This window comes from Trichosurus vulpecula, chromosome 4, assembly GCF_011100635.1.
Source record: "Trichosurus vulpecula isolate mTriVul1 chromosome 4, mTriVul1.pri, whole genome shotgun sequence".
NCBI lineage: Eukaryota > Metazoa > Chordata > Mammalia > Diprotodontia > Phalangeridae > Trichosurus > Trichosurus vulpecula.
Window position 1 is genome coordinate 224,669,474 of NC_050576.1, and position 70,863 is coordinate 224,740,336.

A 70,863-nucleotide genomic window follows, 5' to 3' on the forward strand; every position below is an offset into this window, starting at 1 on the left:
GACTTATAGCAATTGCTGTGTGGAGCATGATAGAAAGTTAAATAGTGAAGAACCAAAGGATTGTTACATAGCACTAAAAATATGATTGAGATTAGCTAACAGAAATTTGTATTGGATCCTGTTGGATCTCTAGCAGAATTAAAAAACACGAGAGACATAAAAAAGAAAGTAAATTTTGAGGTGACCTAGAGCCAAGTTTCAAGTTGCTAGGGTATGATCATATTCTCATAGAATTTAGAACTAAACAGGAACTTAGAAATCATCTAATGCAACTTCCTCATTTTACAGATGGGAAAACTAAGGACCAGAGTGGGGGGAATATTTTGACCAGTGTCACACAGTGAGTAGCCAAACCAGAATTCCAATCGAGGTCCTCTTTTCAGTCTATGTTTGTTTGTTTTGGAGAAAAGTTTATCATTAGAAACTGTCAAGTGTCTTTATGGAATGTCTTTATGTATACTATGTCTACATCATTCATCTGCTCCCATCATCTCTTCAATGACCTGTGATTTCATCAGTCTGAGTATATTCTTCCTGATACAGATTGCAATCCATCTACTATAAATAGTCTTTGAGACTTGCTGTGACTGAAAAAAAATCATCACTCTGTGGCAAACTTGTTAGTGAACCAATTCAGATTTGACTATACTCAACCTTATATGATAGACACACTCTGCAGTACACTAAGTAATGAACTAAAGACCACATGTACTAAAAGTGGAAATGGATGAGAAGTAGAGAAAAGAAATCATTAATTCTGATGAGGAAGCATGAAATAGTAATGATGGTATCTAAATATCAGCTGGATTTCTCTTTACCAAAATAACAACTTATAGTTTCTTGCCCTGCTTAAACTATACTTTCATCTTTCAAAAGGTGAAATAAACAAAGAAGAGAGTTTCTATTCTTGTCTTGACTTTCATAAACAAAGAGGAACTGTTGGCTGAATTTTTCCTTAGGGGAAAGTTACAATTCCATCACAAAATTTATGGTAGATGAAAAGAAAGCCAGAGATAGTTTGGCATGCAATTTAGCTATGGATAGAATATATTTCAAAGAAATACACAATGTATGGGTTCAGAGAAAGATTAGGTAAGATCTCATGGCCTAAATTTCTACAGGGAAAGATGAAAAACAAGTGATACCAAACTTATCGTATTTTCTTTTTTCAGGGAATTATAAAGATTAGTATTCTGTAGTGATGCTTCATTGTGGCATAGAAGTGACCTTGGGCTCTTGAAGTACCATTAACTGGAATACAAGCTCTAGTAGGCCTTACCAATTTGGAACATTTCTCCATATAGCTATGTCTTTTTTATTTACACTTCTATTTGTTCCTCTTCTTTTTTACCTATCTACTTCTTTTTGAGTGTGATATACCTTTCCATAAGCCTATTCGATCATAAGTCCCATCCCATTAAATTTGAGTGATACCTTCTTTGTTCTTTAGTTCCCATAGTTTGTTACCAAGATTTTGTGTATTTTCGACAGATATTTGAGACCACATGGTTTGTTGCTACTTCTTTTCTAATATCAAGAGCTCTTATTTGTAATAGGGTTCATTTGTAATGATTGTGGCACTAGAAATAATAATGATATATTAAATGATAACAATACATGTGTATAGATAATGTACATATATACTCATATACATCTCTATCTACATATATACACATATACAATCTCCTCATTTTACAAATGGGAAAACTAAGGACCAGAGAGAGAGAAGTATTTTGCCCAGTGTGACACAGTAAGGAGCAGAACTAGAATTCTAAACCACTCTGCATTTATCTGTCTTGGGGAAAAATGTAACATTAGAAACTTTATCAGATGTCTTTATGGAACTGAGATACACACACACACGCGCGCGCACACACACACACACACACACACACACACACACGTTCTCTGGTTTCAAACTAAGTTTAGTGGCAATAATCCTCCCAATACCAGGGGCAAAGCAGAAGGCACTGCATGGACTCAGAATACCATAGCCAAGCACCCTCAGTGCCCAATCAACAGCTGCAGAAATGATGCATCAGGCCAAAATGGCAGAAAACTCTATAAACTTCAATTACAAATTATCTCACCTTTACCTAGCTTTGGATTTTATCTCATGTTTGTTTAAGATATTTTTCTAAATGGGTCTGGGGATGATAACAACACATGCACTTCTCTCTCTCCTTTGGGCAATCAGAGGATCATCTCTACCATCTCTATGAGGACAAAACTTCTTCCCTCCAGTACCCCACACCCCAGAAAATAAAACACAGCCCAGGTGGATTTAAGCAACCATCCATTTTGTTTTAATTTGTCGAATCTTTATTGGGTAAGTGGGGCAGGTTGGCAGGGCCCAGTTTAGTCCTTCTTGCCAGCAGCCTTCCTCATGGCAGCTAGGACATTGCTGAGCTCCTTTCTTTCCCTCTTGGCCCAGATATGAGTTCCCACCCTTTTTTTTGATGAACTTAAGGGTTTGCTTATCCTTGGACACTTTTAACAATTCCATGGCCCGCCTCTCATAAAGGGCAGATCCACACACATCCTGGATCATATCTCTCATAAACTTAGTGTGTTTGGTCAAGTGCTCATGGCGGCAGCAGTGTCGCAGCTTTGAAATGTTTTTGGTAATTTTGTGACCCTTGAGGCCCATGGCCATGGGGTATTGAATGGCCATGGCTGCAGCACTGTTGTAGCCCTAATGGCAGCCACAGCAGAAGGGAGGAGAGAGCTTTGAACTTTGGGATGTGTAGCTTCCACCATAGGCATCAGTTTTTAAGCCATACAAATGTAAAGATACAAGAATCTAAAAGGATAATAAGGAACATGTAGACACTGGCAACTTTTGCTTAGCATCCTGGGAGGGGCAAATAGCTTGTCTTTCTTCCTCTCTGTCCTCCTCTTCCTGGAAGGAAACAAGAAGTAATCATCTCCTGGATGATAACTGGAAATAAAGTTTTTGAGCTAAGTTCCCATTAGTAGAAAGGGGAGAAGCAAAGAATTCTAGCTGCCTTGGCATTTTAATCACCCAACATACCAAAGCAACTTCTGCAAGGCTCTGTCTTGTCCTATTAGCATCCCTTTTATATTATCTATTAGCAATGGCAAGTCTAAGAGTTGGAACTAGATGGTACCGTAGAGTCATGGGTCACTTTCATATACCCCTAATTGTTAGGAGATAAGGGGCCATTCACAAGATACAGGATTTTGTGAACTTATGGCAGTGACAAGAAAGCTACTATGTGGGAATCCAAATCATAAATTAGAATGTCAGTTTTCCAAGGCAAGTTCTGGCATGGTTTAGTCTTTGTATCCCTAGTCCCTAGCACCGTGCTTTGCAAACAGCTGGCACTTAAAAAGTGCTATAGAACTGAATTAAACCAAACTATAATTTGAGATCTATCAGGGAACAAAGAGCTAAACATATTCACATACTTAAAACGTATATCTCTTTCAATGGAGATCAGATTCCATGAGAATGTAGGGTCACATACGGTACTTGTGGTTTTGGGGCAGAATTTGTATTTTGAATCTTACAAATAATGTTTTGCTGGGAAATGGTTTTTATTTTGTATATATGGTTTCCAAAGGTTAACTGATTTTTATTTAGTATTGGGGACAAAGGTTTTCTTGTAGGAAGGATATTTCCAACTCTATAATAAAAGTCAATAGGAAAATATAATTCTTTGACCAGAAATTAATTTTGTGACCAACTTTTCTATGTTTTATAAAGTTAGGTAAACTCATAGCAGCTATCCTTTCTATGTCTACATACTCCTCATCATGAATTTAGTATAAACTGCTCTTCTGGAGAGAATAGGAAGAACTAAGCATAATAACTAGAGACCACCACAAGGTAACAGAGATCAGAGCCTATTACAAAAACAGCCCTACCTCAAACCCTAGCCATCAAGATCTCACCAGGCTCTCTCATTCCCAGCTGTATATCCTAAGTATCCCTGGGCCTTGTACCTGTACTGAAGCTGAGCTTTCCCATGTACATATGTTGTCTCTTCCAATTAGGATGAATTATTAGGGCTTACAACAATGCTTGGCACATAGTAAGCACCTAAAAATGTTTTTTTCATTCTAATTACTATTCTGCATGATAGGCTTGTGTGTACAGAGAAAAGATGGTCAACTTTGAGATACCTGAAGGGATATTTTCTGTAATATTGCTCTGATAAAAGTTTTCTTCCATCAGAGGGCAATTTGTTTGGGTAATTAAGCTACATGGTGAAATTACAAATACCCTCAGGAAGTTTAAGATAAGTCATTAACCCTCCAGTACAAATTGATACTATCAAATACTTTTCTCTTGACTTGTTAGTCAAGATTAAAGTATAGAGGGAATGGGAGTTTGAGCAGGTTGTATCCAGATCACCTAACTTGGAGGCACTCAAATTGGAGATGACAAGGACCTGCTTCTGGGAGAAGATGTGCTGTGTTCCTCTGTCACATGGGTGGGAGCAACTTTTTTCCACTGGCTGCATAACCAGAAAAGACTAAATCTTTACAACTACCAAACTCAGACAGCCTTTCTTTTTTCTGGCTCTGTCCAAAGGTTCTGTTCACCTGCAGCACAAGCACCATCAACTGAGCTGAGTGAGGAAAAGGGCTACCTTCCCTTCTTCTCTTATTTAGACCCTGCATTTTTGAGAATCAGGCTTGGGGTTTTGGTGTAGAACTATTTCCTTTGTCCTTTTCAGTTCTAGGCATAAGCAGTGGAGTCCTCAGACCTCTCAAGCCATAGTGACCTTAGAGGCAAGATTTCAATCCAGATTTGCAACCGGTATAACATGGAAATCCTTAGAAGTCAAAGAACCCAGGACTTAAGCCCAAAGGAGGCTTTAGATTTAGAACTTGGTGGGACTAGGCTTTATAGGAACTGAATTAAATTATGAACCTAATTGCCCTTCCCTCCTCAGAGACTGAGGTGGTGTTTGAATGTGTATGGGGTTGGGGGAATAGGAGGATTAAGAACTCACATGGTGGATAGGTGGGAACATTTATATTGTTTTTCTCAGTACATTTTTGAAGTAAATATTCTTTTATAAAGCCTAATATAACTCTTGATGGTTAAATGGAACTGGGTTACAAGACCTCTACCTTAAAATTGGGAGAACACAAATTGTAGTAGCTAGAGCCAATGGCAGAGAGACAAGACATCTCCAAGACCTTTAAGACTACTGGAGAATCGATGGAGGCAGAGCCAAGATGGCGGCTGGAAAGCAGGCACTGGCTTAAGCTCTCCCCCAGGTCCTTCCAAACACCTGTAAAAACTGTCTCTGAACAAATTCTAGAACTGCAGAATCCACAAAATAGCAGAAGGAAGCAGGGCTCCAGCCCAGGACAGCGTGGATGATTGCTGGGAAGGGTCTATCGCAGGGAGTTGGGAGTGGAGCGGAGCACAGGCCAGTGTGGGCCACACCAGGACCAAACAGAACAAGAGCCAGGCAGAAGAGGCTGTAGGGCCCTGAATCATTGAGCTGTGGCAATTACCAGACTTCTCAACCCACAAACGCCAAAGCCAACAGAGCGGGTTAGTGGAAAACTGCTGGATCAGAGTGAGAGGAGTGCAGGGTCAGCCCCAGGCCTGGCGGCAGCAGAGGTGGTACAGCTCTGAGGCTACTTCCAGAGCTCCAGATGCTGTTGCTTCTGGCCCCAGGCCCACCCGGTGAGAGAAATGAAGTGGTGGATCAGAGCAAGAGTGCACAGCCTGCTTTGCCCTGCTTGGATCTGGGTCACAGTCTTGGTTGGCAGTTCTTGGGGGAGGAGCTCTGGTGTGGCAGAGCTTGCTGTGTAGAAGTAGCTCTGAAAACAGCAACACAGCCCCTAAAGCTTGGGGCAAAGTACTCTCTACTCTATAAGCAGTCATAGCCTGACAAAAAGCTCAAAGGTCAAGTAGTTGGCAGGGAACATGGCCAGGCAGTGAAAATGGACTCAGATTCAGACTCAGATTTTAGAATCTTATTTTGGTGACAAAGAAGATCAAAACATACAGCCAGAAGAAGTCAAAAAAGTCAAAAAGCCTACATCAAAAGCCTCCAAGAAAAATATGAATTGGTCTCAGGCCATGGAAGAGCTCAAAAAGGATTTGGAAAAGCAAGTAAGAGAAGTAGAGGAAAAATTGGGAAGAGAAATGAGAGTGATGCAAGAAAATCATGAAAAACAAGTCAATGACTTGCTAAAGGAGACCCCAAAAATACTTCAGAAAATAACACCTTTAAAAAATAGACTAACTCAAATGGCAAAAGAGCTACAAAAAGCCAATGAGGAGAAGAATGCCTTGAAAGGCAGAATTAGCCAAATGGAAAAGGAGGTCCAAAAGACCACTGAAGAAAATACTCCCTTGAAATGAGATTGGACCAAGTGGAAGCTAGTGACTTTATGAGAAATTAAGATATTATAAAACAGAACCAAAGGAATGAAAAAATAGAAGACAATGTGAAATATCTCATTGGAAAAACCACTGACCTGGAAAATAGATCCAGGAGAGATAATTTAAAAATTGTTGGACTACCTGAAAGCCATGATCAAAAAAAAGAGCTTAGATATCATCTTTCAAGAAATTATCAAGGAGAACTGCCCTATTATTCTACAGCCTGAGGGTAAAATAGAAATGGAAAGAATCTACTGATCACCTCTTGAAAAAGATCCCCAGAAGAAAACTACTAGGAATATTGTCGCCAAATTCCAGAATTCCCAGGTCAAGGAGAAAATACTGCAAGCAGCCAGAAAGAAACAATTTGAGTATTGTGGTAACGTAATCAGGATGACAAGATCTAGCAGCTTCTACATTAAGAGATTGAAGGGTTTGGAATATGATATTCAGGAGGTCAAAAGAGTTAGGATTAAAACCAAGAATCACCTACCCAGCAAAACGGAGTATAATGCTCCAAGGCAAAATATGGATTTTCAATAAAATAGAGGACTTTCAAGCTTTCTCAAGGAAAAGACCAGAGCTGAATAGAAAATTTGACTTTCAAACATAAGAATCAAGAGAAGCATGAAAAGGTAAACAAGAAAGAGAAATCATAAGGAGCTTACTAAGGTTGAACTGTTTTGTTTACATTTCTACATGGGAAGATGATGTGTGTAATTCATGAGACCTTTCTCAGTATTAGGGTAGTTGAAGGGAATATATATATATATATATATATATATATATGTATATATGTATATATATATATATATGTATATATATACGCATATATATGTATGTATATATAGACAGAGAGCACAGGGTGAGTTGAATATTAAGGGATGATATCTGAAAAAAGTAAAATAAAATTAAGGGATGAGAGAGGAATATATTGAGAGAGGGAGGAAGGGAGAGATGGAATGGGGTAAATTATCTCACATAAAAGTGTCAAGAAAAAGCAGTTCTATAGGAAGGGAAGAGGGGATAGGTGAGGGGAAATGAGTGAATCTTGCTGTCATCAGATTCAGTTTGAGGAGGGAATAACATACACACTCAATTGGGTATTTTACCCCACAGGAAAGTAGGTGAAAGGGGATAAAAAATGGGGATGATGAAGGGAGGGCAGATAGGGAGAAGAAGTAATCAAAAACAAACACTTTTGAAAAGGGACAGGGTCAAGGGAGAAAACTGAATAAAAGGGAACAGGATAGAATGGAGGAAAATATAGTTAGTATTTCACAACATGAGTATTGTGGAAGTATTTTGCATAATGATACATATGTGATCTGTGTTGAATTGCTTGCCTTCTTAGGGAGGGTGGATGGGGAGGGAAGAGGGGAGAGAATTTGGAACTCGAAGTTTTACAAGCAGTTGCTCAAAAAAACTTGTTTTTGTATGCAACTGGGAAATAAGACATACAGGCAATGGGGCATAGAAATGTATCTTGCCCTACAGGAAAGTAAGGGGAAAGGGGATGGAGGGGATGAAGTGGGGTGACATAAGGGAAGGTTGACTGGGGAATGGGGCAATCAGAATATATGCCATCTTGGAGTGGGGGAGGGTAGAAATGGGGAGAAAATTTGTAACTCAAAATCTTGTGGAAATTGATGCTGAAAACTAAAAAATATTAAATAATAAAATATAGAATTAGAAATGAAAAAAAAAGAATACTGGAGAATCATGGGAGAGGGGTGAAATGTAGCATACCTATCTTCTAGGCAGTGGGGGCCAAGGTGGGCATTGTTATACATGGAAGGAAGGGCAATTTGGGATTGTGGAAGACTGTCATGGGGAATGTGTTACAGGTTCTGGGCAACCTATACCTAAGGCGGTACATAGGAAATAAGGGACTGAGGAAGATAGAAAGCACAAATGTGCCAGAAAAACAAACTACCCTCCTCTTCCCCCTCCACCTCCCCACCGCCGATACTTACCCCCTTTGCAGATTGTGCCTAGGAGTCCAACTAACTCTTTACTGATTTCTGAGTGACTACAGCTATGAATATTGTGAATTTTGCACAAGACAGCCCTAATCCTTTCTCAAAGCACGTAATATAGATGAATAGGTATGGCAAAAGAAAAAGACAGACAAGAGAGTTCTTTGCAGTTTCCCTAGAGTCTTTATCTTCTAGAATAATAGGTACAAAACAGAGTGACAAAGACTTTCACATTCTGTGTTTCTTCAGTCACCCGGAAATATCAGGATTATTCCTCACTTATAATCTTTGTATGGACCTCCCTACTCTTCACCCGGAGCTTGTTGACCTGGGACTCCGCAATGTCAGCCCGTTCCTCAGCTTCCTCTAGCTCATGCTGGATCTTACGGAATTTGGAGAGGTTGACATTAGACTGTTCCTCCTGAGAATAGAAATGAATTTGTGAGAGAATGAAAGACTCTGATTTAGAACCTGAGGATGTGGATTCGAATCTAGCTCTGTAACGTATAACCCACATGACCATGAGGAAATCATTGAACCCCTCTGGACCCTGGATTTTTAAACTGTAAAATTAGGGGTTAGGATTAGATACTGTCTAAGGGAGGGATGAGGAGCCTGATCTAGGGTAACTTTTGGCTCTAGAACTTTTGATTCATTAATTCTTCTTGAATTCAAAATCAGATAGGGCCTAAACCTCTCAATTTATTTTATTTTTATGTTTTACATTTTAGAAGAACCGTTAAGACTCCTGTAGAACTCATCTTTAAAATGTTAGGATTAATTTCCTTGATATTTTCAACATATAGCAATGATTGGCACAATGGAAAGAGCCATTGTGAGGAGTCAGAGGACCAGAGTTCAGAGGAACAGGGTTCAAAGCCCACTTTGGACACTAATTCTTGTGTCCTTTGAAGTCATCTAAAATAATGATGATGATGATGATGATAACAGCGTTTATGCAGCGTTTTAAAGTTTACAAAGTGCTTTATACATTTCTCATATTATCCTCATGACTCTAAGAGACGGGTGCTATTATTACCTTCATTTTATAGATTAAAAAATTGAGGCAGACAGAGGTTAAGTGACTTGCTTAGGGTCACAGAATTCAGGCCTATCCCAACTCCAGATACAGCCCTCTATCCACTGTGTCACTTTGTTGCCTATTGGTACCTCATTTACAAAGTGAGGACTAGTTGATCTTTAAGGTACCTTCAGTCCTCCATCTATGATCTTATTGGATTTTTAAACTATTAATTGGAAATTTTCATTAAAGGAAAAATTTAACAAGATGTAAATTTGACCTCCAAATAAATAAGTCCAAGTCCCTAAGCTTATTTTTATGAGATGCAAAATGGGAACTGGCCAATGAAAACAAAATAAAAAATGCTTACCAGTCATATGATCTGATCTTTGCTATCTTATTTAAGTTTTGATTGTACATTACTGCCACCTTACACTATCTACATTTGTGAAGTCAACAGTTTAATTTAGCAAATATTTACTATGTTCAAGACAGTCACTGTTCTAGGCACTGGAGATACAAACAAAAAATAAACATTGGCCTATTGATTGGCCTATGCCTAGGCCATCATCGATAAGTTTCCTCAAATGGAAAATTTTTATTTAGATTTCCTAAAATTGTGCATAAGGTAATCTGAGTTCAGAAAACAAAATAAGGCAAGTAGAGAAATTCATTTGTGACATCTGTAAAAAGGATAAATCTCTATTACCTCTGAATGGAAACTTTGAGTATAGGAATGCTCAGCCAGAGATCAAATCACTCAACCTAAAATGGCTTTTTGATGTTACTGCTCTGCTGGCAATAGTCTCCCCTCTTCCCTTTTCTATTTTTTTCCCTTCCTTCCTTGGTCCCCTTTGTTTATTTCTTCCTTCTTTCTACTTAGCTCTGGACCTGAACTGAGCCTGGAAGCACAGGTGAACAGGGAGCTTTGAGCACATCCTCAATCTGAAAAGCAGTATGATATCATTGATCACTGAATCAGTATCGAATTTTATGTCAGAAGACCAAACTTTGAGTCCTGCTCCTTCCACCTAGTAGATGGGTGACTCTGAGCAAGTCACTGACATTCTTTGTGCTCCAGTGTTCTCAACCATAAAATGGGGGTAATAATAGCTGTACCTCCTTCACAAGGTTATTGGGAGGCTTTAAATAAGATGCCTCATATAAAATGCTAAAAACTAGAAGCTGTACAAATAAAAGACATCATTATTATGAACAAATCTGTACTCACAGCTTCCTCTGCTTGTCTCTTGTATGCTTTCACTTTAGACTGTAGTTTGTCCACCAGGTCCTGAAGCCTGAGAACATTCTTACGGTCTTCTTCAGTCTGAAAGATTTTGTAAATGAGTGGTTTGTGTGAGAATCGAATATTCATTATCCTTATGAGGGTAATTCCACTGTAGATTGTGCTAGAGCCCAGAAAGTCTCTTCCCCTTACCTGGTAAGTGAGCTCCTTCACTCTCCTCTCATGTTTGCGAAGACTCTTCACAGTTTCAACATTGCGTTTCTGTTCACTTTCAACCTCTCCTTCAAGCTCACGCACCTGAGAAAGGAGAAAGGATCTTGGCTCAGCGTGCAACTACTGCCAGCTGCTTTTTTTCATTTTGTTCCGTTTTGTTTTGGGGATTTATTTTAATAAAGACAAACTTTTGCTGTGATAGAAAAAGCACAAAAAAATTACAGACATCAGGAATACGTACTCTAGCCTCCAGTTTCTGGATCTGCTTCTTTCCTCCTTTCAGGGCCAGCTGCTCAGCCTCATCCAGGCGGTGCTGCAAGTCCTTCACGGTCTGGTCCAGGTTCTTCTTCATCCTCTCCAGGTGGGCACTGGTGTCCTGCTCCTTCTTCAGCTCCTCAGCCATCATGGCTGCCTGGTTAGCAAGTAAACCAAGACATCTATAAATATCAGGTAGTCATATAAATAGATCAAGGAGGGAAACGGATGTGCTTTCTGCTCACATCAGTGATAGCCTTCTTGGCCTTCTCTTCTGCATTCCGGGCTTCCTGAACCACATCTTCCATCTCACCCTGGATTTGGGAAATGTCTGTTTCCAGCTTCTTCTTGGTGTTGATCAAGCTGGTGTTCTAGGTAAAAGATAAAAACAAATGGCCGTTTTTCTCCTTGCCCAAATAAGTACAGGGGATCATAATCTTTGGGTGGAGGGGAGGGAGGAGATGCAGACCTGTGATTTCATCAGTGGGAAGAACTTCAAGAGGAAACTCCCTACACCCACACATATTAGAAAATCAGCTGTAGCATATAGTGTTGGAGGGTTGCCTGGGGGTACTGAGAAAGTTAAAATGCCTTGCTCAGAGTCACATAGTCACTCAGTATCAAAGTAAGGTCTTCCTGACTCCAAGACTGGCCATTTATCACTATGCTATGCTGCCTTTCAGAGACTATAATTACAATGCTTAAAATGCTTTATATAGTAAGTCAGTTATTGACCATTAAAGTTAGATACATAGAGTCACTCCTAGTAGGGATTCAACGCAAGTCAATAAGTATTTTTGGAATGGTTGCTTTATGTAAGGCACAATAGTGGGCCACTGAGGTAAGTTGCAAAGATGAATAAAACATAGGCCTCTCACCATGGAATTTATATTCCAGCAGATTATGATAATACAAAACTAAGTATAAGTGTAATATAGGATGTACAAAGAACTACATGGGTAAGAAGGAAGAAGGGATCACATTCTGTTAAAGGAAACAGGAAAGAGTAGGCTTTGAAAGATGAGTAAGACTTTGAGAGTATAAGACAGAGGGAATTCTAAAAAATGACATGAGATGTTGAGCCAAGGTTACGGGTAAAACGGTAGACACATTAACAGAAATGCAGAAATCAGAATATATAGATGTAGGTGACAAGAATGAATTGAATTTTGAGCCTGCGGAGTTTTAGGTATTTGAAGGAAACACAGATGGAGATGTCCATCAGATATTTGGGGACTGAATACTGATAATCTAAAAATCTAAACGAATTTTAAACTTTTTGCCCCATAGAAACTCCTTAAAAGAGTTCTGACCAGAATCTAGATATATGTAAGCAGGATCTAATTTGAATTTTTTTCTTTCTCCCAATAGATTGTTGTTGTTTGGTTGTTTGTCTCCCTCTTTGTGACCCTATGGAACATAGCATGCCAGAGTCTTCTGTTCTTCACTATCTCCTGAAATCTTTCCAAGCTCATATTCTTTGCTACCATGACAGTATCCATTTCCTCCTCTGCCATCCCCTTTTGCTTTTGTCTTCAATCTTTTCCAACATCAGCGTCTTTTCCATCGAGTCCTGTCTTCTTCTTATGTGGCCAAAGTATTTAAACTTCAACTTAGTATAACCTTACAGGGAGAGATCCCAATACAGATTTTGCTGTAATTGTGCTCACCTGGGTGTGTAGGAGCTGCACACGCTCACTGGCATCCAGAAGCTCTTGTTCCGCTATCTTCCTGCTCCTCTCAGTCTGTTCCAGAGTTGCCCGCAGCTCCTCAATCTCAGCCTGCAACAGGTTGGCTCTGCGCTCCACCATCGCCAGTTGCTCTTTCAGGTCCTCCTGGCCTCGGAGAGCATCATCCAGGTGGATCTGGGTGTCCTGGGTACAGCAAACAAAGACCACCATACATCATGTTCTCAGGGCTCAGCTCAACCAGCCATTCAGGGACAGCTAAAAGGTTGGCTCCATTTACCTTAAGTATTGCTTGGGTATTTCTGTAGTTCCTCAAGGCCTCTGCAGCCATTCTGTTGGCATGATTCAGCTGGATTTCCATTTCATTCAGATCTCCCTCCATCTTCTTCTTTAACCTTATAGCATCATTCCTGCTTCTGATCTCAGCATCCAGGGTGCTCTGCATCGACTCCACAATACGGATGTGGTTTCTTTTCAGCTGATCAATTTCTTCATCTTTTTCAGCAATTTTCCTGTCAATTTCAGACTTAACTTGATTCAACTCAAGTTGGATGCGCAGGATTTTCCCCTCTTCATGTTCCAGAGATGCCTTAATGAAAGACAACAATCCAGTAAGTAACAGAATGAAAGAACTCTGTGTTCTAATAACCTGAGCCCCCAAGGAATCACTGTTCTCCATTTTTATTCTGCATACTTCTTTAGGTTGCTCCATAACTACCAAGAGTCAAGCCCAACTCCTTCCTGAATGTATCAGTCCACAATCTGTATGTACCTCAGCTTCTTCCAAAGCAGCCTGAAGTTCACTCTTTTCTTGCTCAATTTGTTTCTTTATTTTCTCCAGCTCATGGATACGTTTGCCTCCCTCAGCGATCTGCTCAGTCAGGTCAGAAATCTCCTCTGTGGGTAGATAGGTAGGTGGTGATTGAGTGAGACAAGAGGAAAAATGGGAGGGTCTTCCAAGTCACTGTTATTCAAAAAGTGAATGGGACTCACGCTGCAAGTTCTTGTTCTCTCGCTTCAGGGTTTCCAGATGGTCCAAGGATTCTTCATAAGCATTCTTAATCTTGAACAGTTCTGTGCTGAGGGAGCGAGACTCCTTCTGGGAAGCTTCTAACTCAGCATGAGTTTCCTCGTATTTCTGTTTCCATTCTGCCAAGACCTGAAGAAGAATATAGATTCATCAGCCTATTCCATGGAGGAAGTCAGAAGGGCTGAGTTCTCAACTCCAATGGACTTGGAAGGATATTTATAGTAAAAAACATTAGATAATAGAAACCCACAGATAACCCTTTTAAGTTGTTTGGAATATTACATTATGTTAGGATTTTTAGAGCTATTTCACCTGATGTTTTCAATCTCATCTTTCCCTTGCATATCTCTTATATGACATCACCTGAACACAGGGCAGAATGACCTACCATCCAGATATTTTGTATTTATGCAGCATATGGCCCAAATTCATATAGCTCTGTAGACATGAACCTTCCCAATCAGGTATCATTAGGTATAGCTCATACATATATACACAGGTTTGTGATGGTAAACGCTTAAGCACTAGTGCTTGGGGGGTGGGGGAGGGAGCACACACAACATACTTTAAAATTTAACCCGCATTATCAGCATTTTCTCCATCACTTTCACTTGACAATAAAAAAGCCCTGATGAGTAGGTTTGCAGATTTCCAAGGTATAAATGCTCCCACTGAAAATTTAACAATGATTGCCCAAGAGCTGATTCCAGCATGCCTCTGGAACCCAAACAAATAATCTTCGTGCTAATAACAGGGAACTGACTATAGGAAAAACAAAACAGTGGGAAATACCTTATCAAAATTCCTTTGCTTTTTATCAAGGGCTGCACAGGCCGCATTCGTCCTCTCTACATCAATCATGAGGTCCTCTACTTCATTCTGAAGTCGTTGTTTGGTCTTTTCAAGGGACGCACATTTGGCATTCACAGCTTCTACATGTTCCTCAGCATCCTGTAGACGCTGGGCTAGCTTCTTCCTGGAAAGAGAAGTTTGCAGTTCTGATTAGTGACCATAAGCAGAGCTGTGTGTTTTAGAGCACTGTGGAATTATGAAGTTTCTCTCTCTCTCTCTCTCTCTCTCTCTCTGTCTCTCTCTCTCCACTCTCTCTCTGTCTCACAAGAACTACACTTGACTAATTTGGAGTTGGTAGGAGTGATCATGCATCTAATAGCAAGAATAGTTTTAAATTAGGATAGATTTGTGAAAATAATTTGAAGAAATAATAGAAGTGAAGAAAAATAAAAGAATAATCATTTTTTCAATTCACCAAGCACTTTTGTTTATGTGTTGACAGCTCGCTCATTCAGTAAAGTTGAAACACTTAGTAAGAATAATTAAACTAGGAAGTTATCAGATGAGACTAATAAATGATATCCACCTAAGAGGCTATATTAATTCCCCTTCCAATATTCTAATACTCATAATTTCCACTGTAGATAAACTGAATTTTTACTATTTACTACTTATATTACTTTCATATTATGAATTACAAAGTTGACTTGGGAATGTATTCCGTGTGGCTTGTCCCAAATGTTAAAATTGCTATTTATGGCTCTGCACAAGTATACTTGTCTACTCTACTCTGTCTACTCTGTTCTGTCCAGGGGAAGTCAGGCAATCTGTGGAAGGCTATTTTCCTGATCCACACACTGGATTAGGTTATTTAGATAATTATTTTCATTACTTATTAACATATTCTCCTTCCCATTAATTCTGGCAAGCGTACTTGGCCTCCTCCAGTTCCTCTGTGCGCTGAATGGCATCTGTCTCATATTTGGTCCTCCACTGGGCAACTTCACTGTTGGCCTTGGACATTGCCCTTTGTAGCTCAGCCTTGGCTTCCTGCTCCTCTTCATACTGTTCCCGTAACAAGTCACAGTCATGGCGGGATGACTGCAGGGCATGGGCCAGAGCATTCTTGGCCTGTGGAAACAGTGAATTTAATGCCATTATTGCATTTGCTTATTGGATATTTGAACCAAGATTACTGATTCCTCATTAATAAAGAAAATCTCTAAATTTAGGCTAAGGGAATTACTGAAGGCTACCTTTATCTCCTCTTCAAGCTGCCTCTTCAGTTCCTCAATTTGTTGAGTAAATGCTTGTTTGCCTCTTGACAGCTGAGAAACTAAAGAGTCTTTTTCATCAAGCTGACGTGAAAACTCACCTGTGGGGGAAGGGAGAAGGAAGGGAAACTACTTAAACAGCCTGGAAATATTTACATTTTAAATGAAAAACCAGATAACACAATAAAAACATCTTTTAACACCTTTTTTTTTGAATGAGCAAAATGGTCTACAAGGCTTTATGAATCATAAATCTCATTTTTCCTTCTCAGATGTATCAAGTTAATGGAGGTAGATATAGTATTAGGAGTAAAAACCTTATTATGTCTGTGCTATGTTCAAACCACTGTTTCAATGTCATTCACCTTTTTGGGGCACATGATTTTTTTCACAAGCTACTCTGACTACCCACATAACATTTTAAAAGGAAAGATTTTTCATTGAATTTCTTTCTATTGGTAGATAGTGGTGATGAGGTAAAAAGAACATAGGATTTGGAATTAGTAAAATGTGCATTCAAATCTTGGTATTTACTACCTGTGCCCTTTTACCTGATTAGGGCTCTGTTTCCTCTATTGTACAATGAGGAGTTTGTGCCAAATGGCTTTCAAGTTCCCTGCCAGCTCTCAATCATGGGATCCTTTACAATGAAGTATGATCTAGTACAGTGGTTCTCAAACTCTGGCCTATGGACTACTACTGGGCTTCCAGACTTTTTAGTCCACATGCCACTAATATTATCTGGTTTTTGATAGGAAGTTATGTGAATAATTGGTAGAGAAAGAATGAAACCAAAATCTGCTTAACTTGAGTTCAACAGCGCTCTGAAGACCACATTTAAGACCCAAAGCTTTTTGAGAATAGGGATTGTTTAAGTTTTGGTATTTATATCACCATTGCCTATCTCAAGGGTTATTGGATTGGATGTTAGGATAGGATATCTAAGATATTGGACTTGACTTTGGTTTCTACCAAAATTCTGATCCATGAAGAAAAGGAAATAGTGATCATAAAGCATGGTTTCATCAAGAATATAAGTTGTATCTGAATAATCCTACTTGCTTTTTAACAAAATCTTTCAGGCTATGCTTATGAACAAGATGAGAGTGGAATTAGATGGATAGAGATCTGAATGACCAAACAAAGAGTAGTCATTTGATTAATGATATCTTAGAGAGAAGTTTCTAGTGGAGTCACAGCACTCTGTACTTGGCCTTCGTTCTTTTTTTTCCATTTTTAATTTATGACTTTGTGACTTAGACAAAGATATGAATGTTTATCAAATTTGCAGATAACACAGATTGCTGCCCAAATATCAGTCACATTGTCAGAATCTCAAAAGATCTCAATAGGCTAGAATGATTGGCTATCTAAAAGATGAAATTGCATAAGAATAAATGTAAAGTCCTTACTTGGGTTCTAAAAATCAGCTACCCAAGTAAAGGATGGTGAAGGCATGGCTAGAAGACAGCTCTTATGAAAAAATATGTAAAGGTTTTTATTAATAGAATTTTATTCTTCTAAAGTGTGCCATCTTTCTTTTTCATACCACTTAGCTTGGAGCTATCATAGACTTTGTTTCCCTGGCTCACCTCCCTCCACTAGATTGTAAGCTCTTTGTTTCATCTCTTTATCCCCAGTTCCTAGTATGATGTGAATTGTATATAGTAGCTGCTAATAAATAGTTATTCAATTGATTTAATGCAAAAAACTTTTAAAACAGTTTGGAACAAATGGTCCGAGATGGGTACCAATAAATGACTTACCAGATTCAGTCTGTAAGCGTGCTCTCTGGGCAGTCAGGTCATTGATCAGGCGCTGCTGTTCCTCTTCCTTTGATTTAAGTTCACTAACTTGATCTTCTAGAGTGCGGCACATTTTTTCAAGGTTGCCCTGAATGCAGAATTATAGAAAGCACTGTGATGTTGAATCAAAGGACCTGGATTTGATGAACAGCTCTACTTCTCACTACCTTGGAAAAGCCGTTTTACTCTGGGCCTCAGTTTCCTAATCCAAAAAAAATAATATTATTACTATGTAAATATAAACAATAGCTTTAAAATGAGTAGAGTTGTATTTCAAAAATTTTGTTTGAAATGAGATTTGAAAGATGATGAATCTACTATTCAGAAAACTGTAAGTTTAGACTTGGGAGGCAACTCATTTTAGCCAAATCCTTCATTTTTACAGATAAGAAAACAGAGGCCCGAGGAGCTGAAGTGACTTGCCCAGTGTCTCCTTTACCCTCATAAATAGCCAAACTCTTCCTGTCAGGGAAAAAAGAAAGATAATCAATTCATTGTAAAATGTCACTTTTTCCCAGGGCTGATGATGTTGTTTATCCCCAAGTAAGTGATTTTTAATTCTAGAACTTGAGGTATTATGGGACCTTTCATTGCTTATTGTGATTAAAATAAATGCAGGGACCTACCTTAGCTTTGGATACAGATTCCATATTGCTGGCAAGATCGTCGATCTCCATCTTCATTTCACTCTTCTCCTTCTCCAGTTTCTGCTTGACCCTCTGTAGGTTGTCGATTTGTTCCCCAAGCTCAGCTACACTGTCTGCGTGCTTTTTCCGCAGAGTGGCCGCTGTGGCTTCATGCTGCAGGGTGGCCTCTTCAAGGTCCCTGCGCATCTTCTGGAATTCAGCCTCTCGCTTCTTGTTCATCTCAATCTGAGCTGAAGTGGCCCCGCCAGCTTCTTCCAGGCGCTCGCTGATCTCCTCGAGTTCCCTAGAGAGGTCAGATCGCTGCTTCTCAGCTTTAGCCCGAGAGGCACGTTCTGCCTCGATTTCCTCCTCCAGTTCTTCAATGCGGGCCTGGCAATAGGGGAAAATAGACCCATTAGCTCTTTCCTGTCAATGAATGTTTCCTGGAACCCAGGGAAGTGATGACTTTACCTGCAACTCCTTGATTTTCTTCTGCAACTGCAAGCCCAATGCTTGTTCATCTTCAATTTTGCTTTGCAGGTTGCTCATTTCAAACTCTTTCCTTTTAGGAAAGCAATACATGTTTTGTATTTTGTATTTGTACTTGAAACTAAAGTTTTAAAAGGTTTTTCCCCCACCTCCTTCCAAGAAACAGTGTTCCTCAACCACTTACTTTTTCAACTTTTCATCGAGCTGCTGCTTGTCATTTTCTATATCCATGATGGATTCCTGGGCCAATTTTAAATCTCCTTCAAGTTTTCTCTTTGCTCTCTCCAGATCCATGCGGATTTTCTTTTCTTGCTCCAAAGACCCTTCAAGCTAAAGTTGAATAATTTAAGGAATACATGGCAATTCCTGCTAATAGCCTCATTCTCCTAATCTCCAAGTCCTCTAGCTTATTCCCTAAGGGCCTTAGTTCAGAAGTTCTTTTCCTGTTTCTTGCACTTTTTTTTGGCCCTCCTGTCTAGTCGGTCGTCAAGTCCTACTGATTCTTCCTTTGCATCACCTCTCACCTTACCTGTTCAATATCTCTTCAATTCCACAATTTTTTAAAATTAAATATCCATTATGTTCAAGGCACTAAGTAAGCTATGTACTGAGGACAAAAACAGAATAGTGCTCTGGACTGCAAGAATCTTCTTATTCATGGGATATGGTTTATGCTTGATACACAAATAGGTATAAACTCAATAAAATCAAGGAGAGAGAAAGCACTAAAATGAATTGAGGTGATGATCAAAGAAGGTTTCTGGGAGGAACTGGCACCTGAACTGAAGGACAACCATTCTGAAAGCTGAAGATGAGCAAGAAGTGTATTCCAGAAATTGGGGGATGGTAAATTCTGGAATGTATTTACTGTGGAGAAGCTTAAGATGGAATTTTAAGTTTGGGAAGATCTAGTAGTCCAGCTTGTCTGAACTATGTATTACAGAAAGGGGAATCATATAAAATAATAAGGCTTTAAGGATAGCTGGGGAGCCAAATGACAGAGACCCTTAATGTCAGGGTTAGGAGTTTGTATTTGGTCTTATAGGCAATGGGAAACCACCAAAAGCTTTGACCAAAGGAATAACATGGTCAGTTCTGTCCTTTAGAAAAATTATTTTGGCAGATCAGTTGGAGAGACAATAGAAGCAGTGAGACTAATTAGGAACAGTGGCAATAGTGTAGGCAAGAGATGATGAAGTCCTGAGCTGGGGTGGCAACTGTATGGTAAAGAGAAGGGGATTCACAAAAGAGAAATAATATGGAAAGGGAGAATTAATAAGACCCTCTGATGACTCTACAACAAATCAACGACCCTTGCTTCTCTAATTTCTGTTTTCTCTAAACTTGCTGTTTGTCTCATGGAGTTAACACTTGATCATATAATTTCTTTCTTCCTTCAGTAACATTAAAAATTCCTTGTGTGGGGGTATTTATTTTATGCTTCATTTACAGGCTTCTCATAAGGTCTACTGCTATTGAATATGCAATGGAAGGAGTACCAGACTTGGAGTCCTGATCCCAGCTCTTCAAATGACCTGCCCTGTGACCCTTAGCAAGTTACTTCATCCTTCAGTTTCTTTATCTATAGAGTAGGACAGAAGGGGTGGTTGAACCAAATAAACTCTAAAGTCCTTTACAATTCTGGATAGCCACCTAATAAAGGAGTTAAAAAAACTCTGGGTAGAAAATTGAACTAAATGATCTCTCAATATGCCTTTCTCACTTCTTTAACAGTCCAGGAATTTATTCTTAAAACTGTAAAATACTTCTTAGGACCAGCAGACAAAGGATAAACATTGATTGGTCAAGTAAGCATGATTCCACACTGTTTGTCTAAAATAAGAACATTTTTTTCTTTTTAATTTTAAGCTTACATCATCTACTTGCTGTTCCAGCTTGATTTTAGCTTTGGTCAGTGTATTCACTTTGTCCTCTTCTGCCTGAAGGTCATCCAGGGTCTGCTGGTGGGCCTCTTGGAGGGCTTTCTTCTCTTTGGTGAGCTTAGCAATGTTTTCATCCAGCCCTGCCATCTCTTCTGTGAGGTTTTTCACCTTTGTGAGGGAAAATGCTTTTGTATTATTGTGCATTCAGTATCATACTTACACATACCATATGGATATTATAAATTATTCTGTTTTCGTGGGTGGTATTTGTACCTTGTTCTCAGTAGCATGTTTCTCCTTTTCCACCTTGGCCAGTGTCAACTCAAGGTCATCAATGTCTTTCTTCAGTTCTGAACATTCATCTTCCAGTTTCCTCTTCTTGGCTGTCAGCTCAGCATTAATCTCTTCCTCATCCTCAGCTCTTTCAGTCACTTCTTTGATTTTAGCCTCAAGTTGAATTTTGGTTTTTATTAGCTGGTCACATCTTTCCTCTGCATCAGCCAAACTATCTGCTTCCTGAAAAAATATTAGATTTTTTGAGAGTTACTTGATGCTTAATATTATGCCAGTAACTTATGTTTTCTATTCATTGGTTTACTTGGTTTTACCTCAGTCAATACACATGTAAATAAAAAAAGATTACTTGTAGCTTCTACTACAGGACCAATATTTGTTTAATTGAATTAAGTCCCTACCATTTGCAAAGCATTGGGGAATAGAGACATAGAGAAACATAAAATCTCCTATTATTTCCCAAAACATGATCCATCTCTGAATTGTTCATGGGGAAGTTAGATTTGTAATTATTAAAAATTCTAGAACTTTATTTCAGTGCTCTTAAATTTACTCATTAGCAATATCTCTCCTTGTTTCATGTTCATCTTCAGAAAATAAGTAGCACATGGCTTTCTTGTAGATGTCTACATCTTTCCTTGGGGGGGGGCAGGGCAAAGGGAAAAGGAAGTATCAAAGCGATTGATATAATTCAGAGACAGAGTAGGTTGGTATTGTTGTGTTTTTTTCTGGAACCCAGGTACCCAAGAGAGAATGGTTAGAACCAGCAAGGGTCACACTGAAAATAGTCTATGTGCTGCTCCAGTTTGGGAAGAGAGATAAAGGTTTGAGACAAATAGCTTGCATGTTATTTGGGAGGAAAAGGATGCTGAAATCTGCTTGCATAGAACCAAAGTGAAGGGAACGGATAGTTATGAAGATCAAATACGATGATGTATTCAAAGCACCATATAAGTGTACACTTTTTAAATCAGAACATTCGTTATTATGTGAGTACAAAGACCGGAGCTCAAAACAATCATCTAGCCAGAGATCTCCCTCATTTTCAAGATCTTTCCCCTTCAGCACTATCAGCAATGATCTTTTGTCATGTGGACTTCTCAATAGTAAATTCATCGAGAGTACATTGCTTGTCCTCTTTCTCTAGGTGAAACAAAGGGGAAGGCTGAGCTTAAATTTGCTTAGTGTTTTATTGGTTACAGAACGCTTTCCTACATACTATTTCATTTGATTCTGAGAAGAACCTCTGTGAAGGTAGAAAATAATAATGAAAGTCAACATTTCTATGGATCTTTAAGGTTCACAAAGTGCCTTCCTCACAACAGCATAAGAATTTGCTTCATGTTTTTGGAATTAGGCTGACTGAAGATCGAATTCTGTTTCAGGAGCTTACCAGCTACGTGATATTAACAAAATGCCTAATCTCTCTGAGATGATTTCCTAACCTGGAAAAATGGGAATAATGATAGCATCAACCTTAAAGGGCTATTGTGAGAATGAAATGAGATAATATATGGAAAGCCCTTTGCAAAAATTAAGATTCTAGATAAATACAAGCTTTAAACCTTGCAAAGCACTTTACAAATATTATTTCATTTTGTCCTCATAATAACCCTGGGAGGTAGGTAGTATTATTTTCCAGAGGAAAAAATTGAAGCACACAGATGTTAAGTGACTTGCCTAAGGTCACAAAGCTAGTAAGTGTCTGAGGTTGAATTTGAACTCAGGTTTTCCTGAGTCTGGGTCCAGTGCTATCTAACTGCCTCAGAAATGGAGGTTCTGAGAGACCAAAGTCAGTGGTGGAGTGGTCAGTGGTAGTTAAGTGGTGAAGCCAAACTCCAATACCCTTTCCAGTATATCCTGTTGTCTCTGAGAATCATAGTTAAACCAGACCTTTCTGAATAAAAATACTACCCCATTTTTTCTTTAAGGAAAGAAATGATGCTGTATATGGGAAGAATCGTTGGTCTATGACTGCAGGAGACTTGACAATCAAATATTTAAGAAGCAGCAATGCAGAAAGAAGCATTACATTTATTTTTTAAAGATCCCTGAGTTGAAAAACAAATCTTTCTCTTTTAGACTAGGATTCAGTGAACTGATGTATGACACTCACAGATTGAACTTGGAGCTGCAAATCATTTTTCTCTTGCATCAAAGCTACCATTTTTTCTTCTAGCTCTTTCCTTTTGGCCTCTGCCTTTGCAAGGCTTTCTTTAGTTTTCTCAAACTCTTCCTTCATGTTGGCCATCTCCTTCTCTGTCTCTGCACTTTTGAGCAGAGGCTTGATTTTGAAATACAGCTTCATCCAGGGCCAGTGCTTGACATTCATGAAGGAACGGATGTTGTACTGGATGCAGAAGATGGATTCCCTGTAATATGATGAAAATGCATATGGTTTTTGTTAACTCTCTGAGAGGGCACAGGGAAGGGAGACAGGGAAAAAATAAGGTGAAGCAAAAAAATGAATTAAATGTATTAAAAAATAAAATGTATGGTAGATCCAAGGTAAAAATAGAATGGCAGACCAATTTTAAGACTTGTGCCAATTGGGCTAAATAAATAAATTATTTTACCTTCTTTCCACCATCTTCCGGTACTCCACTCTCGCTAAGAAACCCCGACACATGGCTTGAGTTCGGGTAATAAGCTGTGCCAACTTATCGTCTCTCATCTCCTCTAGGAGACCCAAAAGACCGGCTTTGAAGAAGACCTGAATGAAGGAGTCATTACAGATCATTGGCTTCATTCTACAAAAAGCAGAAGCTGACTGGATCTGGTTCAGGTAGATTTAACAGAGTTAGTACCTTGGTGTGGCCAAATTTATACTGGGTGTGGTCAATGTCTATAGACCCAAGAAGCTTCTCAGAAGCTTTCTTGCTATCAATGAATTGTCCTTCAGGAATAGCGCTTGCATTTAAAACTTTGTATCTGTTGAAGTAAAAAAATATATATATATATTATATATATATAATATTATTATATAATATTATATATTATATATATATGAAATTGCTGTCAATAACTGATGAATCTTCTATTCCCATCCCACTGTAAAAATGGAGCAGACATTAGGCAGTATGATTTTTGACTTTTTCTGGCAATGTGATTATCCAATAATAGTATTTTCCTACTTATGGTTTTTGTTACATATAAAAGGTAGCTCAAGTCTCTAGATTTACTGAGTTAAAATTTGTCACTTATATCATATTACACTGATTCTCTTTTGCCATAAAATCAAAAAGCCATGTCCTTTTTCTAGTTCTAAATTTAGAGCTAGAAAGGAAAATGAAGCCCAGAGAGGAAACAGCTTGTCTGAAGACACCAAAAGAGACAGCTAGATGGCACAGTGGATAGAGTGCTAGTCCTGGAATCAGAAAGACTCTTCTCCCTGAGTTCAAATCCAGGCTCAAGTGACTGGGCAAGTCACTTAACCCTGTTTGCCTCAGTTTCCTCATCTGTAAAGTGAGCTAAAGAAGGAAATGGCAAACCACTCCAGTATCTTTGCCAAGAAAACCCCAAAGGGGGTCACAAAGAGTCGGACAGGATTGAAAAATGACACAACAAAAAGTCATGAAGGTAGTCAAGACTCATATCTAGCTCCTTTGAAGCTGCACCCACTGTTTTCACTGCCCATTTTAAAAGATTTTTATTTAAACAGTAAAATTTATATTGATAAGTACCAAATATTTTAGAATAATTCAGGATAGAATGAGGCTGACCTCTGTTTGAAGTCAGCATACAGGATTCGGCTTGGGAATCCTTTCCGGCAGATTCTGATGCCTTCTAGCACACCATTACACCTCAGCTGGTGCAGGACAAGTTCGTGTTCCATGGCACCTGAAACATCCAAAACGTATGTGGCTACCATATTACAAAATAAAGAGTTTATTGTGTATTTTAATCTGAGAATATCTTACCAGGAGTTTTGGTTTCATTGGGAATGATACACCGTACAAAATGAGGGTGAGTGCTCCTCAGGTTGGTCATCAGTTTGTTTAAATTCTCCTAGGGTTCCACATGAGAAGGATAATTGAATTAATATATCATATTATTCATATGCAATTATCACAGGTAAATATCATGATCTTTGACATAGACAAATATGAAGAAAAATGTCCAAAAATTGTATCCAAAATGACGCAATCCAGTACTGGTTCTGTCATTTACTACCTGTATGACCCATTTGGCAAGTCGCTTTATATCTCTGGGCCCAAGTTTCCTCATCCATAAATGGAGGAGTTGGACTAGTGGCCTCTAAGATGCCTTCCATCTCTAAATCCTGTATTTTCTATATTCCTTCTTTATCCCACATTTGCTAAGAATTACACAACCCTTATTTTTCTAATAATTTCAGTTTTCTAAGCATCTTTCTGGGTCTCAGTTCTCTCATTTAGAAAATGAGGGGATGCGATATTTAAGGCTCATTGTAGCTCTTAAGGTAAGATTTTAATATACCACTGAATATTTCTGCAACCACCTAACCAGCACTATGTCAATGTAAGCTTCTTGTGGGTATGGACATGCCATTTAAAAAAGTTTTGTGTCCCAGTGGCACAAGGATATATATTACATGGATAATAAATGTCTATTGAATTATAAAGTATATAATCCCCTTTGTTCATTTACTGATTCCCAGCTTTTCAGCTATCTCCCATCTTTTATTTCCCACTGCTGAAAAAATCTATCTCTCCATTTTATTGTGACTTTCTCAATCTACTCTCTTCTCTACAGAGCCCTTCCCTCCCCACATATCCTTGGACTCCTACTCTTTATTAAGTATTAATACTTTATCAAGTATATAAATCCTACTATCTTTATCTTTATCTGTTGAGCTGTCTTCTGGCTTCTACTGCATCCCATCTTTCTACATAATCAGTAATCAATTAAAATCATTTACTAGCTGCTAGCATGATAGGAACTATACCAGGAACTGTGTAGATACTTAATATACACATGCCCACATACACAACATTATATATTCTAGTCCTCCACCAAGTACAGGGTAATTTTTAGTATTTTGAAACATAGAAAGCAAATTAAGATCATACCCTGAAAAGAGCTGACACAGTCTGGAAAGATGAACCCTTCTTCTTGCCACCTTTCTTTGGACCACCAGCCTCTGAGGCAAAAGAAGACACATGTAATTAAACTGTACTTCTTCCACCTGGGTAATTGTAGCTCAGATCATATAAATTTAACAAAATATTGACTACACAGAAAATTACCTGCTTCAGCAGCAGTTGCCCCAGAAAAGAGGTTAGCTAGGGTTTTCATTGAGGATTTCTGGTATAGCCCAACCACGGTCTCATTCAGGGGGTCCTTGTTCTTGTCTAGCCAACCAGTAATGTTGTAGTCCACAGTTCCAGCATAGTGGATCAGAGAGAAGTGGCCCTCAGACTTCCCTTTGACCATTTTGGGTTTCTGGAAGTTGTTGGATTTCCCCAGATGTTGTTCATACAGCTTGTTCTTAAAAGAAGTGTCTGTTGCCTTGGGGAACATACACTCTTCTTCTAGGATGGAGAAAATGCCCATTGGCTGAAAGGAGGACATGATAGAGACATGATTATAGTACAGCATGGTACAATGTTAACAACACTAGACTTGTATTGAGAAGACCAGGGTTCAAATCCCACAACTGGTTTTTCTGCCCTTTGACGAAACCACTCAACTTTCCTTGGCTTCAGTTTCGTGATCTCATCTGTTGGATTATGTGGCCCCTGAATTTCGGTGTCCCTTCTAGCATTAAATCTATGATTTGGTATACATACACACATATATATGTATGAATATGTATATATGTATGTATATACACATATATACACACATACGTGTGTATGTACATATATATATATAAATATATATGAAATATTGTAAATTCATTTATTTGAGTCAAGGTAATTTTTTCCTTAATGTGTTTGGCTGAGGTTTCAAGGATCTGCTATGCTTATTAAAAGTTTATTGAAATGCCTCCAAATACAAGGTCCACATGCCCCAATTTCCATTAAAAAGTGACCTAGAATATAAAAAAATCTTACCTACAAAAAAATCAAAATATTCCATCCTGTACAGCCTCTTTTTAGAGAAAAGAAAGCTTGTTTATCCATCCATCCATCTATCTATCCATCTATCCACACATACACACATATTTAAGTATGGGAAGATTAAACTAATGGCTAATAATAAATACTAACATTGATGTAGTTCTTACAACGTGCAGGTGCTGTGCTATGTACTTTACAATTATTGTCTCATTCGATCCTCACAACCCTGGAAAGTAGGTGCACAGCTGAAGAAACTGAGGCAAACAGAAGTTAAGTGACTTACCCAGCTGTGTGAACACAGCTAAAAAATGTTTAAGGCTGGATTTTAACTCAGGTCTTCCTGCTTCCAGGCCCATTTCTCTATCCATTGTGCCACCTGGCTTCCCATAGAATGCACTTGCCTACAGAGAAGCAACTTTCTCAAGGTCACCTAGACCAAGAGGCAGATCCAGGACTCAACCGTATGTTATATATGAGAGGCCTTGTGCTGTAAAAGTTGGAGGGCTGGTCTGAGAGTCAGAAAGGCCTGCTTCAAGTCATACCTCTCACACACAATACTGTGGAACAAGTCATTCAAACTCTCAGAGCTGCAGACAACTCTCTAAAATAGAGTAGCTACAGATGTCTTTTAGTACAGGAAGTTCCCTCACTGGCAATCGCCTCTATTATGGCACTCACAAGCATAGTTCAAGTCCAAATATGTATATGTAAATGTACATGTATACATATGTAGATATATGTACATATATAAATACATATATATGTATTTCTATATATCTCTATAGATATATAGCTTGTTTGTAATATTTAAAACTAGGGATTACTAGAAGAAAGATTTTTTGCTGTTTCATTTATATTTCACTTGTGAAGGGGGAAAAAAAGGAAAACCTTTAAACAGAATATGTCCCAAGATATGATGTTTGTCTTTCAAAGGCCACAGTAGGTTTGTATGGAAGGCCCTTAAGCCTTCTGTTTGATCAATGGCCAAACACACCTTCTCAATAAGCTCAATGCAGGCAGCCAGGTCCATCCCAAAGTCAATGAACTCCCACTCAATGCCTTCCTTCTTGTACTCCTCCTGCTCCAGCACGAACATGTGGTGGTTGAAGAACTGTTGCAGTTTCTCATTGGTGAAGTTGATGCACAGCTGCTCCAGGCTGTTGAACTGAACGAAGAGATGCACAGAACTATCTCATTTACATGGCATCATTAGAGAACATTTTCCACCCAAGTGGAATATTTTTCGAGTAACCTAAAGATCAAAACTTCTGTTATCTTGACTATTCTAAATTGTATCAGGGTTTCCTTGACTTCTAAAACAGAGCACACTGAACGTAGTCTAATTTCTTCTTGATGATTTATTCATCATTATGAAGATAAAATGTAACATGAATTCAAGGTCATGGGCAACTTGAGTTCTAAGAGGCTATAACTACAGTGATGCCCATGGATGCCATTGAAATATGCAAAGCTGTTCATCTTCATGCTCAGCATCTACGGAGTGCTGTGCTTGAGTTCTTGCACCTGTTATTTTTTATAATTTTTTCTTGTCTTTCAGACTCTCAGCTGTCTTTTCTTGTTTCTGTCACTATGCCTAATTTGAATAGACTTCCCCTTCTAATCCACTATGTGTTTGGAATCAGATAACCAAAGTTATTATAATTGTTTTTTTAAGTAAAAGCAGAATGTGAACATGAGTCTGAGAGATTCTCCTATTCATGAACTTTAGGATATGGACTTTGAGACATTTCTACTTAGTTACTTCCTAGACAACTTTCTCAATCTCTGGGAGCCTCAGTTTCTTAATCTGTAAAATAGAATAGGAGTTTGGACTAGGTCCCTTCCACCTTTCAATCCTATGTTCTGTTTTCTAGATAACTGAAGTTCCCTGATAAATAGCTTCCTCATAAGTGAGGAAAGTTCTACTATAATTTCTGAATTATTAAATAGCTTTCATTTTTTAGTCAACATCCCTAAAGTGAAGCATAATGGCATAGCTTTATTATAGTGGTTGAGCTGCATCCCAGTGGAGAAAACAGTCAAAATAATATATTGCCATTTTTTGTTGTGCTCAAATACAATTTTATAAATAATCCACTGCTGCATTTCTCTCTGACTGTGCAAAATCAGCAGTGCTCATGCTGTATCATTCCTCTGGTGATTGATTGGTTACTCACTTTCCAGCCCTGCTTAGAAACTTCCACCAACACTTGTTCAAACAATTCAGGGAACTTTCCTTTTAGCTTCTCACTCACTACCAGTCAAGTGTTTCTCAGTAATTCGATAACTTTCTCAGTTATGCCATCTGCCCTCGGGATTATACTTTCAACTCCTGAAATCTTTGAAACAACTAACCACTTTTCTTAAAAAAATATCATAAGAACTATTAAAAAATCTTTCTTCTGAAGTCATTCTAGATTACTTTTATTACCAGTGTACTTGGATGGTTTTGATATGTCACCATCCTGCCTAACCAGATGGCTTCTCAGATTTCATCATGTCTCAGCTAATTATTGCTCAACTTTCCTCTACCCAGACAAGATTTGGAACTAGATTTGCCACTAAAACATATGGCTGGCCAATACCTATGCAATCCAGTGGGATTTTTCATCCTCTCTCAACCCCAGTTTAGTTTAGGGTGCAAACATCTCATGGAGAACAATCTCCAGAACCTATAAACTTCTAAATTATTACTAACTCACATCAAAGATCTCAAAGCCAGCAATGTCCAGGACTCCAATGAAGTACTGCCTGGGCTGCTTGGTGTCCAGCTGCTGGTTGATACGAGTGACCATCCACAGGAACATCTTCTCATAGACAGCCTTAGCCAGGGCACCCACAGCGTTGAGCACCTGAAGTACAGATAAGCCAACAAACATGTAATTTCTGTCTTTATTAGAGAATTGTAAGGGATATTTATTTTCTATATACCAATATATGTACATGTTATCTTCCCCAATAGTTTGTAAGTTCTCGTTTTCATCTTTTCCAGCACCTAGTAGAGTGCTTGACATATTTTCAGTTGTTCAGTCATGTCCAAGTCTTTTTGACCCCGTTTGGAGTTTTCTTGGCAAAGATACTAGATGGGTTTGCCATTGCCTTCTCCAGCTCATTTTTACAGATGAGGAAACTGAGGCAAACAGGGTTAAGTAACTTTCTCAGGGTCACACAGCTACTAAGTGTCTGAGGCCAGATTTGCATTCAGGAAGATGAGTCTTCCTGAGTTCAGACCCAGAACTCTATTCATTGTCCCACTTGATATCTACTAGGAGATTAATAAGTGTTTATTGATTATATGATAACTAAATCTCTAGCTTAGAAACTAATTTACCTGTTGCACAGTCTGGCCTTTGGTGACATATTCATTGCCGACCTTCACTCTAGGATAGCACAGAGCTTTGAGGAGGTCAGCAGAATTTAGACTTTGGAGGTAGGCAGCCTTGTCAGCAACTATAGGGAAAGAAAGATAGTAATAATAAATATAACAGGCCAAAGAAAACCATTTATTAAAACAAACTTTTTAACCTCCAAAGCCTCGTCATAGTATAGAGCTGACAATGACTCTCAAATTCTGTGGGTCTGACCAAACTTCAAATACAATGTATATTGTACTTTTTACATTGTATATATTGTACTGTATGTGTTGCATGCATTGTAAATTGTATAACTTTTATCTGAAAACCAACATAACTGATTTCAGAAAATTTCATTGCAAACTTGGCCGCATAATGACAATTTTTAGCAACCGTTTGCCATCCCCTACAAGTCCTCTCCGTACATATTCATGAACTCTGAAATTCTTGAAATCACCCTCTGCCTTATGATTCTTAACCCTATTCTTTGTTCATACCATGACCTCCAATCCCTCCACCTCCTAGTTCTTTCTCAGTCCATCACTCCTGTACCGTTTACTCTCTCCTTCCCCATCTTGACCACTTGGTGAACCAGTTCAACTCTACACACTGTCCTGTTCTCCTGAGTTTTTGCTTCTTTATCCTATCACCAATCTTGTCCCGCCAAGCCTAGAGCTTAGATTACTCCCACCCTTTGATATTATTGCTCCTTTATACGTGTTGCCAAACATGGCTGGAGAAAATCAATAAACTGTGCTGACTGGGTCTGTTACAATTTTTTTTTACATAATCTCAATTGGTCCCTCATTGCAGCAAGGCAGTCCTTTTATGCCTCCCTCACTGACTCACTAACTCGTTCACCATAGGGGCTTTTCCACACTCTTTCATTGTTCTTTAAGCCTCTCACATTTCCTCTCCTCCAACCATCTCAGCTTAGTATTTATATCAAAGTTCACTGAAAAATATTGAGGACATTCGCTGAGAGCCTCCTCATCTCCCCTCTTCCTAATCTCATATTATCCAAATGCCTTCCACCACTATCTCTCCATTCTCCACTGGCTCACATGAAGAGGTGGCCCTTCTTCTTGGCCAAGGGTAGCCCCCCTACATCCAGGAGATTGTCTCTACTTTCTCTAATCTTCAATCTTTCCCTTTCTATTAGCTGCTTACTTACTCCTACAAATGTGCCCATGTCTCCCCATGATCAAAAAAGTCTCGCATGGTCAATCAATCCTCACCATTGTATATCTTTGTATATCCCGTATCACTGTATATTGTTTATGACTAAACTCTTTTAGAAAGTCATTTATAATTTATGCCTCCACTTCCTTTACTCTCAGCCTCTTATTAATTCTCCGTATTCTGGCTTATGAACTCATCATGCAACTGAAACTGTTCTCTCCAAAGACACCAGTGATCTCTAAATTGCCAAATATCATGGCTTTTTCTCAATCCTCATTCTTCTTGACCTTTCCGTAGCCTTCAGAACTCAGCCATTTTCTACCCCTTGATATTTACTTCTAAGTTTTCACGATACTGCTCTCTCCTGGTTCTCCTACCTATTTGACCACTTCTTCTAGGTCTCCTTTCTTCGTTCAGGTTACTCTTGCAAGGCATGAGTGACCTCCAAGGCTCTGTCCTGGGCTCTCTTTTCATCCCCCTCCATGCTATTTTGCTTGCTAATTTTATCAGCATCCTTGTTCTCGGTTATCATCTCCAAGTAGATGATACCTAGATCTATTTATCTAACCCTTATCTCTCTTCTGACCTCCAGTCTTGCGTTTCTAACTGCCTGTTGGACACCTTGAACTGGATGTTCTGTAGACATCTTAAAACTCAACTTGTCCAAAATTGAACTCTTTATCTTTTCCCCCAAACCCTCCTTTCTTCCTAATTTCCCTCTGAGAAAACTACCATTCTCTCTGTCTTCTCAGCTTAGGTATCATCTTTGACTTCTCAATCTCTTTCACCATTATCCAATTCATTGCTAAGTCCCATGGATTCTCCCTTTGTAACATCTCTCATAGATGCCCCCTTCTCTCTTCTGACACTGCTACCACCCTGATGCAAGCTTTTATTACTTCATGCCTGGATTATTATAATAGCCTTCTAGTTGGTCTTTCTTCAATTCTCTCCTCACTCCAGTCAATTCTCCATTCAGCTGCTAAAGTGACCTTCCTAAAGTACAGGTCTGACCTTGTCTCTTCCCTATTCCCTATTCTCCCTATTCACTTCCCTATTCCCTATAACTCCTTCTTAACTCCAGAATCAAATATAAATCCTTATACTTCCTTTTTAAAAAATTATTTATTCTGAACTTAATAAGACAAACATTTCCATAACAAAGCAGAATAGAAAACAAGATGATTGTACATGAAACTGCAAATCTATTATGTACAACTTGCTATTCCCTTTAAATATATAATAAATTTATCATGTAACTTTCTTTTTTTTCTTCTGTTCCCCCTCCCCCACTACCCTAGAGATGACTACCATGACACAAATACACACACGTATATAAAGCTATTCTATACATACTCTATCAATTTTTTCTTTGGATGCAGATAGTGTCTTCCTTCATATGTCCTTTGTAGTTAATTTGGGTATTTGTGATAGTTTAAATGACTTAGTCACTTAAAGTTGTTCTTAAAACAATATTGTTGGTACTCTATACAATATTCTCTTGGTTCTTCTCATTGCACTCTTCATTATTTTGTGCAAGTCTATTCACGTTTTTCTAAGATCATCCAACTAGTCATTTCTTATAGCACAGTAGTATTCTATCACAATCGTATAACACAACTTATTCAACATTTACATTCATAAATATTTTCTTTAAAGTCCTTCATAACATGATCCCCTTCTACCTTTCAGGTGTCCTTATAACTTACTCTCCTCCACATAATTCATGATCCAGTGATTCTGGCCTCCTTTTTTATCACACAACCATTTCCCAACTCTGTACATTTTCCCCATGTCTGAAATTCTCTCACTCCTAATCTCTTCTTTCTGACTTCCATGACTTCCTTCAAGTCCCAGTGAAAATCTTATTTTCTAGAAGAAGACTTTTCTGGTCCCTCTTAATGCTAGTACTTTTCTTCTAGGTTTATTTCTAATTTATACTTTATATATCTTTTGTAAACAATTGTTTGCATATTGTCTTCTCCATTAAATTATAAGCTCCTTCAGGGCAGGAACTGTTTTAACCTTTCTTTTTATTTCCAGTGTTTAGTAGAGTGCCTAGGACATAGTAGGTGCTTAATAAATCCTTGTTGACTTGACTTTATGAATATCTACTAAATCAAATGAGACAATACAGACAAAAATTGTGAGATCATTTAAGTACTATTTAATGTTTTTGTCATTATTGTTGCTGTTAATATTGAAAGGTTGTTTCACATTGGAAATATAGACCTAGTGTCAAAGTAAAAAGAAAAAGTTCAAGTCCCACACATACACCATTGGTAAGTCCAGCCAAAAAAATAAAGTTATTATTATTATATCTGTCTGAGATGAGGGACCACTACTACCAATGCAGTTGTAGATACCTGAAACACTGAAGTATGGAAGGTCTTTTAAAACACCACAAGAAGGCTTGAAATAGTTTCAAGAGAACCTTTCAAAAACTCCTGACCAACTTTGTCACTGATTCAAATATACTTGAACAGAAAGCTTTTCCTGCACATCACAGGATTTTAGAATTGGAAGGATTCTTCTGACCTCAAACTCTTATTAGCTGTGTGGACATGTCACTTAACCCTGAATGCCTCAAAAAAAGAAAAGAAAAGAACTTAATAGAAAGGAAAGAAAGAAAGAAAGAAAAAGAAAGAAAGAGGGAGGGAGGGAGGGAGGAAGGAAAAAAGGAAGGAAGGAAAAGAAAGAGCATCTAGTCCAAACTTCTTATTTTATAGATGAAGATATTGATGTCCTGAGAGGTAGGAATGTGCTTAAAGTTACACAGGGAATAATGGCAGAGCCAAGACTTAAAACCAGGTTCCAAATTCCAAATTCACTGCTCTTTGTAATATAACATGATCCACTTTTTGAGTTCATAGTGTTTTGTCACCTGTGGTAACCACAAATTCAACAGTAATTCTTAAATACTTGAATTCTTAATTCTTAAATATCTATTTCAAGGCTGAAGGTTCTACATCCTCCATGATTCCTTTAGCCCTCTGAGCTTCTCCATTAATTGTCAGTATCACTCATTAAGCATCTTGTACATGCTTAAACCTATCTTTTTATATATGTATATTCTGTTTGTCTAACTAGATTGAAAGCTCCTTGAGATCAGGGACCATATATTACATATCTTTTCTATCATCTTCCAGCTTCCATCACAGAATTCTCCATATACTAGATAATCAGTAAGTCATTTTTGATGGTATCTTTTTTTCTAGAGGACATTTTAAGAGTTCAATCTCAAGGGTAACATAAGTTAAGGATAAGATTTTTTCCCCCACTTATTTAAAAGTAGATGAGGATTTAGTAAATACCTTCAGTGCCATCTGGCTCAGCTTGTTCCTCTCTCTGCTTTTGCTTGAATTTCATGTTCCCATAATGCATGACACCCCCCGTGAGCTTGTAAATGGACACTTTTTCATCAGAAGTGAAGCCCAGGATATCAATAGCACTCTGCAAGACATTTAATTCTGTGAAGACCATGTACTAGAAAATTGGTTAATTTTGCCCCCTATCATTTACTTACATCCGTAGCGATTAGCTCTTCCTGGTCATCGATGCTGGGAACAGTGATCTCCCCTTGACTGACAAAGGCATAGTCATATGGGTTGGTAGTGATCAGAAGCATCTCTGTAGGAAAGGAAGAATGGATGTCTTAAAACACTGGAAAACATTGAAATGTTGTTAAAAGCTGTTATCTTTCTCCCTTATTAATTACCAATCAGCTCTGGTTTCTTGTTTGACATGATCTGATAAAATATGTGATAGCTTCTTTCAGCCTTTAGCTGGAAGGTAACCCTAGACTTCTCTAGCAGATCTGAAAGAGAATGTATAATTAACAAAATCAGAAATTAATGAAGAGTTTCAGATTGCACAAATTTACAAGTTTCATTATTTAAAGGAGTAGAATATGTTAAGGGATTCAAGCAATCAATTGTCATCTGCTGAAACTCATTTACCTCTTGGACAGTTATTCAAATATACTTTTAGTGGTTGACTCTAATCACTTACAGGTTTCAATGTCAGCTGAAGCCAGTTTCCCAGTAGTACCAAAGTGGATCCTAATAAATTTACCCTTGAAATGAAAAAAATATATAGCTATAAAAACATGGAAGGCAAACAAGTATATTTATCAAATTATTAGCTATGCTAGTGGAAATAAATACCAAAGACAGATCTTTTACAAGAGACCAGAAAACTTACAAATCGAGAAGAATTATCATTCCTCACGGTCTTGGCATTGCCAAAAGCCTCCAGCAGTGGATTGGCGCTAATGATTTGATCTTCAAGCGTCCCCTTAAGAGGAACAAGTTATGATATTAGGAACTTTGTACATATACCTCAGAGCACAGGGAAAGGTTTCGTTCTACTTCTGGTAATGGTCTCACCTGCATCTTTCCCGAGGAATCTTCCTTCTTCTTCTCCCCAGTCACTGCAATTGTTGCAAAGTATTGGATGACACGCTTGGTGTTGACAGTCTTTCCAGCACCGGATTCTCCACTGCCAAACAGGAATCATAGTAAATACAAAATCTTCAAGAGCTTCAGCTAGAGAAACAGTGGAGTCACCCTAAACTAGAACCAATATTTTATTCATCTTCCTATGATGGAAAAGACAAAACATTGGATTTCAACTCTATGATTCTACTTTCTCCAGGTCTTTCTGCCTAGGCACCTGACATTTCATGCTTATTAGAAATAGAAAAATATGGAACAAGCGATGGCTTTGGCCAAGGAGGAAAAAGAGCTTACTCCACTATGGTTCTTACCCAAGTAACATTATTTTCTCCTTTCTCAAAATTCCCATAGAATTTATCTGTGCCACTCATAATATAATAATAATACCTAGCATTTATGTAGCACTTAAAAGGTTTGCAAAGTGCTTTACAAACATTATTTTATTTTGTCCTCACAACAACCCTGGGAAGGAAATGCAGTTATCCTCATTTTACTGATAAGAAAACTGAGGCAGACAAAGGTGAGGTGAATTGTCCAGATAAATCATCTGAGGCAGCATTTGAACTTTGATCTTCCTGACTCCAAGTCTAGTGCTCTATCCATTGTGCAACATGGTTGTCATTTGGATACTAGTTCACATGCTGCCTTACATTGTTACTTAATAATATATTTCTTATCTTTATAACAAGATTATGAACTCCTAAAAAGCAGAGATCATGTCTTTTATTTCCTTTATTTTCCCTTCTCTAACACTCTCCATCTCATTTTCCACAAGGTTCTATAATATATATGCCATTAATAAATTCTTGTTGAAAAAGGAATCAGAATATTAAAGTTAAATCACCCAGTCAACTAGCATTTATTAAGCACCTACTATGTGCTAAGCTCTGTACGCATTATGCTAAGCACTGAGAATTTCTTCTAAGGGAGAATATTAAGCCACTTCAACAGTTTTTCAGAAAAAGTTTGGGCAACTCGCTCCAGACCAGTGTTCTAGATGCTGAGAAGATAGGAAGATTAAACAAGACAATCCTTCTTCCTATGAAGCTTAGAATCTAGGAATGAGATAAGGAGACCTTGAGAGAGCATGATAATAATGTTCGTTACTATCTATGATGGTATTTTCATCTGACTACATGTTCAGAAAGCTGCAAGAAGATTCCTATAGTGTGCATTGCTCCAAGTATGCTTTAAAAATGTGATGCCTTCTATTCACTAGTAAGCACTGTGAGACAAGAGAGACCCCTCTCTGGAATAGACAGGCTAAAAGAAAAACAAAAAATGTAGACAGGTTTACTGACTCAAAACTTCAGTGCTTCTAGTACTCACAGTCTCCTACTGTTTATGCTAGTGCCTTCAGGAGAACACACATGGTACAGTAGAAAGAGAACTTGGAGCTATTAATATTTGAACTACCCACCTTACCAGGCTTTTGTGAGGAAAGAGTTTAGTAGACTGTTAAGTGCTATATAAATTCAAATTTTGTTTATTATTATTTCAAATCAAACTCATCTTCTCTTGTTCTCAGCAGCCAACAGGCCAAGACTAGGCTGGGAATTCCCTAGGTTGTTCCTTGTGTTATAGGTCAGCGTGTGAAATGCCTGAGTTTCTCTCTGTTTCTGTCTCTGTCTCTCTGTCTCTCTCTGTTTCTGTCTCTGTCTCTCTGTCTCTGTCTGTCTGTCTCTGTCTCTCCCCCATCTCTCTCTCTCTGTCTCTGTCTGTGTCTTTCTGTTTCTGTCTCTATCTCTGTCTGTCTCTGTCTCTGTCTGTCTCTGTCTCTGTCTGTGTCTCTGTCTGTCTGTCTGTCTGTCTCTCCCTCTCTCCCTGCCTCTGACCATAGTTTTACATTTAGATGAAATCTAAAACTTAGATTAAAATGAAAATTTCTGTGCAGACCTGTCTAATTCTGTTTTTGTTATATGACTGAAGAAATTTTCTACTTCTCTTATGTCTCATTGTCATAACTGCTGAAATGCCTCATTGGTGTTAGCAGAAAAATACTTACGTGATTAAGATAGACTGATTCTCCCTATCTGAAAGATAAAAGAAGTGAGAGATACTTAGTAAATGCATAATCCACATGTATTAACAGCCTGGAAAAAAGACATTTTGACTGCCAGTAGAATGATGTATTGGTTCTCAGTGTCAGCATTTGAATGTCTAAACTGGGGAACACTCACTCTTTTGATTTATTCTCCTGTAGCCTAGATTATTGTAGTATTTTTTATTAATAAAGCATTTATTAAGCACCAGCTATATATCAGACACTGTGCTAAGTGTTGGAAGTGCAAAGAAAGACAAAAACATAGTTGCTGCCTCAGGAAGCTGACATTTTAATGGTGGAGACAAGTAAACAACTAGGCAGCCAGATCTAAACAGGAAAGATAAAAGGCTCTCTGAGAGAAGCAGGCATTAGCCTCTGAGGTGGAGGAGTGAGATGGAGAGGGGGAGCCGAGGGAAGGCCTCCTGGACTAGGCCAGGTTTGAGTTGAGTCTTGAAGGAAGTCAGGGGAACTAAAAGGCAGAGGTTAGGACACAGGGCATTCTAAGCATGGAGGACAGCTGGAGAAAAGAGCTGCAGTGCATGTTTGAGGAATAGCATGTGGTCTAAAGTTGCTAGAACACAGTCCACGAAGACTGACAAGGGAGGGAAGGGTCAGGTCATAAAGAGCCAAACAAAGCAGTTTGTATTTAGAACTGCATGTGATGGGAAGCCACAGGAGTTCCTTCATCAGGGTTCTCTTTCTGATCCAAATTCCATTTCTTACCCTAATTTTGTTTCTATCAGAGATACTGAGGTAGACTTTTAATTATACGTCTTACTTTTAGTCTCATTCCCTCCTCATACAGATATAAAAATAATCTACCTCTCATGTATTTGATTACATCTCCTCCTTGCTCAAAAATATAAACTCTCCAGTCATGTATTTAAGATCCAGTGGAAGTGCAAAAGGGGTAGCTAGGTGGAACAGTGGATAGAATGCTGATCCTAGAGTCAGGAAGACTTGTGTTCAAATGTGGCCTCAGACACTTAATTACTAGCTGTGTGAGCCTGGGTAAGTCTCTTAACTCTTCTTGCTTCAGTTCCCTCATCTGTAAAATGAACTGGAGAAGGAGGTGGCAAACTGTTCCAATATCTTTTCCAAGAAACCCCAAATGAGGTCACAAAGAGTCAGACATGACTGAAACGACTAAAGCAACAACAAACAATAAAAGGAAATACAAAAGAAGAAATTTTAAAATGCCAGGGAAACCTTTCTGATAATCAGAACTGTCCAAAAGTGGAAGGAGTTGCCTCAAGTTTTGGTAGGTTTCTTTTCACTGAAGGTCTTCAAGCAGAGGTTGGATGACCACTTGATGGGCATGTTATAATGAGGGTTCTTTGGGGGATATGGGTTGTACTAGAATTCAGGGGTGGGAACCTGTGGCCTTCTAGGGCCTCAAGTGTGGCCCCTTGACCGAATCTAAACTTCACAGAACAAATCCATCAAAGGGTCCCACTTGAGGACCTAGAGGACCACAGGTTCCCCACCTCTGGACTAGATGATCACTGAGATCCCCTTCCAACTCAAAAATTCTCCCTTTCTATATAATTCTATCAATTTAAGTGAAGGTACTATTTTGACCTCTTCTCTATGAATATTGCAGGCTTTTGGAGAGAACTGAAATTATCTTTTTTTAGTGGATGGAAGTCTATGATATAATTAATTTTACTCCTACCCTCTCACAAATCTACAGGTATACAAAGAAAAACTCGGTATTTTAAAAGCAAAATCCGTTACTACCTGAATGTAGGTATGTCAACCTTTATCTCAAAATCTTCTGTGTTTGTGGTGAGAAGAGCATAAAGTGATTATCTTCTTAAGCACAAAAAACAAGCTCATTTTAGTTTAATTTTGTGTTATCACATATTAGATCACCAGAATGATTCCCTAGTTGTCACTTGCAGGCTTAAATTACACATTCTCTTCCAGCCCCTGGTTAATATGGGAAGTCAGGAACACAGGAAGACCCTAGGAGTTAGACTAGAGAAGTCCTTAGAGATGATCTTCTTCAACCTCCTACTTTATGGTTGAAAAAAAATAAAGCCTAGAGAGAAGTGATTCTCCCAAAATCATGCAGCTAGAACTGTGATAAATGACAGAACTAAGATTTGAATCCAGGACTCTGACTTAAAATCCAGAGCTCTTTCTATTACACATCCCTGACTAATTAGATAAGGAGACATTAAATCATGTCTGAGCTAGTTAGTTTAGTTGCTGGTGCTCAGGAAAAGGCAGTGCTAATTCAAAAGACTAAGGTTGGGAATTTTATCTCCATGTAGACCAATAAGCTTCCCAGAGGAAGTGGGAGGAAATTCTACTTCCTAGCCACAGACTATACCCCAATCATCTCACAAATGTCGTTGGTCAAAAGCAAGACCAAATGAGAGGTGATGGATGGATCAGTACTACATATCACTACTACTGGAAAGCAATTCAAAGCTTATGCCCTTTTGAAAGTAGGTCAGCAATGTATCATCTTTGTAATGTAATGTAATACTTTAAGAACTCTTACAATCTCTAATAATTGGTGACAAAAAAGTAGCCTAGGCTCTGGAGAGATTTGGCTTAAATAATAATATTCTGATTCTATTCTAATTTATTATTCTGAAACTCATTGTTTAAATTTCTTTGCAAAGGGCACATAATTTTAAAGAGACGCTATACGTAAAAGCCTCAGATGCCTCCTATGCGGTAATTGATGGCATAACTAATTTTACAAAGAACTGAATCACTCACCAGTCAACATGAACTGATAGGCATTGTCAGAGATGGAGAAGATGTGGGGAGGGGCCTCTTGTCTCTTTTTACCCCTGTAGGCAGTCACCACTTCTGCATTATACACTGGCAGCCACTTGTAGGGATTGACAGTGACACAGAAGAGGCCTGAATAGGTCTGCAGGAAAAAGGAATTAGAAGCACATAACAACCAATTAGGCAACTAATTAGAATGAAATTTTTCAAGGAAATAACTGAAAAGGAACTCTTGAAACTTTACTCACGTAGATCATCCAGGCTGCATAACGCTCTTTGAGGTTATACAGGACGGCTGGCTCATGCAGGTGAGTCATCATGGCCATGTCCTCGATCTTGTCATATTTGGGAGGGTTCATGGGAAACACCTGATCATCTTTAACAGTCACGGTCTATTAGGGAAAAATAGAAAAATATAGTACGAAATAAATGAAAGAGATACAAAACAGCTGGAATAACCTACAGAGAGCTTGCTCACCTGTCCTGCTTCTGTTTTCGCTGTCACCTTTCCAGATTCCCGGCTCTGAACAACAGCCTTTACAAATGATTCTTTAGGATCCGCCACAAAGACAGATGACTTAGCATCAAAAGGCTTGTTCTGGGCCTCAATCCTTTCCTTTTCAGACTTCCGGAGGTAAGGAGCCGCCTCCCCAAAGACGGCCATTTCAGCATCCGAACTCATGGTTGTGGATTATTTGGGGCTCCACAGAAGAAGACTTTAAGAGGGGGAAAAAATGATAGGACAGTGAAAATTCAGGACTTGGACTTTATTCTCTTACCAGTTTATCTCTAAGCATAATGCTGTTCGTGTGTAATTCCCTGGCTTTGTTTCAGGTGAAATGTTAATCCCAGGTGCCATTTACAAGTGTGGTCAGAAACCAGTCATGCCTTTGGAATGAGAAAATTTTGGCTCACCTACTGTGACATTTTTAAACTGTTATCCCTGCCTCATTTGTCACAGCATCACTTCATAACTGTGGTTGCATGGGGTGCCATAGACTGGGAGCAGCTGCTTAGCCAGGAGCTTATATTGGAAAAAAAAAACCCAAGACATTTCTCTAAGTTATCTTTCTCTAGCATTTTCATGTACGGTTATGTTCTCAGGTAGACTGCAAGCTCCTTGAGGGCAGGGCCTATACTTTCCACTTCCTATGTATATTCCATAGCTCCTGGCACAGTGCTGCATACCTAGTATACTCTCAACATATACTTTGTAAACTGAAAATAGAAAAAATAATAGAATAGCAATTATTTTGTAATAAATGAAAGTTCTTTCATTAAAATAATTGTTTTGTTAAAGGCTATATTGTTTAAAGAACAATTGCTATGTTTTTTCCATTGTTTGGAAAACTTTTTATTAAATACTGTTATCATGTTGGTATAGCTCACTTTTACGTAGCATAGTATGTTTAGAATATATATGCAAGCATACATATACATACAAATATGTATTAAGAATTTTTATTCTATGTATTGGACTACATGGTTGCATCTAATTTTAAACCTACGATCCTAAGGTCTAAGGTAGAATGTACTATGTGTAAGGGAAAGATCCAGACAAAGCTTTCTAGGAAAATTTGAGAAGGGAGGGAAAGAAACAAGGGGTTAGGAAGGTTGGTGGTGGTGGTGGTGGTGGTGGTGGTTTTTTTAATGTGTGTTATAATCCCCATGCTACAGATGGGAAAACAGGTTCAGAGGAGCTTAAATGACTAGACCAAGGTGAGACAGCCAGTAAGTTTGGGAACCCAGACTTGTGGCTCAAGCTTTGACTCCAAGAACAGCATCCTTTCTGCTTACCCTCACAGCGTCTTCTTTATATGTCCTTTATACTTTATGCTTTCTTTGTTCCAGTCTGCTTTTCCGCTATTGCTTTGAGTGTCCCCATTTTCCTAAAAAGATTCTTCTCCCTTTCAACTTTAAATGCCATTCATCAATTCTTTTTTGGTATCATCATTATAGAGGATTTTGTAATAACAGGAATGTAATATTGTGATTATTTTCTTGAGAGTAATTTTCTTAAGGACTTGATAATGTCATCCTATTGATGTTAAATAGACTGCTGTGAGGATCATAACAGGATTAAAATGGTTCTTCTACCTTAGCTTCGCAAACATGTTTAGCTCCATTTTACTGGTAGAGAATCAAGAAACAGGTTTAATTTATATTTTGCAAAGTTACTGGAGACAATTCAACATTGTGTACTCATCTACTACACTTCATCTCTAGAAATTTAAGTTCAAATTGTGCATTTTGACACAAGGCACTTTGACATAAGGCACTTTTGACTAAAAAACCAGTACACTTTTACAAGTAAAGAATACTATTCCAGAACACAGCAATTTCCTGCTCATTGTAATTTGATCATCAAAAGAATATCGTATCAAATATCGCCTTCATGATAGAAGCAAAAATGCATGCTATATAGAGATCTGAGAAAATGTTTGCTTGTGGGGCAAAATTTGGATTTGATGAGAAACCCTTCCAGAAGCCCCATTTGCCTCTTCATGTTATAACTACTGCATATTCATAGTAAAAATCTGTATGTTTAGATGCAGCAACATCAGGCACTAAGAGATGCAGAGGAAAATGCTTTTACTATTGGTTGCCCCCTCTACATTCCACTGCAGGGGATCCCACTACTCATTTCTACAGCTGTAGAATGGGGATAATAAAACTCACATTAAAAAACCAACCTTTCTGAATCCAGGGAATAGAAATAGGATCTTACCTTTTGTTTTACAGCTGAAGATGCAATCTTGAAGAAGGTCAGAACTGTGAGAAAAAGAATAAGTTCCTTCTGATTGACTTATTCAGGCTCCAGCAGTTGCCTAGCTTTAAAATATGAACCTTTGAAAATGACTGGGAACATTAAAATATCTAATTTAAATCCGTACAGATCAAGTTGATATTGTACTGAAAGGACTGCCAGAAGCAGCAGGACCAAGGATGAGTGGCATGCAAGTGGACAGCCAGACATACTTTCCTTGATTCCCATCCCTTGCAGACACAGAGCTATCCTCAGACACACTTACCTTGAAGCTTTATGTGGAAGGACAAGTCATTCTCGTTCCACAAGGCACTTTTATAGGATCAAATATGGAAAATATGTAGCCTCCTCCTCTTTCTTAAGTCAAAACATTGTTGGCAAAACTTTTTTTTGGCAATCTAGTCTCCTAGCATAATTCTCATTCATATAAAGATGTTTGGATATAATTAGAAATATTTTATCCCATACTGAGTAAGTATGTGAATCAATCTCCTATAAATAATTCGGGAAGGGAGCAATCTGAAAGTGATCTGAGAGAGTATGTTGTTATAATGTAGGTGTTGTCTAAGAGAGAGCTTGTTTAAGGATTAAGATCTTTGGATTTTGTTGCCTACTGTACTCAACCCACTGTGTTGTCTTTTTCAGACTCTAAAACTTTCTAAATAATTGCAAATATGTTTTTTGGGAAAGCTCTTTACTGGTAAAAAAAAATGCCTTTTTTCATGAAGGCAGAGAGAGCCTTGATACAAATTATTTTGCTTATTCATAAGATCCATAGAAGTTTAAGTGAAAAAAATTAGTTAAGATAGACTTCATTTTTTTGTCTATCCCTGAGTCTGTCTCCCTGACTTTTTTGAGACAAAGTTGCTTAACCCTGTTTAACCATTTCATTCCCATTTGCCAGCTTTTTTAGAGCACCCTTTGATGCCTGCAATGCTCTCCCAATAAGGTCACCAATTCTTTGCTTCTCATCAACCAAGAAGCTTGAAAAATCTGACTTCTATAAGCCCTGAGTTAGAAATTTCCTTTTGATATTTATTGAAGTATACAATATCTATGACCCTCCCTCCTGTCCCCTTGCACCAAATAATATCTTTTCTCCCTTTTATAGCTACTATGGTTAAATATATTGCTTATGTGTTTATTTTTATATGTAATTAATATTTATATTGAACTTTTAAAGTGTTTTTCATATTGTTGATATATCTGTTATGACAATTCATATTGGTATTGTCTGTCTAAAGCAGGGACCATATCTGTTTAATCAATTACAGTAGAATACTCATTTAATTGCTTAATACAATGCATATCTCTTGGTTGATGTGGAGAATATCAGATGATAAATGTATCTCTTTTGTCCTTTCTGGAAACCTCCAAGATCACCTAAATTCACTTTGTATCAAGCTAACAGACTACATGAAGAGCATGCATTTTAAAGTAAATCATTTAATCAGGACTGAAACAATCATCAAAGGATAAGGATCTGTTTCAAGACTTAGGCATGGGAAAGGGCATGGTATATATAATAGCTAGCATTTATATAGCGCTTTAAAGTTTGTAGAGTGCTTTACAAATATTATCCAGTTTTATCCCCAGGGAAGTAGGTGCTATGATCTCCATTTTACAAATGAGAAAACTGAGATTAAGTGACTTGTCTTGAGGTAGGATTTGAACTCAGATCTTCCTGAATTCATGTCCAATATTTTATCCACTGTGCCACCTAGTTGTTAACATAGCTAATAACTGGACTGAAGTTTGGTCAGGGGGAGGAGATAGAAAGTGGAGTTTCAAGCAGCATCTGGATCTCTCCACTAACGTCATCTGCTGTTTTCTTCCACCTCTGCCACAGGTAAAGATCCTCTTTCAGCTTCCCTCATTTTATCTCAGTAGCCATTAATTAGCTGCACTGTTGCTGTACCCCCTTTTATATCAAGTGCTACCATGATTGTTTCTTTCCCTCATAGTTCCCCATCCTTCTATAAGGTCTCCACACACCGATGAAAGCTGATGCTTCATGACACAATCACTCTGTGTACAGGCACACGGCCTCATAAGAAATGAACTCCTGAGAAATACAATCTGGGCTTTTTTTCGTAGGAAATGTGTCCCCGTGACATCTGAAATGGATACCTAGGAACATTGGTTGTGAATGTAAGCCATAGAATGTTAGCAGTAGAATGTAAAGATTATTCTAGATCTAGTTCAACTTCAGAAAGTAAAAGTAACTTTCCCAAGGTCACATAATGATTAATCACAGAATAGCCAATTTCAGCACAACATGGTTTTCCATTTCCCATCCCCTATACCACTTGAAAATTTAGAAATAGATATTTCATTGTCTTGTTCAGTAGTCTATTATAATGTTAACCTGCCTTCTGTAAGGAAAAAGTACTTCCTTTAGACTGTAAGTTTATCTTTATCTTAGATATCTCCTAAATGGTACCAAGTAAAACCAAATTCCTCTTTCCTTCTATATATGGAAATGGAAAGGTTTTAGTTAGCTCACTCTTTCTATTCTCTATACCTGCAGTTCTATTGAGCTCATCTTAAAATCTTCTTTTCTCTAAAAACATCACTCAGTAATGTAGATCCAGGTTTAATTAGTACTCCCATATTACCTTACTGTAGTAAACTTCTGTTTAGTAGAGTTTAGGGTGGATTTTTAATAGTTGCAGTTGACATTCATTAGTATCTAAGCTACCTTACTGCTTGATTCTCTGCTCTGGGAGTAGACAGATCCTAGATACTGCAGTGAGGCTGGGTAGTAGTATCTGGATAGTAATGGTGGCCATGCAGCCAATGTTTAATTAAAACTGTTTATTATCCAAATGAGAATGCCTTGGGTATGCATACTTGATGAAACTTATAAAGAGAAGAGAGAATCATTGTGAACAAAGGGTATAGATCAGCCTCTGTGTGCACATAACTAGGGCCAGACTGTATGTAGATTTGGAGTCCTAGATATCCATGGTGGGAAGCCCCAGTGAGTTTATCAGCTAAATTGAATTATGTGAGAAAAAGATGAAGAGAAGTAAAAAAAAATCACACTAGGGTTTCAGGTCAGTCAGTCACATCTTTCAGTCTATTAAATTCTTGCTCTTGTTAATTTGTCATAATTGGCACTAAAATGGATATTGTATTTCTTAATCAGCAGCAGATTGTTTAATGTTATGATAGAACAAATTTTTAGGACAAATTCAGGACAATTCAGGACAAATAATTTTAAAAAAAGTAAAGTCCAGTCTAAGGTATTTTCTTTGCAAAACATTCTACAATTTTTATTTCCTAAACATGAAAGTCACGGTCAACAATAATTACAGAGTAAAGTGATGAAGAATTTCACATTATGTGTACTTCTTCAGCCACCTTGCAGCACCAGGCCACTACTACTCTTCACTTACAATCTTCGTGTGAACCTCCCTGCTCTTTACCCGCAGTTTGTTGACCTGAGACTCGGCAATGTCAGCCCGCTCCTCAGCCTCCTCCAGTTCATGCTGGAGTTTGCGGAATTTGGAGAGGTTTGTGTTGGACTGTTCCTCCTAAGGAAAGGAAAGGATCTGTCAGTAACAAAGGACCCATGTTTCTGGGTCTAGGTGGGAAAGGCCCTAACATTTTCTGACCCTTTAAAATAAATAAGTGGAAACTTTAATAGTGATGTGACCAATTCTGAAGATGTTTTCTTATCATTAGAATTAACCTTGTAATTTGAGGTTTTGTTTTTCATAAAATTTTCCATACCTACTTTTGTTACCAAAATACCTAAGCATAACAGAAAATAACTTACCCAAGAAACTAAGAGAAAACAAAATTTAACTTTCTAAGCTCTTCAGACTATGAAGGTGGTAACTTACTTATGATCACTTCTCATATGTTGTATTTCCACAATTAGGCAGCAGTGACTATATTCTGCCACTTTGCAAGACACAAGTACTCTTAAACCAATGGGGAGTTTTAGTGGCATCAGGTATATTTTAGGGTCATAGAACTAGAGATAGAAGTCATCTAGTTTAGCCCCTTCATTTCACAGATGAAGAAACTAAAGCCTGGGGAGGTTAAGTGATTTTCCCAAGGTTACACAAGTACTAAAAATCAGAGACAAAGTTTGAACTCAAGCCCTTTGACCCAAGAGTCAGCACTGTTATCCCAAATCTTTTAATGTATAACAAAGATCACCCAGGCTCTTCCTGGAAGAAAGAAGTTTCACTTACTTTGGAGCTTACGTGGGAATATTTGAGAAATGGAAAGAAATTATTGGATTTTTTTATTTTTAAAGACAGTATTATGAAGGATTTTAAAAACTGGTATGTTAACACTTAGACTTTGGGGGCACATACACAGGACGCCATTAATGGCATGAATCTAGACCTGAAAAATTATCTTTTCTACTTTCTTTTTAAACATTTTTATTTCTTTTATTTTTAATTTATGAAATAAAACAAGCATTTCCATCATGTAGCAAAGATACTTACAGCCTCCTCAGCTTGTCTCTTGTAAGATTTCACTTTTGCCTGGAGTTTATCCACTAAGTCCTGAAGCCTGAGAATATTCTTACGATCTTCTTCAGTCTGAAAAAATTGTAGATAGGTAGGGACTAATTAAAAACATGCGATCACTATTTGTTCGCTGATAGCAACATTAACTTGATAAAGATATTAGAAGAGATCACAAATATAGGACTAGAAGAGATCTTAGGGGACATCCAGTCTAATCTCTCATTTAATCAATGAGGAAATTAATGACCAGAGAGTTAATTGTATAAGATCATATAAGTGGTAAATGATAGAGGGAAAATTTGAACCTAAATCCTAACTCCAAATCCCCTGTTCACCATATCTCATTTATTTTTGCTTTTTTCAGGTGGTTACCCTGGATAAGCTGTTCCCCTTACCTGGTAAGTGAGCTCCTTCACTCTCCTCTCATGTTTGCGTAGACTCTTCACAGTGTCAACATTACGTTTCTGTTCACTTTCAACCTCCCCTTCAAGCTCACGAACCTAAAACAAAGTATTAGATTTGTTTTAAAATCTTTGCTGTAAACACTGAGTAGGACAAGACAGGCAGTGCAAAGATTTGGGATAGTTACTCTGGCCTCCAGTTTCTGGATCTGCTTCTTTCCTCCTTTCAGGGCCAGCTGCTCAGCTTCATCCAGGCGGAGCTGCAAGTCCTTCACGGTCTGCTCCATGTTCTTCTTCATCCGCTCCAGGTGGGCGCTGGTGTCCTGTTCCTTCTTCAGCTCCTCAGCCATCATGGCTGCCTGGTTAGCAAGTAAACCAAGACAACTATAAATGTCAGGTAGTCATATAAACAGATCAAGGAGGGAAACGGATGTGCTTTCTGCTCACATCAGTGATGGCCTTCTTGGCCTTCTCTTCTGCATTCCGGGCTTCCTGAATCATGTCTTCCATCTCACCCTGGATCTGAGTAATGTCTGTTTCCAGCTTCTTCTTGGTGTTGATCAAGCTGGTGTTCTGGGTAAAAGATAAAAACAAATGGCCATTTTTCTCCTTGCCCAAATAAGTACAGGGAATCATAATCTTTGGGTGGAGGGGAGGGAAGAGATGCAGACCTGTGATTTCATCAGTGGGAAGAACTTCAAGGGGAAACTCCCTATACTCATGCAAATTAATAGATCAGCTACAACTTAAAGTGTTGCCTGGTGGTATTGAGAGTGTCAGAGACTGGTCTTCCTGACTCCAAGGCTAGCCATCTATTCGCTGTGCCATGCTGCCTCTTGGAGACTATATGCCTAAAATTATTATGTTATCATGCCCAATATTATTTGTACAGTCAATTCTTAAGCGTTAAAGATGGCATTCATAGTGAGAATTCAATTTAATTCAATAAATATTTATGGCGTGACTGCTTTATTAAAGCACAATACCTCTCAGAGACTATATGCCTAAAGTCATTATGTTATAATGCCCAATACTGTTTGTACAGTCAATTCTTAAGAATTAAAGGTGACATCCATAGTGGAAATTCAATTTAATTCAATAAATATTTATGGTGTGACTGCTTTATTAAGCACAATACTAGGCTACTATGTGGTATGGAAAAGAAGGAATCTCATCATAGGATTTATATTCTAGTAGAGTATAAGACAATGTTGAATAGTATAAGTGTAATAGTGGATGTTACAAAATGCTAAATGGGTAGAGAGGAAGAAGGGATCACATTCAATGAAAGGAAAACAGGAAAGGCTTTAAGAAAGAGGGGGATTTGAAGTAGGCTTTGGAGGATGGATGTGACTTTGACAGGTATGAAACAGAGGAAAGATAACACCAAGATGTTGAGCCAAAGTGACTGGAAAGATGGTGATGTCTTTAATAAAAATGAGGAGGTCGAAAAGAACAGATGCAAATGTAGGTGAAGAGAATGAGTCTTGATTTAAACAAGCTAAATTTCAGATACTTGAAGGACATCCAAGTGGAGATAGCCTTCACGTACTTGGATATTGTACACTAATAATGTAGCTAGGTGGGGCTATAAATACAATATTAGACTTCTATTTGGGGAGGAATTGAGTTTGAATCTTGCCTCATATAACTACTAGATATGTGACATGGTGAGTCATTTAACCTCTCTCAGCCTCAGTTTCCTCATACATAAAATGGGATAATAATAACACCTACATCACAGGGTTGTTGTGGGGGTTATGTGAGGTAAAATGTAAGGTGCCTAGAAACATTAAAGTACATAAAAGTGCTTGTTATCTTATTATTATAAAGCTAATTTTTTTAACTTATTGCTTCATAGAAACTTTTTAATAGAGTTTTTATGAAGTACCAGCATATATTTAAGCAGGATCTGATTTGGACTTTTCCTTTTTTCCATTCTCCCAATACAGACTTTGTTGTAATTGGGCTCACCTGGGTGTGTAGGAGCTGCACACGCTCACTGGCATCCAGAAGCTCTTGTTCCGCTATCTTCCTGCTCCTCTCAGTCTGTTCCAGAGTTGCCCGCAGCTCCTCAATCTCAGCCTGCAACAGGTTGGCTCTGCGCTCCACCATTGCCAGCTGCTCTTTCAGGTCCTCCTGGCCTCGGAGAGCATCATCCAGGTGGATCTGGGTATCCTGGGTACAGCAAACAAAGACCACTATACATTGTGTTCTCAGGGTTCAGCTCAACCAGCTGTTCAGGGACAGCTAAAAGGCTGGCTCCATTTACCTTAAGTATTGTTTGGGTATTTCTGTAGTTCCTCAGGGCCTCTGCAGCCATTCTGTTGGCATGATTCAGCTGGATTTCCATTTCATTCAGATCTCCCTCCATCTTCTTCTTTAACCTTATAGCATCATTCCTGCTTCTGATCTCAGCATCTAGGGTGCTCTGCATCGACTCTACAACACGGATGTGGTTTCTTTTCAGCTGATCAATTTCTTCATCTTTTTCAGCGATTTTCCTGTCAATTTCAGACTTAACTTGATTCAACTCAAGTTGGATGCGCAGGATTTTCCCCTCTTCATGTTCCAGAGATGCCTTAATGAAAGACAACAATCCAGTAAGTAACAGAATGAAAGAACTCTATGTTCTAATAACCTGAGCTCCCAAGGAACCATTATTCTCCATTTTTATTCTGTATATTTCTTTAGGTCACTCCATAACCACCAAGAGTCAAGCCCAACTCCTTCCTGAATGTATCAGTCCACAATCTGTATGTACCTCAGCTTCTTCCAAAGCAGCCTGAAGTTCACTCTTTTCTTGCTCAGTCTGTTTCTTTATTTTCTCCAGCTCATGGATACGTTTGCCTCCCTCAGCGATCTGCTCAGTCAGGTCAGAAATCTCCTCTGTGAGTAGATAGGTAGGTGGAGATTGAGTGAGACAAGAGGAAAAATGGGAGGGTCTTCCAAGTCACTGTTAGTCAACAAGTGAAGGGGACTCACGCTGCAAATTCTTGTTCTCTCGCTTCAGGGTTTCTAGCTGGTCCAATGATTCCTCATAGGCATTCTTCATCTTGAACAGTTCTGTGCTGAGGGAGCGAGACTCCTTCTGGGAAGCTTCTAACTCAGCATGAGTTTCCTCGTACTTCTGTTTCCATTCTGCCAAGACCTGAAGAACAAACACAGTTAGTCTACTGCAAATAAAGTAATGAAAAGAAGTTAAAGACTTAAATATCATAAACTGTTGCATGGGATACCTTATCAAAATTCCTTTGCTTTTTATCCAGAGCTGCACAGGCTGCATTCGTCCTCTCCACGTCAAGCATCAGGTCCTCCACTTCATTCTGCAGCCGTTGTTTGGTCTTTTCAAGAGAAGCACATTTGGCATTCACAGCTTCTACATGTTCCTCAGCATCCTGTAGACGCTGGGCCAGTTTCTTCCTGAAGGATTACATATGTTTCACAAAATGAATAACTTAAACAAGAGTAATAATCAAAGAGAAGCGTGTTGGAACTTCATTAAAATATTGGTCATTATGAAATACAAGTAGAATTTGGCATAAGGTGAACATCTTGAACTCCCTGAAGGGTAGGCATATGTGTCCACATAATACACACACACACACACATATGTATGTATGTATATATGTAGAGAGAGAGATGTAGTGTGTTGACATGGATAAATATCTTCAATAGGAAAATCTGGGTTCAAACCCTGGATCCAACAACTATTGAATGTATTACCCCAGGCAAGTAGGTAACCATTCAGGATTCCTCAGTGTAGTAGGACTCCCCCGCCAAATATATACTCACATATGCCTTTGAAAGGAGTCCATGATGTGTCATATATGTTACTACATACATATGTATATATGGACATGTATACATATATATGTACATATGCCAAAAGGAACCTAATTATAAGGCAGTTCCTCTCATTGGACCGAATATTGGACCTATAAGGTTTATTGATTTACCTATTAATGTTCATTCAGCTGCAATCTAATGCATGAATGCTTTTAGCTCTTGTAGAATCTACCTAGAATCGATCTATTTAGAATTCATTTATTTCTCTTCCATTTAATATGTATAGTTTTTCTCTACTCTAAAAGATCATTGCACATACTTGGCCTCTTCCAGTTCCTCTGTTCGCTGAATGGCATCTGTCTCATATTTGGTTCTCCATTGAGCAACCTCGGTGTTGGCCTTGGACAGTGCCCTCTGTAGCTCAGCCTTGGATTCTTGTTCCTCTTCATATTGTTCCCTTAACAAGTCACAGTCATGGCGGGATGACTGAAGGGCATGGGCTAGTGCACTTTTGGCCTACAGGCAGATATCTGAATTAATTTTGTGATATACAAGGCAAGAAAACCCTAAAGAATGTGAGACCGAGAGTAAATTTTATCATGAAGTCAGAGAAAAAGTTTTGCAATACCTTGGTCTCTTCTTCAAGTTGCCTTTTTAATTCCTCAATCTGCTGTGTGAATGCTTGTTTTCCTCTTGACAACTGAGAAACTAAAGCATCTTTTTCATCCAGTTGACGTGAATATTCACCTGTAGTGCATACACACATATGTAGATGTGTACATATGCACATGCACATATATGCACAAAGAGAAAATTACCAATAGTACTTAAAGGAAAAACAGTCTTGGAAATCCATTTTGTGTGTTTTTAAGAGTTATGTTGGGAATTATATATATATATATGTATATATATAGATAACTAGATATATGATTGCAGAGGAAACTGCAAATTTATTATCATTAACACACGCGAGAAAAGGAACTTACCAGACTCAGTCTGTAAGCGCCCTCTCTGAGTCGTCAAGTCATTGATCAGGCGCTGCTGTTCCTCTTCCTTTGATTTAAGCTCACTGACTTGATCCTCCAGGGTGCGGCACATTTTTTCAAAGTTCCCCTACAAGTATAAAGGAATACATGAAAAATATAACATTTTAAAGTGTGATTTCAGAGTTATTTACTTATATATAGATACCTTTGAAATAGAATCAAGAATGATATCAGAGGAGAATGTTTCTTTTCCCCATCTTGAACTTTGTGAAAGCACATTTTGAAAATTTTGTAATTAGTTCAGAGCATGGATCTATTCTCACGCATTTACCAAGTAACTACCATGTGCTGGGCATTGTGCTAAGTACCAGGGATACAAAATCAAAAATGAAATAATCCCTGCCCTCAGGAAGGTAATCAGTGGAGACAACAGGCACATCGATTTGTATTAACATGTTATCCAAACCTGCCTGGAAATTACCCCATCTCCTAAGTAGCAGAGATGTTTAAAGAAAGAACTAAGATTGTTTCTTACTTCAACCTGCGTAAGAGTAATACAAGAATGACACATTACAAGCCCTGTACAGATATTTCATCACTCCTACATAATACAGTTTTGAAATCCAGTTATTCTTACAATTCATAGTACCTTGGCTTTAGAAATAGTTTCTACATTGCTGGCAAGATCGTCGATCTCCATCTTCATTTCACTCTTCTCCTTCTCCAGTTTCTGCTTGACCCTCTGCAGGTTGTCGATTTGTTCCCCGAGCTCAGCTACACTGTCTGCGTGCTTCTTCCGCAGAGTGGCCGCTGTGGCTTCATGCTGCAGGGTGGCCTCTTCAAGGTCCCTGCGCATCTTCTGGAATTCAGCCTCTCGCTTCTTGTTCATCTCAATCTGAGCTGAAGTGGCCCCGCCAGCTTCTTCCAGGCGCTCGCTGATCTCCTCGAGTTCCCTAGAGAGGTCAGATCGCTGCTTCTCAGCTTTAGCCCGAGAGGCGCGTTCTGCCTCGATTTCCTCCTCCAGTTCTTCAATGCGGGCCTGGCAATAGGGGAAAACAGACCCATCAGCCCCTTCGTGTCAGTGGCTGATTCTCTGAGAGATGGAATCCGGAGAAGTGATGACTTTACCTGCAACTCCTTGATCTTCTTCTGCAACTGAACCCCTAGAACTTGTTCATCTTCAATTTTGCTTTGCAGGTTGCTGATTTCAAACTCTTTCCTTTTTTAAAGGAGAAGGAGACATGTTAGTATTCACCAATATTTACAGTTAATTTCACAAATAACTGTCCTCTACTTACTTTTTAAATTTTTCATCCAGCTGTTGTTTCTCATTTTCAAGATCCATGATTGATTCTTGGGCCAACTTCAGGTCACCTTCAAGTTTTCTCTTTGCTCTCTCTAGGTCCATGCGAAGTTTCTTTTCTTGCTCCAGGGACCCTTCAAGCTAAAAGTTAACAATACCATAAATGATCTTTTGGGAAGAATACAGTTTCCATTTTACTGTCATAAAAGAACTGAATCTCCTTTATAATTTCAAGCTTACATCATCCACTTGCTGTTCCAGCTTGATTTTAGCTTTGGTCAGTGTATTCACTTTGTCCTCTTCTGCCTGAAGGTCATCCAGGGTCTGCTGGTGGGCCTCTTGGAGGGCTTTCTTCTCTTTGGTGAGCTTAGCAATGGTTTCATCCAGCCCTGCCATCTCCTCTGTGAGGTTTTTCACCTTTATAAGTGAAAATTATTTTCATTAAATATATAATTGTTTGCTAAGTACTATATTTATGCTGTATCACATATAGCCGTATGCTTTCCTAGATCTCTTGTATCCCATTTCTTTACGGTGAGATTCATACCTTATTCTCAGTAGCATGTTTCTCCTTTTCCACCTTTGCCAGTGTCAACTCAAGATCATCAATGTCTTTCTTGAGCTCTGAACACTCATCTTCCAGTTTCCTTTTCTTGGCTGTCAGTTCAGCATTGATCTCCTCCTCATCCTCAGCCCTTTCGGTCACCTCTTTGATTTTAGCCTCAAGTTGGATTTTGGTTTTGATTAACTGGTCACATCTTTCCTCTGCATCAGCCAAACTTTCAGCTTCCTTGAATAAGAAGGAAAGCCAAAATTAGAAAAGCAAAGAAGAAAATTAAGGCCGGACAATAGGAGGCCTTGAAAGAAAGATGGAAGAGATTGGACTTGATATACTAAGCAACCAAAAGCCAATGTAGGTCATTCATTTGATCATTCAACCCGTATTTATGTAGGACATGCAGTGTGAGAGGCAGGGTTCCAGGTTTGCCTTAGGGAGAGATTCAATTCAACAAGTATTTCGAGGTCCTACTGTGTCCTAAGCACAGCTTTGTGCTGAAGGTAAGGCCTATATTCTATCAGGGAATGGGAATGACATTTGCCAAGATAGATTTAATGTAAGGTCGATAATGGGGCAAATAAATGAGAAACCCAACCAAGTACTCTATGACCATCGAAGAGAGAAACAGCACATATTACTTACAGACTGGACTTGGAGTTGCAGATCATTTTTCTCTTTCAGCAAGGACACCATTTTTTCTTCCAGTTCTTTCCTTTTAGCTTCAGATTTGGCAAGTTCATCTTTTGTTTTCTGAAATTCTTCCTTCATGGTGGCCATCTCCTTTTCAGTCTCAGCACTCTTGAGCAGAGGCTTGATCTTAAAAAACAGCTTCATCCAAGGCCAGTGCTTGACATTCATAAAGGCTCGAATGTTGTATTGGATGCAGAAAATGGATTCCCTATTGACATATTAAATTAATGCTCATTAAAAGTTATGTAAGTAACTAAAATAAACTTTGTGACAAGATAACTTTATGGTCTCAATGAAACAATTTTGAAGTCTTACTCTAATTGGATTCATACCTTCTTTCTACCATCTTCTGGTACTCTACTCTCGCTAAGAAACCCCGGGCCCTAGCTTGAGTTCGGGTAATAATCTGGGCTAACTTATCATCTCTCATCTCTTCTAGGAGACCCAGAAGACCAGCTTTGAAGAAGACCTGCATAGGGGAGAGATTACAGATCATTGCTTCATCCTATAAGAAGTACAAGTGGGACAGGCTTGGGTAGGGTCATTACCTTTGTGTGGCCAAATTTATATTGGGTGTGATCAATATCAATAGATCCCAGAAGTTTCTCAGAAGCCTTCTTGCTGTCAATGAACTGTCCTTCAGGAATAGCACTTGCATTTAAAACTTTGTATCTATTGAGATAGAATAAATGTCATATAAGTGACCTTTCTGATCATCAGTTGATGGTAACTAAAAATAAAATAGTCAATGAAGAAACAATGCATTTTCCTATACTACTATATCTGTTCTTAGTGAAATGGGACAACTTTATTTATCAGGATGATTGATCTAGCTCTAGCCCCAAAGGGCCATCCCAAGACTTGTTCTTTTTCTCCCCCAAATTAATGCCTTCCCCTTCCCACTTTCAAATGCCTTCATGATCTCTTCCTTGCCATCTTGCTCTATCAAACTTGCTTTCAGGAAAGGACCTTATGGTCATTCTTACTAAGATTAAAATGACTGATAACATGTAATCATCTATTCATAAGGAACTCCCAAATCTTTATCTCTAGTCTCAACTTTTCTGCCAGTCTGTGACTTTAGACTTCCACCTTCCTCCTGGACATTTTTTCTTGGTTATCCTATCTGGCATTTAAGACTCCTTATGAAGTTTCCTCAGCCTGGTTTTCTGGCTTCATCTCCCACTGCTCCTCTACATCAGTGGTTGTCAAACTCCAGCAGAAACAGGGGCCACTAAACCACACATAAGGATCACTGCACATTGACTCAGGAAATCACATATATAATATTAGCTGTGTTCTACTGCATTTTTGTTTATTTTAAAAATATATCTCCGTTGCATTTTAATCCAGTTTGGGCCCACTCCAGTAGTTTTAAGTATATTTTACATCTCTGCTCTCCATGAAACCTCCATGCCATTCAATCTGATTTTCCCTCTTTGTGCTCATATTCCCCATCCTACTCCCCAGTTTGGGCTGACCCTTCCCACCCCTGAAGATCCTACTCTATCTCCCTTCACCTACACCAATGTTAGAGATCCTTGAAGGCCCAATTTAAATCTCATTTCCTCCATTAATTCTTCCCAGACCATTCCAATCTAAGTGCCTATGGCACTTATTATCTGTAGCACTAATTTAATAGGTGCCATTTTGTGCCTTGTATAATTAATTACCGTTCCATGTGTATACTTGTAATTAATGATAAGACTGTAAGTTTCATGAAGGCAAGAACTATGTCTTCTGCTTCTTTGTAGGCCCCACAAAACTTGCACATATCAGGTACTCAATAAATATCTGTTGTTTGGTTGTTTAATTGCCTAATTATACATCACTGAGTCCAATGCAAATTCTACAAAGTGTTTAAAAAGTTGGACTTTAACTTTTTAAAGCTATTTTAAAGATCATGATATTATTTTTGCCTTTTTCTTTTACAATGAGCTGTAAAGAATTCAGAAATATTTATAAGATTATATTAAACCAAAGACCAAAATCCTCAAAAGAGGATTATTGTGAGGACACAATGAGATAATATATGTATAGAACTTTGCAAACCTTAAAATGTTATATAAACTCTAGCAAAAAAAAAAAAAACCAAGCAAACAAAAACAATATAGAGGAGCTGACCTCTGTTTGAAGTCAGCATACAGGATTCGGCTTGGGAATCCTTTCCGGCAGATTCTGATGCCTTCTAGCACCCCATTACACCTCAGCTGGTGCAGGACAAGTTCGTGTTCCATGGCACCTGAAACATCCAAAATGTATGTGGCTACCATATTACAAAATAAAGAGTTTATTGTGTATTTTAATCTGAGAATATCTTACCAGGAGTTTTAGTTTCATTGGGAATGATACACCGTACAAAATGAGGGTGAGTACTCCTCAGGTTGGTCATCAGCTTGTTTAAATTCTCCTAGGAGACCACATGAAAGGACTCATTAAAAATGTGAACCTAATACAAAGGACTGATACTTGTGAAACTTTATCAAAAATTTTATTGGAATGCCAGAGTAATGTCATTTTAAAATCAATTCACAAGCATTTATTTAGTGCCTACTGCTGGGCCAGATAAAAGTAGTCCCTGCATGCAAGGAACTTACAGTCTATCAGGAGACACAATATGTATACATGTATGTATATAAAAAATGAATACTGTACAATGTCATTTACAATAGTGTTTGAGAGAGGCACTATTAGCTGGAAGGATCAAGAAAAGCATCACATATAAGATGGGACTTGAGCCAAGCTTTGAAGGAAATAATCTTTCCAGAAGCTACGATTTTCCCCACAGAACAGATTTCTCTTTTTATCCTGACAGGAAGCACCTATACAAATCAATCTTAAGTAGAATTTTCAAGACTCATTTGAAAACTTGCATTTTTTTAGTCACTGACTTTGCACTCTCTCTTCTCCTCCATTCCCTTGTTACACATTTACTTTTCATTCTATCAAATTTCATATCCCTCTAAGAAAAGATTTGCATCTACCAGCAGGGAATACCCAAGGTCTCCTGACAAATGTGGATTTCCTTACTATGTGGACTGACTTCCAGATTATCTACAGGATGAGCAAAATGACCAGAGATAATTAAAAATTATGAGCACCAAGGAGAGGCAGACTTACTTTAAGTTTCTTTTAGGCTGCCTGCTTTATATTCATTAGTCTCTATGGTTTCTTTTTGATCCTGACCTTGCATCGTTGCTTGTTTAAATGAAATTGTTGAATGTAACATGTTAGAAAGCCTTCTGAAAAACAACATGGCTTCTTTCTCTAGCACAACATGAAGAATGAGAATGATTCTAGGCAATTTAAAGTCCTTCATCCTGAGGTAAAGCCAGAGATTTACAGTGGAAAGGGGAAGGGGAAGGAAGGGTATCTCTTATTGATTAAGGTTAGACCTTATCTAAGTAGTTTGGGGATTTATTTTTTAAAAATCAGGTATCAGATTAGTGTTTAGTGCTGGTACCTAGTACCAGGTATGAAGAAATCTCAAATTGATTTCCTGCCTTACCCTGAAAAGAGCTGATACTGTCTGGAAAGAAGAACCCTTCTTCTTAGAACCTTTCTTGGCACCTCCACCACCACCCTCTGAAGAAAAGACAAAGTATGAGATTTAAATACAGTTTTGAGTCATCCATGTTCCTGTTACCCCTTTACTCCTTTCTCAAAGCAAATGAATTGCTTTGAGACTACTACTGGTCCTTCTCTCTCTTTCTTCAGAGTTAGAATTTTGTCTCACTAAAAATACACAACTAAATTTTAGTATATCTCTATGCCCCTGCTAAATATGCTATTATGTATACTTAGTAAAACTGTAGAGAGCAAATGTGGTATAATGGATAGAGGAAATGAAAAAAATCAGGAGTCAGAAGAACAAAAATTCATGTCTTTCCTCTGATACAACTTATTCCTTCAGGTAACTCTCCAAGACCATAGCCTCTGAGGGAGTTGGTGATCACATTGGTGGAGGGTGTTACAATACCAGGAACTTCCCACTTTAATGAACTCATAGTCCTATACCAAAAAGAGGAAAAATTGTGGAAACATTTCTCTAAAAAGCTGCTGATGGAGGTCAGTACTGAGAAGCAAGTGTTTGCTTTTGACTTGGCTAGACTGCCATCTTCCATTGCCCAAGATTCAGAAAGCATGGAGTTGGAAAAAAACAAAAGATTTTAGAAATGTGGAGCTTGAAGGGACCTAAATATATATACTGGTGTGCATTTGTCCATATATGCTAAAACCTTAGGAGCTTTTTGGCACTCATCAAAGTAAAGTAAAGTGGTAGAAATGGGGATGAAGGTGATTCCAAAGTGTCCTCTTGGCCTTATTAGCAGGGATTTTGCTATTGGGACCACAGAATAAAACATATCAAATGAGAACATGCCACCTGTGGAAAATTTTATGTTTTCTCATGTCTATGTAGCACCACGGTGATATCAATGTTGGAAAAGATCATGAATAGGTCATTAGAAGAGAAACTATTAACCACAGGCCTAAAAGAACAACTAGTTGCTCTGTGTACCTCCAGAGCCTAGATGAAGTCACCAGAAGAAAAGTACCACCTCCAGTTTGTAGTAATGAGTAAGCACTATCTTTCAAGAATTACCTGCATCAGCTGTCTGTGTCGCAGAGAAGAGGTGAGCTAGAGTTTTCATTGAGGATTTCTGGTATAGCCCAACTACAGTCTCATTAAGGGGGTCCTTATTCTTGTCAAGCCAGCCGACAATGTTGTAGTCCACAGTACCAGCATAGTGGATCAGAGAGAAGTGGGCCTCAGCCTTCCCTTTGACAACTTTGGGTTTCTGGAAGTTGCTAGACTTTCCAAGATGCTGCTCATACAGCTTGTTCTTGAAAGAAGTGTCTGTTGCCTTGGGGAACATACACTCTTCTTCAAGGATGGAGAAGATGCCCATTGGCTGGAAGGAAGACATAGGTACACTATGATTATGTGGAATATAGGTTTTATCCTGACCATAAAATTGAAATGAAATTCAACCATGGAATTTTTCATGAGTTATTTTTAAAGTCTAAAAATCCAAACACACCTTCTCAATGAGCTCAATGCAGGCAGCCAGGTCCATCCCAAAGTCAATGAACGTCCACTCAATGCCTTCCTTCTTGTACTCCTCCTGCTCCAGCACGAACATGTGGTGGTTGAAAAACTGTTGCAGTTTCTCATTGGTGAAGTTGATGCACAGCTGCTCCAGGCTGTTGAACTGAATAGAGAGAAACATAAGATTTGAAGCTGAAATTTTCTAGTTCTAGGCCCACATTTCATAGAAGAGGAAACTGAGGCCCGTGAAGGTAAAGTAACTTGCCCAAGGTTTTTATAGTTTTTTAAATGTGCAAATCAGAATTTGAACTCAGAGCTGGTAATTTCAGACCTCTTTTTACATGAGAAGCAGTATCATGTAACAGGTATTACATGATACTGTGAACAGTGCACTGGAGGTGGACAGTAGGCTGGCCACAAGGTGATAAAACTTTTTTGGTCATGCTAACCAATGAAACAAAGAAAAACTTTAAAATGGGCTTCCATCTTGTGTATCCCCCTTTCACTTCTGCAGTGACTAGCAGAGTGGTACAAAAGGAGATCAAAGGGAGAAAACACTTAGTTTTAGGCCATCGACAGACTCCTTTTGGACAGAGGCTATTTCATGTTTTTCACCGTATTGCCTGTGACTAGAAAGTGCTTGGCACATAATAAGAAATGTTCACTGAATTCAATTCAATTGAATTGTTATGAAGGTCCACAGTGCCAAGCACATCTTCACTAAGCAGAAATCAGTTTTCTTTTTTCTATGCTTTAGCAATAGTGCAGCTACACAAATTGTTGTAGGTCTGACCTTTGACCTCAAAATTACCCTATTGAGTCTTAGTCCTTACCTCCCTATTTACGTATTTCTCCAGTATCCATTCTGGGATGTCCTGTCTTTTACAAGTATACTTGGATGTTTTTTTTTAAATGTCAACCATATCTTGCATTGAGAGTTTCAGATCCTATTACAATACCCCACCAAGCATTACTAAGCTTGCTTCTGAACATATAGGAACTTGTAAAATATAGCACTACTTGAAATTATCTAATCATTCTCTTTTAAGTCATAATGGGAGAAATCACAAGAGAAAGGCACAGATGGCCTCTGTTTCTGAATCTATGGCCATATATTTCCCCTCTGCCAACTCACTGATAACTCACATCAAAGATCTCAAAGCCAGCAATGTCCAGGACTCCAATGAAGTACTGTCTGGGCTGTTTGGTATCCAGCTGCTGGTTGATGCGAGTGACCATCCACAGGAACATCTTCTCATACATAGCTTTAGCCAGAGCACCAACAGCATTAGTCACCTTAAAGTAGAAAAAATGTAATTCCTGTAGTTATCAGAAAAAATGCAAAGGATGCTCAAATCATTTGTAATTAACTTAAGTCAGGCACGTACTTGCTCTACAGTCTGGCCTTTGGTTACATATTCATTGCCAACTTTCACCCTAGGAAAGCACAATGCTTTGAGCAGGTCTGCAGAATTCAGATTCTGGAGATAGGCAGCTTTGTCAGCAACTGTGGGGACAAAATGAGAGGAAAAATTACATACATGTATGTATGCGCATGTGTATACATATACATGTATGCACATACATACACACATATATTTGTATGTATATCTATACCTATATATACCAATGAAGATTAGCACCTACTATACCATGGTGATTCTCCTTAACCTCAAGGGTCATAGGAGAGAAGAACCAGATTTGATTTCAGTTATGTAATCAAGCGACTTAAGAGGAATCAGCGAATACCTTCGGTGCCATCTGGCTCAGCTTGTTCCTCTCGCTGCTTTTGTTTGAATTTCAAGTTCCCATAATGCATGACAGCCCCTGTGAGCTTGTAAATGGCTACCTTTTCATCAGGTGTGAAGCCCAAAATATCAATTGCACTCTGTCAATAGAATCAATGAGGTAGATGTAAGATTAGAATCTGAATTAATACTGCTGTTAGTTTATTTTATTTTTCAAGTTAACCTGACAAGGGGTAGATACAGACACATTAATTATATGCCAGTGTGATTGAGCTAGAGGTCATCCCTTAACCACATACAAAGAAATAGACTTAAGACAGTAAGACAATATGATGCTTTATAGAATGTATAACATAAAAATAAGAATGATAATTAAGGCTTCTTTGATGACAACTGTAATCTAGTGCCTCATCATGGCATAGAAGTGAACTTGAGTTATCAAAGGCTATACCAGCAGAGCATATACTCTGGCAGTTTGTATTTAGTTGAAAAAGCTTTGAAAACAAGCCTAATCTGAAAAAACATCAGTCATACAAGGACCACATGGCTATGTGGCTTATCATAAGCAGTTTAACTGTTTAACATCAGCTGATGATTCTTGTGGGCGTAGAACCTTATGGAGCTATAGGTTGAGACAGTATAATAAAAATGACTGTGCTCTCTAATTAACTTATTTAGTCAAATTATCAAAGGATTGCTTTAGGTAAATAGAAAAATAGGACACAATTAATCTGGAGGAACCAAAAGTTAAGAATCTCAGGAGGAATGATGAAATAAAGTGGAAAGGAAGAAGACCTGCAGTATAAGATCTCAGACTGTTCTACAAAACAGTAATCAAAAACTGTTTGATACTGGTTAAAAAAATAAAAATGTCAATTGATACAAAACAAATTAGGAGCGCAGCACACAGAAGCAAATAAAAACAGCAACACTCTATTTAATAAACCCTATGGCACCAACTACTGGGGTAAGGGTTCATTCATTATTCAATAAAAATTGCTGGGAAAGCTGGAAAGTAGGCTGGCAAAAGTAAAGTAGAGAACAACCCCTTGCACTGTATACCAAGAAAAGATCCAAATGGATACATAACTTAGGTAGAAAAGGTCACATTGTAAAAAATTTGAAGTAGGGAAAAAATTATCTTTCAGATATATGGAGAGGAGAAATGTTCATGACCAGCAAGGGACAGAAAGGATCGCAAAAGCTTAAAGGGATAATTTTTTGTTGCTGTTGTTAAAGAAGATTTGAAAGTTTTTACACAAATGAAAAAATTGCTTAAAATTTATTACAAGAGCTGTTCTCCAATAGATAAATGGCCAAAGGATAGAACAGGCAGTTTTCAAAAGAAGAAATCCAAGTGCTCTAAATCACTAATAGTTAGAGAAATGCAAATTAGAGTTCTGAAGTTCCACCTCGTACCCATCAGATTGGCAAAGATGACCAAAAAATGAAATGACAACTGTGGGTGGAGCTGCAGAAAAATAGGGACTGTTAGTGGAGCTGTGAATTGGTTTAGCAGCCGGTGTGGGGAACCTGTGGCCTCGAGGCCACATGTGGCCCTCGAGGTCCTCAAGTGCAGCCTTCTGAATCCAAACTGATTTGTTCTGTGAAGTTTGCATTCAGTCAAAGGGCTGCACCCTCAAAGGTGTAGAGAAATTAAACTCAGACATGTTGAGCTAAGACTCAGTAATCCAAATAACTTATTATTAAAAACAATACTATTTCCATTGCAGCACACATTCCATTACTAAAGAAGGGGTGCAGATGGGAAAACAAGGATTTTCACAAAGGAGTTTAGATAAATGCAAGGATGATAGAACCCTAACAGGTTATTAAGGGAAATTAGGATATTTTTATTTTTGAGGGAGGTGATGTTTTCCTCAACCTTTTGAGGTTGACAACAAGAAGGACAGAAATACTCGTGCTTGAGTCGTCTCTTGCTGTTATGGTCAGAGAAAGAATACTAAATCTGGTGGGCTAGGGATCTCACCCAGTATGGAGTTACTTAGGTTCTTAAATACTTACATCAGTCGCCATCAGCTCCTCTTGGTCGTTAATGCTGGCAACAGCGATCTCTCCTTGACTGATAAATGGATAATCATATGGGTTGGTGGTAATCAGAAGCATTTCTGGTGATAGAATTGACAGGATCATCCTTCTCATAAAAAATCCAACATATATACACAATTGATATAACCAGAGCCACAATAAGTGATTAATGAAAAATAAGAATGGCTGAGAAAACAACCCAAACACATTGAGGTTGAGGTAAGAAGATTACTCCTTCTCCACCACTCTCTACTGAAGGGACTGACTCTTGAGCTAGACAGGCCTTTGTTCTAAACAAGTTCATCAATTCTGTTACTTCATTTAATGAAGGGAATTATGAAATGTCTTACCAATTAGTTCTGGTTTCTTGTTTGACGTAATCTGATAAAAAATGTGGTAGCTTCTTTCAGCCTTTAGCTGGAAGGTAACTCTTGACTTCTCTAGCAGGTCTGGGGAGATAGGTAAATTGTAATTAGTCAAAATTTAAAAGTGAGATACAAAGCTTAATTTTCAAACAAAAAATCATAGACATAGCAAATGCAAAAAATTTTGAAGGGTATACTTGGAAATCACTTCAGGATTGGCAGAACTTGGTCACTTACATGTTTCAATGTCTGCTGAAGCCAGTTTCCCTGTGGTATTGAAGTGGATCCTAATGAACTTACCCTGGAAAGGAAAAAGAATAATATGACCTTGTCTTTATGTTGCTTTCATCTCTGAGCAGCTCAACACCCTAAATTATACATGCAATCACTTCCACAAATACCATCATATTGTAGGAAAGATCTGAGTATCCCCCTTTGAAAGGTTTGTATTTAAACACAGATATAAAGTGTGGTAAGGAGGCAGCTAGATGGTTCAGTGGATAGAGCATCGGGTTTAGAGTCAAGACCTGAGTTCAAATCCCACCTCAGACACTTACTAGCTGTGTGACCTTAGGCAAGTCACTTAACCTCAAAACCACTCCAGTATCTTTGCCAAAAAAATCTCCCGGAAAGTATGGTCCATGGAGTCTCAAAGAGTTGAGTCAGGACTTAATAACAACAACATTAAATATTGTTACATCATGAAGGGCATATAGCAAGCCAGGGGTAAAACCGAGAACAAACTTTTACTTGTTGGCCCATGTTAATATCAGGCTAGTAACTCCCATCAGCTATGCTGTTCCATCATTAGAAGCAGAAGGAATGTATTTATGTCACTAAGAACCATAGTGATGCAAGGTGCCAGGTAGTATAGTCACAGAGCTCACATTTATAGGGCTCATTCGTGTTCCCAAAGAGACTTACAAAGCGAGAAGAGTTGTCATTCCTCACGGTCTTGGCATTGCCAAAAGCTTCTAAGAGGGGGTTGGCACTGATGATTTGATCTTCCAGTGTCCCCTAAAACAACAACAACAAACTCGTCCTCACATCAGGGACTCCACACAAGCACCAAGGAGCACCAGCAGAAACTTGACTCTGATTTGGTTCACAGCCCCACCTGCATCTTTCCGGTATCTTCCTTCTTCTTCTCCCCAGTCACTGCAATTGTTGCAAAGTACTGAATCACACGCTTGGTGTTGACAGTCTTTCCAGCACCGGATTCTCCCCTGCCAAATCCATAGAAGAGAAATGGTCAGACTCTCAAACAATTTAAAGCAACTCAGTGATCAACCCCCAGCATGATATCTACATACGTGATCAAGATTGACTGGTTCTCCCGATCTGTGAAAGAGAAAACAAAGCCACTTTAAATAAACTTCACTTTGAAAATAAAGTGGCATATTTCCTACTTTAAAGTCTCCTGTGTCCTTTAAAAAAATCACTGAATTACAGCTCATAAAGAACTTTTGTGGTCTTCTTCCTCTCATGAAACTACATGTTTAAGAGGAGGTAGACAATAAGAGGCACCTTGCAGCAGGGGATGTGTTTACTAGTCATGTAACCTGTTGATTGTGCCATGATCTCTGCTACATCACGTCATTATTGACGAGATGTAAATGGTGATAGTGAAGAACATAGTTTTAGGTTTCATTCAACCACTGATCTGATAAAATGTGAGCTACTTGACGGCAAGAGCCTTTTCATTTTAATCTTCATATCACTGGCACCCAGCACAACACCTTGTGAGTAGGTCATTTAAAAGTATTTCTTTCATTGAAATATTAGCTCTGATTTTAAAAGGTACTAATAAGTTACATTAATGTAATTAATAAAATAATTACTATATTAATTGTTAACTAATAATGTAAATTATTTCTTATTTGAAATGATTAAAATTTAATTAATTATTTTAAAACCTGTGATAATGTCAGTATCAAATTCAATTAATGCTTGGGGTTCCTTATGTCAAACTGACTGATTATTATTTCTTTGCTTTCTTCCAATCCAACAGGCATCTAGTTAGTTCCTACCAGACTGCTAGATACGTATTAGGAGACACCAGGGAGGCAAAGAAAAAACAAAATAAAACAAACCAAAAACAGTCCCTATCTTTCAAGGAGCTCACATTCTAATTGGAGATACAAGGTATAGGTATATGTAATAACCTGTGGGTAAAAGCACAGCACTGGGGTGACCAGGAATAGTCCATGAGCTGAGACTTGAAGGAAGAGAGGAGATTCTATGAGAGGGAGGTGAAGAGGGAGTCTATTCTGGGTGTGGAGAATAACTCATGCAAAGGCACAGAAACAGTGGCTAGAGAGTTGTTTTTGGAGAATAACAAGTTTGTCTGGAACATAAAATGTGTGAAGGAGAATAATGATAACTTTATAATGTATTTAAAAGGAATAGTAAGTTGCACATAATAGATTTGCAGTTCTGTTTTATTCCATAAATTAAAAATAAAATAAAGAAACACTTAAAATAAAATAAAGGAAAGGAGTCATGTGCAATAACCTGGCAGGTAGGCCAGAAGCAGATTTTTAAATTTCAGGCTAAGAAGTTTATATTACCACCTCACCCCCACCCCCCAAGTAATAGAGGTAGAGTGAAGTTTTCCTTGAATGGAAGAGTCATGTGGTCTTGTCAAAAATTCCTGTTATCTTAACTTTTCAAAAGGACAAATTTAATTTTAGGTGTTTGATTTCTGGTAGAATTGAAATGAAGGAGTTAGATTTCAAGTATGTTTTTGAATTGTTTTTAATAGCCAATCCCATTTCAATTAATAAACAAATATTTATTAAGCATCTACTATGTGTTAGGTATTGTGTTAATGGTGTTTTAAGGTTTACAGGGAGTGTTATTTATGAGTCCCATATGAGAGAGAGTATAAGTGGTAATAACATAAGAGTATAATTTCCACATTAGGAAACTGAGATTTAAAAATTATGTGTTCGGGGCCAAACAACTACAGCCTTTGAGCTTAGGCTCTAACTCAGATTTTCTAAATCTAGATGGGCTGTTTCTATTCTAGCAAATTAACAAGTTTAATTCCAGGTACTTTAAGCATTAGGGCAGTAATCCAAGTGAAGTTCTCTTAATCATGGGGGCTTGTATGTTTTACAGCAAATATTTGTTGCTGTTCAGTTGTTTTTCAGTTATGCCTGACTCTTCATTGCCCCATTTGGGGTTTTCTTGGCAAAGACACTGGAGTGGCTTGCCATTTTCTTCTCCAGCTTATTTTACAGATGAGGAAACTGAGGCAAGCAGAGGTAAGTGACATGTCTAGGGTCACATAGCTAGTAAGTGTCTGAGGCCAGATTTGAACTGAGGAAGATGACGCCTCCTGACTGCAGACCTGGTGCTCTCTCCACTGTGCCACCTAGCTGACCTTTACTGCAAATATATTGCCTCATAATTTACTGCTTCAGTTTCTATGCCCTCATAGGTATGTTTTATGTCTAAGCACTTAGCCTTGGTTCTGTTCTAGATCAGTACCCACTCACCAGTTAACATGAACTGATAGGCATTATCAGAGATGGAGAAGATGTGGGGAGGAGCCTCTTGACGCTTTTTGCCCCTGTAGGCAGTCACCACCTCTGGGTTGTACACTGGCAGCCACTTGTAGGGATTGACAGTGACACAGAAGAGGCCTGAATAGGTCTGTATGAAGAAGGAAGAGACAATAGTCTTATCGATATTAATTAAATGAAAGGGAAAGAAAACACTTTAAAAGGGGAGTTTTACTTACAAGGCATGAATATCTTCACCATATCATTTGCAAACAGAGTAAAGAACATGTTTTAAAAGTTATATCTTTAATAGCACCATACCTTAAATAAAGTTTATATTTGCTCATTGATAGTTTCTGCTAAAAACTGAGATCTTTTGAGTTCCTTTGGAACTCTGCAAGTCTTAAACTTAAAAGAATCGATGCTCTGCTTTAGGCAATGAATGGGGTATACCTTTTAGTAGAAGCATCATACATAGAGCGTAGCTTCTCCCCTTTGCCCCTAGAAATCACAGAATTACAGACTCTCAAAGTTGGAAAGGCTCTCAGATGTCATCCAGCCCAACCCACACATGTGGGGCACTCAGTAGAGAGGGCCCTGGATTTTGAAAAGGTGGACATGGAACTTCAGCTCTGTTACTTGCTACCTACTGCCATTTTAAAAATGAGGGAGCTGGACTAGATGTCCTCAAAAGTCTGTTCTATTCCATCTCTAAGCCCATGATCTAACAGAACAAGAATTCCTTTGATGGTCTCAAACCTTAGCTTAAAAACCTCCATTACCTCTCAGCCCATTCCACTTTTAAATAACACCACTAGTATGTTTTTTCCCTAACATTAAGTCTAAATTTTCCTTTTTTGACATTTCTATTGGTTCATTACTCCTTGTTTTTGCCCTCTGGGGTCCAACGGAATAAATTTAATCCCTCTTTCACATGATAACCTTTCCAACACTAGAAGACAGGTCTCATACTCGGCCATAAACCATCATTTCTCTAGGCTAAGTACATCCTCTGCCTTTAGCTAGTCCTCAGGTGTGTATGCATTATATGCAGTCACCATTCTGACTATTCATCTCTGAATGCTCTCCAGTTAATCAATGTTCTTCCTAAAATGTTTCACCAGAAATAAATGCAAAACCCCAGATGGTATTTCATTAGGATTGTGTGTACAGTAAGATTATCTACTCTCTAGTACTGGACATTATACCTCTCTTTTTGGTTTTCATCTAATATTATTGATTCATTTTACACTCATAGTCCACTAAAATACCAGATGTTTTCCAGTCGATCTGCTGTCAAGGTACACCTACCACATCTTGTATTCTTGAAGTTGAATTTTAAAACCCATATAAGATTTGTCCCTATTGAATTATATCATATTAATTCAGCTCAGTGCTCTAGCTGCTGGGATCTTTTGACTCTTCGCTGTTTGCCAACAAGTCATCTATTGATCTTAGCTCTGTCCTGTGCAAATTTGATAAGCACGTCATATATGCTTTTATCCAACACTCTGACAAACATATGTAAGCACTGAGTTTCCCTAATTAGAAATGGAAAAAAATCCTCAAATGATTTCCATATTTAATTCAGTCAGCAATTAGGAGCTACTCAAATGCCCATTCATGTGATCTGTAAAAAACTGGAGGAAACTTTCTTGCTTTTAGCTAATGAGACAGTCATGGGGAGGTGGTGGTCAGGCTAAGGGTGGTGTTATGGGCTTCCAAAAGCCATCGGAAACTGAATTATAATTTTGAGAGATTATTTAAACATTATCCCATTTGGGGATCATTGGGTTTAAGTTTCATCCTCAGATGCTGACTCTTTTCTTTTTTTGTAGTGGGGAAGGCAGGGCAATTGGAGCTAAGTGACTTGCCCAAGGGCACGCAGCTAGTAAGTGTGTCAATTGTCTGTGGCCGGATTTGAACTCTGGTCCTCCTGACTCCAGGGCTGGTGCTCTACTCACTGCGCCACCTAACTGCCCCCAACTCTTTTCTTAATTATTCCTTAGGGTCCATTATTTAAAACTTACCACATACAGTTCTAATTATAGGCTACTTAACTTCTTGAGAGCTATAGTGGGGCCTCTGAACTTTATTTAGAAGGTCACATGAATGAATTTAGAATTGGGGATAAGACAGCATGTGTTCTAAATCACAGATACTTTGAGATACACTCACATAGATCATCCAGGCTGCATAACGCTCTTTGAGGTTATACAGGACGGCAGGCTCATGCAAGTGAGTCATCATGGCCATGTCCTCAATCTTGTCATATTTGGGAGGGTTCATGGGGAAGATTTGATCTTCCCGCACTGTTAGTGTCTGGAAAGTAAAAACGTAAGAAAGGCA

At 38.4% G+C, this 70,863-nt stretch overlaps 3 protein-coding genes across 8 annotated transcripts in view; all 3 read right to left on the bottom strand.

Annotated features, from left to right (window-relative positions):
- Positions 1-2,284: 2,284 nt before the first annotated feature.
- LOC118847031 (60S ribosomal protein L36-like) lies at positions 2,285-2,674 on the bottom strand. The gene has a single exon (XM_036755663.1). It carries the CDS (start codon positions 2,672-2,674, stop codon positions 2,285-2,287), a length of 390 nt encoding a protein of 129 aa, XP_036611558.1.
- A 5,952-nt stretch (positions 2,675-8,626) lies between these two features.
- On the bottom strand, positions 8,627-41,490 carry LOC118846281 (myosin-1). 2 transcript variants are annotated; one of them, XM_036754632.1, is made up of 38 exons: positions 41,284-41,490; positions 41,054-41,197; positions 40,791-40,947; positions 38,016-38,043; positions 35,942-36,053; positions 35,757-35,849; positions 35,565-35,628; positions 35,272-35,370; positions 35,080-35,183; positions 34,868-35,006; positions 30,350-30,468; positions 29,721-29,870; positions 28,013-28,183; positions 26,203-26,512; positions 26,026-26,096; positions 24,895-24,982; positions 24,697-24,814; positions 23,782-23,905; positions 23,551-23,687; positions 23,091-23,346; positions 20,954-21,196; positions 20,672-20,848; positions 18,982-19,127; positions 18,780-18,870; positions 18,309-18,698; positions 17,644-17,770; positions 15,860-15,978; positions 15,538-15,734; positions 14,604-14,787; positions 13,775-13,940; positions 13,554-13,678; positions 13,062-13,370; positions 12,764-12,967; positions 11,339-11,464; positions 11,080-11,250; positions 10,818-10,922; positions 10,611-10,706; positions 8,627-8,779 (listed from the first exon to the last, which is right to left on the bottom strand). In XM_036754632.1, the coding sequence occupies exons 1-38, from the start codon at positions 41,485-41,487 to the stop codon at positions 8,627-8,629; spliced, it is 5,817 nt and encodes a 1,938-aa protein (XP_036610527.1). In that variant the 5' UTR covers positions 41,488-41,490. The 2 variants fall into 2 exon arrangements, with proteins under 2 accessions (XP_036610527.1, XP_036610525.1); XM_036754630.1 differs by having other exon boundaries at positions 35,757-35,859; positions 35,955-36,053; positions 41,284-41,487.
- A 5,468-nt stretch (positions 41,491-46,958) lies between these two features.
- LOC118846282 (myosin-2) overlaps positions 46,959-70,863 on the bottom strand; it is a 24,177-nt gene continuing 272 nt past the window's right edge. Inside the window, exons 2-39 of one of the 5 annotated variants that reach the window (XM_036754637.1) lie at positions 70,693-70,836; positions 68,509-68,665; positions 66,319-66,346; positions 66,123-66,231; positions 65,930-66,022; positions 65,243-65,306; positions 64,991-65,089; positions 64,617-64,720; positions 62,593-62,731; positions 62,232-62,350; positions 61,990-62,139; positions 60,836-61,006; positions 60,397-60,706; positions 59,440-59,453; positions 59,302-59,355; positions 58,116-58,203; positions 57,918-58,035; positions 56,342-56,465; positions 56,126-56,262; positions 55,746-56,001; positions 55,092-55,334; positions 54,785-54,961; positions 54,540-54,685; positions 54,370-54,460; positions 53,891-54,280; positions 53,242-53,368; positions 52,884-53,002; positions 52,575-52,771; positions 51,706-51,889; positions 51,452-51,617; positions 51,231-51,355; positions 50,739-51,047; positions 50,441-50,644; positions 48,914-49,039; positions 48,655-48,825; positions 48,461-48,565; positions 48,042-48,137; positions 46,959-47,111 (exon numbers count right to left, since the gene is read on the bottom strand). In XM_036754637.1, coding sequence (XP_036610532.1) covers positions 46,959-47,111; positions 48,042-48,137; positions 48,461-48,565; positions 48,655-48,825; positions 48,914-49,039; positions 50,441-50,644; positions 50,739-51,047; positions 51,231-51,355; positions 51,452-51,617; positions 51,706-51,889; positions 52,575-52,771; positions 52,884-53,002; positions 53,242-53,368; positions 53,891-54,280; positions 54,370-54,460; positions 54,540-54,685; positions 54,785-54,961; positions 55,092-55,334; positions 55,746-56,001; positions 56,126-56,262; positions 56,342-56,465; positions 57,918-58,035; positions 58,116-58,203; positions 59,302-59,355; positions 59,440-59,453; positions 60,397-60,706; positions 60,836-61,006; positions 61,990-62,139; positions 62,232-62,350; positions 62,593-62,731; positions 64,617-64,720; positions 64,991-65,089; positions 65,243-65,306; positions 65,930-66,022; positions 66,123-66,231; positions 66,319-66,346; positions 68,509-68,665; positions 70,693-70,836 — 5,607 coding nt within the window. Of the gene's footprint in view, positions 47,112-48,041; positions 48,138-48,460; positions 48,566-48,654; positions 48,826-48,913; positions 49,040-50,440; positions 50,645-50,738; positions 51,048-51,230; positions 51,356-51,451; positions 51,618-51,705; positions 51,890-52,574; positions 52,772-52,883; positions 53,003-53,241; positions 53,369-53,890; positions 54,281-54,369; positions 54,461-54,539; positions 54,686-54,784; positions 54,962-55,091; positions 55,335-55,745; positions 56,002-56,125; positions 56,263-56,341; positions 56,466-57,917; positions 58,036-58,115; positions 58,204-59,301; positions 59,379-59,439; positions 59,454-59,721; positions 59,730-60,396; positions 60,707-60,835; positions 61,007-61,989; positions 62,140-62,231; positions 62,351-62,592; positions 62,732-64,616; positions 64,721-64,990; positions 65,090-65,242; positions 65,307-65,929; positions 66,023-66,122; positions 66,232-66,318; positions 66,347-68,508; positions 68,666-70,692; positions 70,837-70,863 lie in introns of all 5 variants that reach the window. The other 4 variants (XM_036754635.1, XM_036754634.1, XM_036754636.1 and 1 more) reach the window with 4 other exon arrangements.

What these genes read in the sequence shown, in the direction of transcription:
- LOC118847031 (XM_036755663.1), bottom strand. Translation starts at nt 2,674, where the DNA reads ATGGCCATTCAATACCCCATGGCCATGGGCCTCAAGGGTCACAAAATT.
- LOC118846281 (XM_036754632.1), bottom strand. Translation starts at nt 41,487, where the DNA reads ATGAGTTCGGATGCTGAAATGGCCGTCTTTGGGGAGGCGGCTCCTTAC. An exon ending in GCATTGAGCTTATTGAGAAG is followed by an intron (nt 26,513 to 28,012) that starts GTGTGTTTGGCC and finishes TCCTCCTTTCAG; the next exon opens with CCAATGGGCATTTTCTCCAT. An exon ending in AGCTTGAAGAGGAGATAAAG is followed by an intron (nt 15,735 to 15,859) that starts GTAGCCTTCAGT and finishes CTGTTTCCACAG; the next exon opens with GCCAAGAATGCTCTGGCCCA.